Genomic DNA, 72,089 nt, shown 5'->3' with positions numbered 1-72,089 from the left:
TCAGAAAAGAGAAAGGGAAGCACACATCCCTCTTCTTGGTAGAGAGGTGGGGGGTTATGGGTACAGAATATTGCATATGCTATCAGACTTGGTTGCTCTAGCAGTGAGTTTTGCTTAACTTCTGGTTTTTTTTTTTTGGTAAGGCAAGGCAATTGGGGTGGGTTTAAGTGACTTGCCCAGGGTCACACAGCTAGTGAGTGTTATGTATCTGAGGCCAGATTTGAACTCAGGTCCTCCTCGCTCCAGGGCCAGTGTTCTATCCACTGCGCCACCTAGCTGCCCCTATTCTGTTCTTTTTTTTAATTAGGGAAGGATTCAGAAGAAAGAGGGAGAGAATATTGGAAATAATTAATGTTTAAAAAAAACAATTTTCCCTTTTGTTCTGTTTCTTCTTTCACAACATGGCTAATGGGGAAATATGTTTAACATGATTGCACATGTACATAAAATGTATCAGATTGCTTGCCGCCTTAGGGAGGGGGAGAAGGAGGGGAGGGAAGGAGGAAAATCTGGGACTCAAAATCATAAAAAATGAATGTTGAGAATTATCTTTACATGTAATTGGAAAAGATAAAATACTATTTGCAAAAAAATAACCAAAAGGCATCAATATTTTAAAATGGGATGGTGGAAGAATCAATGCAAACCATGCAATTTATGAATTGGTTGAAGGAACTGGGGTTGTTTGGGTGGGAAAAGGGAAGGCTTGGGTGGGGATGGGGATGGGGATGGGGAAGAAGCTATACCAGGGGTCTCCAAGTATTTAAAAGGCTGAAAGAGATACTAGAATTGTTCTGGTGGGCCCCAGAAACTAGAAGTGGAACCATGGAGGAACTTCAGAAGATTCTAGACAGAGCTGGAAGGGGCTTTTGGGCTCATCTATCTTATCCAAGTTCCTGATTTTCCAGATGAGAAAACTAAGGCCCAGAAAAACTGAGTGATTTGCCCAAGATCATCCATTAACCCACTTTGTCCAGTCTGTGCAATTTTGAGGCCATTCATTTACAGTGTGGCCTAGCTGGAGTTTTCTTCCAACCCTGAGATTCGAGGTTTCTCCCATCTAACCAGGGCCACCTAAAATGGCCACCATACTCTGGTCCTCCTGACTTCCACACCCAAACTTACTATAGCTAAATTAATCAAAATACCTTGCCCTGGACACCACCCAATTGGAGTCAGCAGCAGCTTAAGCTAGGAGTGGTACTTAGTATACTGCCCACTTAAATAGCTTTTTGTTTTGTGGTGCCAACAGGGCTTTGGAAATATTAATTAAACTTCATACCACAGTCAAGTGAGTGGGGGCCCTTATTAATCTTGTTTTAAGTAACATAATAATGATAGTTGATCCTTCCACAGGCTTCAGTCTATTTCAGCCTCACAACAACTTTAGGTTGCTAGTGCTAGAATCATTGTCACAAAAATGAGGCCCTCTGAGGGGGTAGTTACTTGTTTAAGGTCACAGAATTTTTGAGTCCCAGTTAAGCACATCATTTCCACTATAGCAAATTACTTCTTACCTCAATTAGCATGTGTGAAAAGTATGGGTAGAAAGATAAGTTTAAGTATAGAGGGGAGAAGATGGCGGTAGGAGGCAGGGAGGCCAGGAAGGAAGAAAGACAAGAAGAGGGGAAAAGACTGAAAGACAGAAAAAATGCATAAAAGCAGAGAAAGAAAGAGAGAGAGGGAGTGATGGGTAGAGACAGACAGAAAGTTAGAGATGGAAAGAGAGCTAGACATGGAGTTAGCCAAAGATCAAGAAAGAAAGAGACAATGAAAGAGAAACAGAGGTGTAAGATGAAAAGAGAGAAACAGGGAAAGAAACAGATCACAGTAGATGGGGTGGAATGGTTGTTCTCACCAGAACCCATGTCCTCTGAGTTGATCTTCAGATGAGGGTGATCTTGGATAATTTGTCTCCCTGCTCACTCAGGCTGAGGTGATACTTCAGGGTGATGGCTCACAATTGCCATTTGAATACAGGCTTATGGTAATCCCATGGAAATACTTGGATCTTTTTTCATGTTCCAGGATATTAAACACCTTGCTATCCCTTCAATTGGGTTTTTCCTTTTAAAAAAAATGGAATGCTATTTGTTTAAGATAATAGGGGGACTTCTGAGAAGTTTGCATTCTTTAAAACACACTGAAGAATAAGATTTATACTTTGTACTATTACTTTTTTGATGGACTACTTTTTGACCTAGTGGAAGAATACCAAGAAGGGTAGGGAGTGCTAAGACCAAGGTCATACTTACATCATAGTAGGGGTTTTGGTCTATAAGAAAAAACAGAAAGTAACCTGGACAAGATAGCTAGGCTACCCAGCCTTCTTTGATCCTGTTCACATAGGCGACAGAGTTCATTAATCAAAGCAAGGAATTCCTGAGCCAGACAGTTTCTCAAACAAGGGGTTTAGGAAGCATGCCACTAAATTCAGGCAAATCAACACACAATTTTTATTTTATGTTTTCTAAGTGAACTCAAATCCACCCTTAACTTCTTTCCTCAAAGATGTGCTATCTATCCACCTTGGCACCAGGCCCACCAAGAGCAGCTGTGATTCTGACAGAGTCCTAGAGAGTAGAAGGCAGACTTGTTTTCCCCAGGGCCTTTAGTATTAGGGAGGTATGTAAACACTTCATTATATTTCCAATCACAGCAGGGGTTACCATGCTCATTTTTACTTCCTGTTCACTGTAGAGTGACTTCCTATTTTGCAGCTTCCCTTTAATAAAATGTCTTAGCTGGAATAAGTGATGGGATTTGAAAAGGACTTAGAAGGAGCTCCCTAGCTCCCTAAATCTCCCTAGTAATACCTGAAATTTGGCTGCTTGACCATTAGGGCTCATTGCTTTAAATTATACATCGCTATCCCACAGGATGATAACCTATGTAAGATATATCTCATAGGTTCTCAAGCTAGAAGGGTGCTCAGGGGCCATGAAACCCAACCTTCTCATTTCACAGATGAAAAAACTGAGGCCCAGCAAGGTGAAGGGACTTGCCCCAGCAGTAAGCTCCAGAGATGGAATCTGAACCCCGATCCTCGTACTTCAGAGCCAGTATGCTCTTTACTATAGTGGTCCTCTTTTAGAAGCCATGTATATAACCCCCCAGGAGAAGTTAATATATGGAGACCCTAACAACTCAATGCAGAAGGATTGCTTAGCGGCTTTTCCAAAAGCTTCTTTCCTGACATGAGAGACAGACATAGAGAGGATACCTATGGGACACAGAAAAAAAAAAAGGGAGAAAGGTGTGACAGGAAAAGTGGTACTCTAGTGACATATTTTGTCCAAAGCTGGCTCTACTCAGGCATTTTATAGCTTTGTTTAAGATTGATTCTAGTTTTCTCTGGCTATATAAGAACCCCCAATAGAAGAACCCTCCTATAACTGAATGAACAACTTTGAATCATAGAAAATCATAGAAAAGAATACATACTCACTTAGAAATATGTACATAGAAAAGAATACGTACTTAGATCCTGAACCGCAGGTCTCCTCTGTGTCCACCTTTAGAATTCTCACAATTTCCCTTATTGTTACAAGCAGAACCTAGTGAGGTATCTTGTATTCCACCTGGTTCTTCCAACCAATAGGATTATTTCATACAGTGTTAAAACTGACACTACAAACTTACTGCTACCTGAAGCTCACTGGGCCCTCACTGCCACAAGGTACTAGTCTATTCCTCTGAATTCTCCATGATTCTCCATCACATTCAAGTTCTACCAGAGGTGGAGAACCTGTGGCCTCAAAGCCACATGTAGCCTTCTAGGTCCTCAGGTGCAGCCCTTTGATTGAATCTAAACTTCTCAGAACAAATCCCCTTAAAAATAAAAGGATTTGTTCTGTAAAACTTGGACTCAGTGGAAAGGCCCCCACTTCAGGGCCTGCAGAGTTCACCACCCCTGGACCTTCTCTCAAGCCTCCTCTATCACCTTCTATACCCTTTTGGCTGACTGTCTCTCATGATCCTTCACTAAAAAAAAAATTGAGACCATTCTCTTGGAGCTACCTCTTTCTCCCTTCTCCAACTCTCACATTCCCCTGACAACATGTCTCTGATGCTGACGATTAGAATTCTCAGTTATAGAGTGGTCTGGGAAGAGGCTTGAAGCAGGTAGACCCACCAGCCCACTATTGCAATAGTCCAGACATGAGAGCATGAGGGCCATCATCAGGATGGTGGCAGTGTCAAAGGACAGAAGGAGACATATGTGATAGATGGAACAAAGATAAAAATGACAGGCCTTGGCAATAGTTTGGATGTGAGGGGGAACAGGGAGAGGGAGAGACAGAGATAGAGATGGAGACAAGTCAAGGAGTAGTACTGTTCCAAATTTTTTCTTTTTTGTAAATTTTTAAAAATCATTTTAAACTTAAATACAAAACAAGAAAAGGAAAAAGGAAAAAAAAGAACATTGCCATGTACACAGCCAAGCATTAAGAGAGGATTCAGTACAAAACAATAAATTTTCATCTCAAGAAAATTTATATAATAAATACATGTTGGAGTTTTTTTTTGGGGGGGGCTGGGCAATGGGGTTAAGTGACTTGCCCAGGGTCACATAGCTAGTGAGTGTTATGTGTCTGAGGTCGGATTTGAACTCAGGTCCTCCTGAATCCAGGGCTGGTGCTCTATCCACTGCATCACCTAGCTGCCCCTACATGTTGTTTTCAAAGATACCCAGCTTTTCTTTGCTTCCTTCTAGGTTTTCTCTTGTTCTCAGCTGTGTACTTTTTACTTTTTCTCCCCCTTACCCCCACCCCAAGAAAGCTACAATTAAATGCAGACATATATACACAATACATATATACATATATCCTCATACACATATGTGTAAGACCGTACTATGCATATTTCCTCCTATCATCTTTTTCTCCAAAGGTGGATAGCATCTTCCTTCATAAGTCCAAGTCTTTCCATGTTTTTTCTTTTCTTTCTTTCTTTTTTTTTTTTTTTTGGTGAGGCAATCGGGGTTAAGTGACTTGCCCAGGGTGACACAGCTAGGAAGTGTCAAATGTCTGAGGTCATATTCGAACTCAGGTCATCCTGACTCCAGGGCTGTTACTCTAGTCACTGTGCCACCTAGCTGCCCTATTTCTGTGTTTTTCTAAATTAACCAGCTCATCATTTCCTACACCACTGCAATATTCCAACCCAATCACATCCTATCTAATTGTCTATGAGACAATTTTCTGCATTCCTTCTCTTCTTGGCTACATTGGTTTTATTTATACCAGAAAATTTTAATTAAATTAAATTTAAATTAAGTTAAATTAAATTAATTAAAATTTAATTTAATTTAAAATTTTAAATAAATTTAAAAATTAAAAATTAAATTAATTAAATTTAGTTTAAAATAATAGAAATTATCCATTTTATACTTCAACAGTGCTCTCACCTTATAATATAGTTTAAGGTCTAATATTGCTGAATCTGCTTCCTTTACATCTTTTTTTCCCCTGGCTTCTTTGAAATTCCTGACCTTTTGTTCTCCCAAATGAATTTTGTTATTATTTTTTCTAACCCAGTAAGATAATTTTTTAGTAATTTAATTGGAATGACATTGAATAAATAGATTAGTTAGGTAAAACTGTCACTTTTTTATTGTATTAGCTTTACCTACACATAAATAAATAAATATTACTTCAATTATTTAGATCTGACTTTATTTGTATAAAAAGTGTTTTATGTTTATGTTTGTATAATTCCTGTGGCTGTTTTGGCAGGTATAAGCTCAGCTATTTTATAGTGTCCCAAATTCAATTGGACAATTCAACAAACTTATATTAAGCACAGTGCTCAGGGCTAGGGAGACTAAGATAAAAATGAGACAAGCCCTGCCCTCAAGGAGCTTATGTTCTACTAGAAGCTATTCTATCAGCACACAGACATGATCACAAGATATATCTAAAGGAAATGTAATTTATGAGGACCAGGCACCAACAACTGGAGGAATCAGAAAAAGCCTCTTGTATACATTGACCCTTCAGCTGAAATGGGAGCTCAGGGTTGCTTCCCAGAGGCAGAGGTGAGAAAGGAGAGCTTTTATAGGCATACAAGACAGCCTTTGCAAAGGCTTGGGGATGGGAGATATAATGTCAAGTATGGAAGTATAGGGAAGAGAAATTAGACAAGTTTGGCTGGAATGTAGAGTACCTGAGGAAGAATAACGTGTATTCTGAGAACCAGATCGTGAAAGGTTTTAAATGTTGGCTATGGTAATCGGCATTTTATACTTCAGTTAACTGAGAGCCAAGGTCCCTAGCCTGGGTGTGATGTGGTCCAACCAACCCGTCCTTCCACCCCACCCCACCCCACCCCCAATTAGGCTGTATATATTTCGCATTTACTTGTGTTCCTGTTATCTTCTTCCCTTAAAGTCAAGGAAAGCACTTGCTGTATACCAGGAACTATGCACATCCTTGAATAGGATATAAGATCCTTGAGGAAACTCTTTTTGGTCTTTGAATCTTTAGTGCCTAGTACAGTGTCTAGCATATATCAGGGACTTAGTAACTAATACTGTTGAATGAAGGGATGTGTATAGATGCTGAACTACAGTGGATTATGTTAGGCCAGAAATTCTATCTGAGAAGAAGAGAGAGGATGGCAACAAATTTAAAATATATATATATACAAAAGAAAAAGAGATTAGGAGGGACATGAGAAAAGAAATCCAGAATAGTCTCCTGATTTGATTTTATATACATATATACATATATGTATATACATGTATATACATATACATATATGTACATACATGCACTTTAAAAACAAAGTACACACAATGTGTGCTTAATGATTTGGTGTACCATCTTTTAATACATTGTCATTTGAATATTTGAACATTTGCTTTTTTTGATGGTTACAAAATTTAGAATTAAAAAAATCCCAAATTATTAAACAAGGAGCGGTTGGGGGTTGCCTTTTCTCTGGCACGTAGTAGGTGCTTCATAAATGTTTGTTGACTTGACTGGAGAAAAAGGATAAAGACAGTTCAGCAAGACCAACATGATAATTGAGCAATATGACTGGGTAGCCATGTTGGCCTCTCTACAAGGAAAGGAGGAAGGTGAATTTTCTTCCTTCTTCTCTGGGGTCAAATTTAGCCTTTATCAACACTGTAACCTACTAATCCTCATTCAGGGATAAACAAAGCACATTTGCATATGAGTAGGAAATAAATGCTTGTAAATATAAACAACTAAATAGAATTTTTTCCTTCCTTTTCAAAAGAAACAATTTATTCAGGCAACAAGATATCAGGAAAAAGGTGAGGAAAGAACCAAGTTAAGGGAAGGTAGCTATGTTGAAGCAACAAGGGAATTCACACAAACATGATATAACTGGGAAGGAGAGGAAATGAACAAAACACAGTCCAAATTCTGAGAAAAATAGCCTGCCCTCTTGAAGCTTACAGTCTACAAAGATGATTTGCAATTATAACAAAGGACATATAATTATTTAAGAAATTAATAGCAAAGGGTTTTCCTGGTGGATATTTCTCTTCTCGGTATCCAGAGCTGGTCCCAGGGCATCTGTGGCAGGTCTGAGCAACAGGTCTGGGTTGTGACTGGTATATGACTTCAACATGTGTGATTTTTTTTCCTTTTTGGTGAGGCAATCAGGGTTAAGTGACTTGCCCAGGGTCACACAGCTAGTGTCAAGTGTCTGAGGCCACATCTGAGCTCAGGTCTTCCTGATTCCAAGGCCGGAGCTCTATCCACAGTGTCACCTCGCTGCCCCAACATGTGTGATTTATTTTTTGTGTGTGTGTTTAATATAAATTTATTTATTTTTAGTTTTCAACATTCCCTTCCACAAGTTTTTGAGTTCCAAATTTTCACCCCATCTCCCCCCTCCCCCCACCCCAAGATGTCATGAATTCTGAATATCCCTTCCCCTGCTCTGTCCTCTCTTCTATCTCTCTCCCCTTCTCTTATCCCCTTCCCCTTCTATTTTCCTGTAGGGCAGGATAGACTTCTGTACCCCATTTCCTATATTTATTTCCCAGTAGCATGTGAAAACATTTTTTTTAAACATATGTTTTTAAAACTTTAGGTTTCAAATTTTCTCTCTTCCACCTTCATTGAAAAGGCAAGCAACTCAATATAAGTTGTACATGTGCAGTTATGCAAAACACGTCCATAGTAGACATGTGAAAAACTAACTCTATTTCCCTTAATCCTATCCTGCCCTCCCATTTATTCTATTCTTTCTTTTGACCCTGTCTCTCCTCAGAAGTATTTTCTTCTGATTAACCCCTTTCCCAATCTGCCCTCCTCTCTGTCATCCCCCTGCTCTCTTGTCCCCTTTCCCCCCTATTTTCCTGTAGGGTAAGACAGATTTCCATACCCAATTGAATGTGTATGTTATTCCCTCCTTAAGCCAAATCCTATGAGAATAAGATTCACTCATTCCCTCTCACCTTCCCCCGTTTCCCCTTCCACTGTAAGAGACTTTTCTGTTTTTTTTTTGTGAGATAATTTACCCCATTCTACCTTTCCCTTTCTTCTTCTCCGAGTATAATCCCCTCTCATCCCTTAATTTTATTCTCCAGATATGACCCCTTAATCTCCAGCTCACCCTGCGCCCTCTATCTATCTATCTACATATACATACATATAATATTTTTTCCCTCCAACTACCCTAATGCTGACAAAGGTCTCATGAGTTATAAATATCATCTTTCCATGCAGGAATGTAAACAGTCCAACCTTAATAAGTCTCTTATGATTTCTCTTTCCTGTTTACCTCTTCATGTTCCACTTGAGTACTGTATTTGAAAGTCAAATTTTCTATTCAGCTCTGGTCTTTTCATCAAGAATGCTTGAAAGTCCTGAAATTTTCACTGAATGACCATTTCCCCTGAAGGATTATACTCAGTTTTGCTGGGTAGGTGATTCTTGGTTGTAATCCTGTCTCCTTTGCCCTCTGGAATATTATATTCCATGCCCTGCAATCCTTTAATGTAGAAGCTGCTAAATCTTGTGTTATCCTGATTGTGTTTCCACAGTACTTGAACTGTTTCCTTCTGGCAGCTTGTAATATTTTCTCCTTGACCTGGGAACTCTGGAATTTGGCTACAATATTCCTAGGAGTTTTCCTTTGGGGATCTCTTTCAGGAGGAGATCTGTGGATTCTTTCAATTTCTATTTTGCCCTCTGGTTCTAATATCAGGGCAGTTTTCCTTGATAATTTCTTGAAAGATGATGTCTAGGCTCTTCTTTTGATCATGGCTTTCAGATAGTCCAATAATTTTTAAATTCTCTCTCCTGGATCTATTTTCCAGGTCAGTTGTTTTTCCAATGAGATATTTCACATTGTTTTCTAATTTTTCATTCTTTTGGATTTGTTCTACTGTGTCATGATTTCTCATAAAGTCACTATCTTCCAATTGCTCTATTCTAATTTTTAAGGAAGTATTTTCTTCAGTAAGCTTTTGGACTTCCTTTTCCATTGGCCAATTTTGCTTTTTAGGGCATTTTCTCCTCATTGGCTTTTTGGACCTCTTTTGCCATTTGGGTTAGGCTATTTTTTAAGGTGTTATTTTCTTCAGTATTTTTTGGGTCTCCTTTAGCATCACTCTCAGTTTTTCCTCTACTTCTCTAACTTGCTTCTCAAAATCATTTTTGAGCTCTTCCATGGCCTGGGACCAATTCATATTTTTCTTGGAGGCTTTGGATGTAGGGGCTTTGACTTTGTTGTCTTCTTCTGGTTGTATATTTTGGTCTTCTTTTTCACCAAAGTAAGATAATATAGTCTGACTCTTTTTGCGCTGCTTGCTCATGATCCCAGCCAATTACTTGAGTTTTAAACTCTTTGTTAAGGTACGAATCTGCTTCCAATGTGGAGAATGTACTGTCCCAAGCTTCGGGGGTTTGTACAGCTGTTTTCAGAGATACTTGTAAGGACCTGTAAATTTTCAGTTCTTCCAAGGTGGTATGATAAGGGGCAAGGTGTTTACTCCTTTCCTGGCCTGACTACAAGTACTCCTTTCTGTCCTGTAACTGTGATGAGGGGCTCTCTCCACAACCACTACAAGCTCCACCAAGCCAGCACTCCTCCTCACCCCAGCACCCCCCAGAACTGTGGCCCAGATCCAAACAGGGCAAAGCAAGAGATTCCTGCCTTAGCACTGGCAAAGAGACCCCTGCAGTCCCTCTCTGATCAGCCACTGGATTCCCCCTCAGTCTGTGGGCCAGAAGCTCAGGAAGCAGCTCCCCCCCCCCAGGGCCACGCTCTTGGGGAATGGAGCTGAAACCCTGCCTTCCTTTCTCACCGACAGAAACAGACTTTTCCCACTGACCTTCTAAGTTGTCTTTGGCATTGGTGGATTGAGGAGTCTGGAAACCTCCACAGCTGCCCGCAATTCCGTCCTCTGAAGCCTGCTCCAGGTTCGCTGCGGCCTGCAAGCCCACGCTGCGCTGCGCTTCCAGCCTGGCACGATACACCTTTCTTATCAATCATCCAGGTTGTCTAGGGCTGGAAACTTGTTTCTCTCTGTCTTTTTGTGGGTTCTGCTGCTTCAGAATTTGTTTAGAGCCATTTTTTATGAGTATTTGGAGGGGTTTGGAGGAGAGCTCAAGCAAGTCACTGCTTTCACTCTGCCATCTTGGCTCTGCCCCCTCCCAACATGTGTGATTTAAAGGCTCAGATTCATTCCTTGACACTGAGGAGAGCTCACTTGGGAAAAGAAGCTGGGTTATTTATTTGGCACAGGGAGCACCCAGGGGAGGTTTAGGTATGGGATAGAGAACAGCTTGGTGTTAGGAAATACTGGGTTCAAATCCCACCTCTGACACTTCCAGCTGTTTGACCCTGGATAAGTCATTGTGCCTCAGGAAGAACTCTAGGACTTATTTACTAAATAAGAAGGGTTTCAAGCTGCTTTGGTAGAGGAAGTTCCCCATAGTATCACAGATCTTTTCTGTATTTCTATTCATTCCACGCCTTCCTACTTCCCCACCCTGCTGCTCCTATGCCTGCGCTCAGGAGGCCAAGCAGAATAAGTCTCAACCCCCTGTCACTCAAAAACTGTTCAAATACTAAGCAGCCATCCTTCCACCCTCCCTCCCTCCTTCCTTCTCTCCCTCCCTTCCTTCCTTCCTTCTTTCTTCCTTCCCAAATATTGCTTTCTCCAGGCTAAATATATTCAGTTCCTTCCAATGATCCTTCTATCACTTGGTTTTCCCTCATCATCTTGGCGGCTGTCTGTCTTCTGGACACCCTGCAGCTTGTCAGTGTCTTTCCTGAAACATGGCTCCGAGAACTGAACAAAGGAATCTAGCTGTGGTCTGAGCAGGGCAGTGTGCAAAAGGATTTCCTTCCTTCCTTCCTTCCTTCCTTCCTTCCTTCCTTCCTTCCTTCCTTCCTTCCTTCCTTCCTTCCTTCCTTCCTTCCTTCCTTCCTTCCTTCCTTCTTTCCTTCCTTCCTCCCTTCCTTCCTTCCTTCCTTCCTTCCTTCCTTCCTTCCTTCCTCCCTCCCTCCCTCCTTCCTTCCTTCCTTTTCCCTCCTTCCTGCCTTCCTCCTTCCCTCCTTCCTTTCTCCCTCCTTCCTTTCTCCCTCCTTCCTCCCTTCCTTCTTCCCTCCTTCCCTCCTTCCTTCCTTCCTTCCTTCCTTCCTTCCTTCCTTCCTTCCTTCCTTCCTTCCTTCCTTCCTTCTTTCCTTCCTCCCTTCCTCACTCTCTCCCTCCTTTCCTTATTCCCTCCCAGCCTTCCTTCCTCCTTTCTTCCAATGTTGGCTTACTTCTTGCTGGAGAGCTCAAGAAAGGCTAATTACAAGCCCTGGAGGATCTAATACTTTAAGTGCCTTGCCCAGGGTCATACTGCTAGGAGATATTTAAAGCAGGATTCAAACCCAGCTCTGCACCCGAATGGCACAGCTAACTATTTAGGTCAGTCCCACCCACACTTTTAGAGAAGACTAAAAGGTCTGGAAAGGCCTCCAGAAGCTTGTGGCAGTTCTTTTTCTCTTCCCTTTAAAGGAGCATAAAAATGAGAGATACACACAAACATAAAAGAAAAGTCAGGAGTAGAATTTATTATGTAAAAAAGCAAGGATAGTAATCATGATCTCAGATGAAGTTAAAGCTAAAATCAGATTTACTCAGAAGACAAAAATAGAGAAACTACACTATGTATCAGCCATATTAATCAATAGTTTTAGACCGTACAAAATAACTAGACAGTATAAAAAATATATGAGAGCATACCTGCCAAAAAAGACATAGGAACTAGATGAATATAGACAGAAAACACCTTTTATACAAACAAAGTTAGATCTAAGTAATTGAAGTAATATTCATTGTGCATGGGTAGGTAAAGCTAGTATAATAAAAAATGACAATTTCACCTAACTAATCTATTTATGTAATACCATCCCAATTGAATTACTAAAAAACTGTCTTACTGTATTAGAAAAAATAATAACAGGGTTCATTTGGAAGACCAGAGGGTCAGGAATTTCAAGGAAACCAGGGAAAAAGATGTGAAGAAACTAGATTTAGTAGTATCAAATCTTAAATCATATTATAAGGTAAGAGCAGTGTTGAAGTATAAAATGGATAATTTTAATTATTTTAAATTAAAACTTTCTGGTATAAATAAAACCTATGTAGCCAAGAATAGAGGGAATGCAGAAAAATTGGGGAAAAAAAACTTTCATAGACGATCTCCCAGATAGAATGTGATTGGGTCAGAATGTTGTTGTGGTGTAGGAAGTGATGAGCTGGTAGATTTAGGAAAATGTGGAAAGATTTGAACTTATAAAGGAGGGTGCTATCTACCTTCAGAGAAACAGATGATAAATAGAAATAAGCATAATGTGGTCTTATGTATATTTGTTTGAGTGTTTATGTGTATGTTTATGGATATCTATGTATATGTATACATACATGTATATTGTGTATGTGTGTGTGTGTATATACATGTATATGTATGTTTATTTGTGTGTGTATCTCCATGCTTAATTGTACCTTTCTTGGGATGGGAGGGGAAGGAAGGGGAAAAAAAGTAAAGTAAAAAGTGCATAGCAGAGGACAAAAGAAAACCAACAAGGAAGCAAAAAAAAGCTGGGCAGCTTTGAAAATAATGTGTCATATTCATTATATAGGTTTTCTTGAAATGGAAATGTATTACTTTATATTGAATCCTCTTTTATGTTGGTGTGGATGACTTGCCCAGGGTCACATAGCCAGTAAGTGTCTAAGGCTTGAAGAGATTTGAACTCAGGTCTTCCTGACTCCAGGCCCAGTGCTCTATCCACTGAGCCACCTAGCTGCCTTGGCCAGCTAAAAGTTCACAAGTTCAGGAGCCTTGAGATACCTGTATAGAGAAGCAACAAGCCTGAGAGGAAATGTAGGTAGAGATGTGAAACCTCTGAATCTCCCAGAGCTAGTGGCTCCTAGGTCTAGTAAGGAAGATAAGATTCCTAAATAGATGGGAACTAAGGAGATTGCAGAAAGGACAAAAGGAGAGGCCCAAACAAAGGGCTGCATTCAGGAGAGGAAGAAATCAGAAATCACTTGCATCTTCTGGGGTTCTTAATCTGGGTGTCTCTGAACTTGTTGGTTAGAATTATTTGGATAACTGTTTCGGTAGAATTGGTTTGCTTTATGATGCTAAGTATTTCATTTTATGTACTTCAAAACATGATTCCAAGAAGGGGTGCCTAGACTTCCCCAAATGTCTAAGGGGTCCAGGACCCCAAAACTGGTTAAGAACCCTTGATTTAAGAGGATTAAAGGAAGGTGTCTCCATGACCTTTGATCTTGGTCTTGACGGATGATGGGAAGAATGTGCACAGCAAGAGTTGTTGGCACAACAAATCACAACAATAGTGTAATGATGATCAGCTGTGAAAGACTTGGCTACTCTGGTCAATACAATGATCCAAGACAACTCCAAAGGACCCATGAGGAAAAATGCTATCCCCCTCCAGAGACACAATTGATGAACTCAGAGTGCAAATTGAAATATGATTTTTCTCACTTTATTTTTCTTGCCTTTTTTTGGAAATATGGCTAATACAGAAATGTGTTTTGCATGATTTCACATGTCTAATTGATATCGTATTGCTTGCCTTCTCAATGGATATAGGAGGAGGTGGGAGGCAGGAAGAAGATGTGGAACTCAAAACTGAAAAAGAAAAGAATGCTAAAAAATAAATAATAATTAAAAACAAACCAAAAAAAAGTACAGCTAGAACTATCACAAGGCTGCCCGGGTTGTGCCTCACATGCCAACATGGGGTGGGATAGGGGTGGGAGGGTAGGGATGGGGGTGGGGGGACGGGTCCTATAGCCAGTGAGGCCTGTCCTGGGGTGACTTCCTACTTGGGTGATATGATTTGGTCCCTTGCTCTGACTAGGAACAGGGTAGCCCCCCTCCACTATCTCAGCTACTCCCCTAACCAATCAAAACTTCAGCCTCACTCACACCTTTACTAAAATTGTACATAAAAGGTATCACAAAGAAAGTATAAAAGTAGAAATACTAGATACATCATTTACTGATCAAAATGCAATTTATTACGATGTTACAGAGGCCTTAAAAATAGCAAAGTAATTGGAGACTAAATAACATAATTTTAAAGAAGTGGTGGGTCAAAGCACAAATTTAAAAAAACAGTAGAAAGTTTCATCAAGATTGCACATGTATAACCTGTATCAAATTGCTATCTCAGGGAGGGAGAGAATTTGGAACTCAAAATTTTAAAAAAAATGAATGCTAGAAATTGTTTTTACATGTAGTCGGGAAAAAATAAAATGTTATTGAAATCCAAAAAGAGAGAGTTTCATCAAAGCAAATATAATGAGACAATGTACCAAAACTTATGGGATACAGCTAAAGCAGTTCTTAGGAAAAAATTTTATAATTCTAAATGCTTTTGTCAACAAAAGAGAGAAAGAACACATCAATGAATTGGACACACAACTAAAAAAAAAACTTGAGCTAGAGCAAATAAAAAATCCCTAAGCAACAAAGTAGAAATTCTAAAAAAATTAAAGAAGCAATAACTCATATTAGAAGTAAAAAGATTATTGAACTGATAAAACTAGGGTTTTTTTAAAATAAAGTAAGCAATTAACTAATCTGATTTTAAAAAGAGAGAGAAAAACCATATTGTTTATATAAAAAGTGAATAAGGAGAATTCAAAACAACTGAAGAGGAAATAAAGGAAGTGATGCTCCATTATTTACTAACAAAATTGTTGACTTAGAGGAAATGGATGAATGCTTACAAAAATATAAAATATCCATATTGACAAAAGAAGAAATAGACTATTGAAATAACTCATTCTCAGAAAAAGAAATTGACCAAGACATAAATGAACTCCAGAGAACAAAACTACAGGATCAGATGGCTTTACAATTCTATCAAACATTAAAAAAAACCCAAACAATTAATTTCAATACTACATGAACTATTTGCAAAAATAAGAAAAGAAGAAAGAGATCCTGTCAGTCTCATTCCATGTTACATATATAGTCTTGCTACCTAAACCAGGGAGAGACCAAGTGGAGAAATAAAACTATAGACTAATATTCCTAATGAACATTGATGCAGAAATGTGAAATAAAATACTAGCAAATAGGAAACAACAACATATTAGAAAGATTATACACTGCCAGGTTGTACACTCAGGTTGGGTTAGTACCAGTCAGTCAACTACCATTTATGAAGCATCTACTATGTGCCAGGCACTGTGTTAAGTGCTGAGGATACAAAGAAAGGCAAAAGACAGTCCCTGTTCTCAAAGAGCTCCCAGTCTAATGGAGGAGATAATACGGCAAACAGCTACAAATACAAGCAAGCTACAAATACCGGCTACTCTGGGGATTGTCTCAGAGGGAAGGTACTGAGATTAAGGAAGATAGGAAAAGGCTTCTTGCAGAAGGTGGGACTTTAGCAGAGACTTGAAGGAAGCCAGAAATGCAAGGTTGGTTAAACATACGGAAGACTATAAATAGGATGTCATGTTAATAACATAAATAATGAAAACCATACGATTGATTATAACCATAGATGCTGAAAAGGCTTTTGACAAAATGCAACACCTGTTTCTATTAAAAACTCTAGACAGTTTAGGAATGGAATCTTTCCTTAATATAGTAAATAATATCTATTTAAATCCCCAAGCAAACATACTATGTGATGGAGAAAAGTTAGAGGCAAGAATATCCATTATCATCACTACTGTTTAACATAGCTCTGGGAATGCTAAATGTAGCAATGAGACAAGAAAGAGAAATTAAAGGAATAGCATAAAGAGGAGACAAAATTATTGCTTTTTGAGTTTATATGATTTACTTGGAAAAAATCTAAAGAGTCAACTAAAAATTAGGAACAATTAATACATTCAGAAAAATTTAAGGATATAAAATAAATCCACAGAAATCATCAGTATTCCAATAAAGGACTGATTTAAATTTTATATGACTAAGAGCCATTCCCCAGTAGATAAATGGCCAAAGGATATGAATGGGCAGTTTTCAAAGGAAGGCATCCAAGCTATCAATAACCATATGAAAAAGTGCTCTAAATCATTAATGATCAGAGAATTGCAAATTAAAGCAGTTTTAAGGTTCCCCCTCATATCCACTAGACTGACAAAGATGGCAAAAGATGACAAATGTTGGAGGAGCTACAGGAAAATAGGCCCATTTAGAGAACTGTTGATGGAGCTGTGAAGTGGTCCAGCCTTTCTGGAAAGTAATTAAAAACTATTTTTATTTATTTCATTAAATATTTCCCAATTACATTTTAAAAAACTTTTAACATTAATTTTTAGAAATTTTAAATTTTCTCCCTTCCTAACCTCCATTTCCCTCCCTTGAAAAGGCAAGCAGTATGATATCGATTATACACATGAAGTCATGCAAAACATATCTGGAAAGCAATATGGAACTATGCCCCCAAAGTTAATTAATTTTGAATTCCATTTGACCCAGATATACCCTACTAGACCCATACCTCAAAGAGATTAAAAAAAGAGGAAAAGGATACACACATACACACACACACACATATTTCTATAAATATGCATCTATATAACTACAAATATTTATAGCAATTCTTTTCATAGTAGTCCAAAAATCAGAATTTCCCCCCCACAATTGGAAATTAAGGGGCTTTCCTACTATTGGGGGAAGAGCTAAAAAATCATGGTATATGAATGCAATGGAATATTATTGTGCTATGAAAATGGCAAAATGGACAGTTTCAGAGGAAAGCAGGGAAGACCTCTATGAATGAATGCAGAGTGAGGTGAGCAGAACTAGAAAAATTTACACATTAACAACAATATTATGGAGAAAATTAACTTTGCAAGGCTTTAGAACTCTGATTAATGCAAGGTGAAACCACAAGTCCAGGAGAATGAAGCTGAAACACATCACCATTTTCACCTCTTGCCAGAAACGGTGTTGAGCTTAAAATGAAGAAAGAAGCATACATTTTTGGACCTGACTAATATGGAAATTTATTTTTCTGGACTATCCTTGCTTGTAATGAGGGTTTTCTTTTCTTTTTAAGTTTGCCCACTGGTGTTGAGGGGGATTTGGAGGGATTGATTATGCTTGTGACAATAAACAAACAAATAAATAAACGAATGAATAAATGAATGAATGAACAAACATAAATAAATAAATAAGTAAATAAATGAATGAATGAATGAATGAATAAATAAATAAATGAATGAATAAATAAATAAATTTATTATTAGAAGAAAAAAAAGAGTACCCAGCATGTTTGGGGTAAGGACAGAGGATACTGGGAGAGTCAACCAGGGGGTCAGGAGCTAGAGTGAGACAAGGGATTAGGTTCGATGTGGCCCGATTGTAGATAGCCTTGGAATGTCAGGCAAAGGAACGAGAGCTTCATTCAGGAGGGAAGAAGGAATAGCTGAAGACTTTTTTTGGAAATTTTCAAAGAAAGATTTCAAAGGAGAAAGAAGTGATATAAGCACATAAATTGGTGAAATGATTCTAGCAGGTGTTTGAAGGCTGGATTGATGGGGAAAGAGTTGAGGTGGGAAGATCTGTCGCTGTAGTGGTCTAGGCAGGCAGTTCGTGGAGGCCTGAGTCAGAGTGATACCAAAGAAAAATAAATGATTGAGCCAAGCGATCGAGGGACCAGGAAGACAGGATCACGGCCCCCATTTTGAGGGAGCATGGGGTGGTGGAAAGAAGACAGGATTCGGATCAAAAGGCTGGGTTTGAATCCCAGCTCTCTTAATTACTATTTGTGTAATCTTGGGGGAATTGCTCCATCTCTCTGGGCCCCACTTTCTTTATCTGCAAAATGAAGAGGTTGGCATGTCAAATTCAATATGGACTTAAAGAAAAAAGCCAAGCTATTTGTCTCATACACAATCTGTTTTTCTTCTCTTCTTCATAAGAGGAAATATTTACGTTTGTTAATTTGTCAAATTCATCTTTATCATACTGTTAATAATAATTTAACAACTAATAATAATAGTAGTGATCTCTAAGGCCTCTTGCAGTTCTAAATCCTATGATCCTAAAAAAAAAGTTCTTCTGTCTTTCCTTTCTACTATGTATCCTGAAATCTTCCTTCTTTGTATAGTGGAAAGATCACTAGATTTTGAGTGAGAAGATCTGAGTTCAAATTCTGACTGCCATTGGATCCTGGGCCAGTCCCTTCCCCTCCTTGAGCCTCAGTTTCCCCATCTGTAAAAACGAAGGGGTTGGACTAGGTGGCCTCTTCCAGCTCTATTATCTATGAGCCTATGACCTTGGGGTTCTCTTTGCCTCTTTCCTTTTCTTTGCTTCTCATATCCAATCAGTTACTATATCCCTTACCTATTTGGCAGGCACTGTGGTATCTGCTAGAGATGCAAAGACAGGCATCTGCCTTCCAGGAGCTGACCTTCCCTATCTTTTGAAGCTATACAACCATTCATTGGGAGTATTGCAGAGGGGATCCTTGGTCCAGGGACAGTTTCTAGCTCTAAGAGTCTATACCTCTATGATATTTCGAGTTTCTTATTTGTGACTAATGAGATCTGGTAGGTTTTTCAAATGAAAAACAATAAATTTGCCAATCTTTTAGATTACCTTCAACTTTTAGATTTAGGCATTAAAAAACAAAACAAACAACTTGTTAGAGAAAGAAGACCTGGGTTCATACATCCAATTTCTGACACTGCTGAATGACCCTCTGTACTTCAGGTAACTTCTCTGAGCTTCAAGTCCCTTGCTAGGACTCTGACCCAGTTTATGTATAAAGAAATCTTCTAGACTTTTTTTTTTAACTTGAGTGATCTGTGATGTCATGATGATAAACTTTCACCTACTAATCCTGTGCCACTTTTGCCCATATTTGATGATGTCTGCAGTAAGCCATGTTTTACTGTTCAGTCAGTCATGTCCAACTCTTTGTGACCCCGTTTGGGGTCTCCTTGGCAAAGATACTGGCATGGTTTGCCATTTCCTTCTCCAGCTCATTTTCCAGATGAGGAAACCGAGGCAAACAGGCTGAAGTAACTTGCCCAGGGTCACACAGTTAGTAAGTGTCTGAGGGCAGATTTGAAATCAGAAAGATGAGTCTTTCTGACTCCAGGCCCAGTGCTTTATCCACTACATTGCCATGTAGCTGCCCAGGCCACGTTAATGAAATGAATGTTATTATGTAATGTGAATTGGTGTTTTTGATTCTTCATAGTCCCTTGCCCATTAACTTTAGACTGGTTGGGGGGAGGGGGAGAGGATTATCTCCTCACCAATGCAGTTTCCCTTCATGTCCTGGGAGCTGCTGAGTTGGATCCAAATTGTCAGCCCACAGCTGGCCATCATCCTAACCTGTCCTAAATAATTCTATCTACTTAACAATGGGTTTCCACTATATCATCATGATTACAATGTCCAAATCTGAAATCAGGAGGATAGTTTAAAAAGGAAATTTTTTTTCTGATTTCTAGATTTATTTCTATGAAAAATATGAAAAAGTAGAAATAAAATTAGACTTAGTTGTTCACCTAATGATTTAATGACTGGCTTTTTATTGAATCAGATGAGGAGAGAGACAATGGAGTACAGGGGAAAAGTGTCACTGACTATAGAGGCAGAGAACTTAGCTTCAAATCTGATCTAAGAAAGATGCTTACTGCTGTGGCCTTGGATAAGTCATTTCCCCACACCAGGATCCATTTTTCATGTTTGTACAATGACAGAGAATTGGACAAGGTAGTCAACTGTACATCAGTCAATAAGCATTTATTAAGAGCCTAGTATATATCAGGCCCTGTCTATGGGCTGGGGAGACAAAAAGAGGCAGAAGGCAAGCATAGCTCTCAAGGAACTCACAGTCTAGTGGGTGGGGGGACAAAAAGCAAACCAGTGTTTACAGAGAGGATATTGACAGGATAAATTGGAACCAAGTGTGGCCAGACAAGCTCTCTCCAGGATCAATTTGAAACAATTAAGAGAGAGAAGGCACTGGAAGAGGGGCTGGGAAAGGCTTCTTGGAGAAGATGGGCTATCGGTTGAGACTTGAAGTCCAGAGAGGTCAGTAGGCAGAGATGAGGAAGGGAAGTGGTCCAGGCATGGAGGACAGCCAGAGAAAATGCCTGAAGTTGACAGACGGAGAACAGCCAGGAGGCCAGTATCACTGGATCAAAGAGTAAGTGGAAGGGAATAAGATGTAAGAAAACTGGAAATGTAGGAGGGAGCCTGTGTCATGAAGGTTTTTGCCAAACAGTGTTTCCTATTTGATCCCGTAGGCAATAGGGAGCCACTGGAGTTTATTGAGGAGGGGAGTGACATGGTCAGACCGGTGCTTTAGCACAAACAGGGAAGTTTGGAAGAGGGGTGGATTTTGGGGAAAATATAATGATCCTATTTTGGACAAGTTGAGTTCACAATAGTTTCCTTCCTTCTACTCCCCAGACCTGTACTCTAGTTTTCATCCCCATTTATGGGAATAAGATGGCTTTGGCAGCCTCAGACACTTAACACTAGCTGTGTGACCCTGGGCAAGTCACTTAACCCGGATCACCTCACCAAAAATAAATTTTGTTTAATTAAAAAAAAAAATGGCTTTGGGATCAAAGGACCTGGGTTCAAATTCAGCCTGTGACACTTTTCACCTGTGTGACCTTGTGAAAATCTATTCCCCTGCCTGGGCTTGTTTCTTCAAATGGAACAAGAGAGGGTTGGACTAGATGGTTGAGGTCCCTTCCATCTCTAGAGCTCAGACCCTATGTGAGATTTTGGGCAAATCAGTTGCCCTCAATGGGTCTCTTTTGCTCTTCTGTACTATCAGAGGGTTGGACTAGAGGAGCTCCCAACTCTATTCCTAGGAACTCAGGATCTCTGGCCTCCTTTGTGACCGATCCCTCCCTGGCTATATGGGCACTGGGCACAGAGAGACAGACGCAGGGAGCGGGAGGGGGTGGGGGGGCTCTAGGCCGCAGGCTTGAAGTGATGCGCAGGGCGGGGCAGCCCACGTGTTTGGCGCGACAGCGCCGTAAAAGGCTCCTGCCAGCTCCAGAGAAGGGCGCATTGGCACCTCCCTCCCGAGCGGGAAGGTCACGTACTGTCCCTGTGGCAGCCTTCTCCAGGTGCGTCGTGCGGCCGGCTGCTCCCGGCGACTCTCTTCATTGCGGGGACCATGTTCAGAAAGTAAGTCTGGGCTCCGGAGAGGTGGGAGGTGGGAGGCGGGAAGCCCTGGAGCCCGGCGCCTCCCCCTGCCCGGGTCTCCGCCCCTTCGCCCCGCCCAGCCCTTACGGCCACCCCACCGGTCATCCCCTCTCCTCCCTAGTCCCTCTTCCGAGTCTTTTTCCTATTTCCCAGCTCCAGGGCGTGGGCAGGCTTTTCCCTAGACCCATTAGACACCCAGATCTTGTGTTGTGATTAATTTGGGGCCCCTCTCAGGCAGCTGCAGAATTTCTTCTGCTAGGATCTGAGCCCCACAGCTGCAAGAGACCTTTAAGGTCATCGAGTCCAACCCTCTTATTTTCCAGAGGAGGAAACTGAGGCCCCAGGGAGGGAGGGAGGAAGTGACGTATCCAAGTTCATCTAGAGGGTTTTTGATCTGGAGCTGGAAGGGACCTTGAATTCTAAGACAAAGCTCTCATTTTACCGATGGGGAAAATGAGGCAAAGAGAGATGTAGTGAGAAATTTAAGAATTATTGATTCAGAAATGTTACTATGCAGTACCCTTTCTCATTATAAAATCCTGTATTCAAATTCGTTCCTGAACAAATCCTTTTTGTCTAGTACTGTGCTTAGCAATTTGTGGCACAGATTAATTTTTACAATGTAGTCATGGAGCCACGACTCAGGTGCATATAGCACCTTAAAAAACTCAGGTTTTAAAAATGGTTTGTTTTGTGTAAGAAAGATAGTGAGAATGGGCTCTTCCTGGTCCTAGTGAGAATAGTTCTTTTGAATAACCTTGATAGGTCATTGTCATGAGCAGCATATAGCTTATAGAAAATTGGGATTTGAAACCATATTGGGGGGAGGAGAGTTGGAATCGGTTACTCCTAGATAGAAAAAGTCCCCCCCAACCAGGAAGCATTTATTAAGCACCTACTGCATGCTAGTTGCTGGGGATGCAAGAACAGATGAGACATTCCCTGTCAAAGGACTTAAAATGTCTGACCAGTTGTCATAGTGTATTGCTTTCTAACTGCTTTAAAGACACCTCATTTGATCCTCCCAGCAGCCTAGGGAGGTAAGATGTACCAATATTAGCTCTGTTTGACATAGAATGATGAAAATAAGGTTTATTTAAGTTAATTGACTTGCCCCAGGTCACACACAGCCAGTAAATAGTAACTGCCTAGAAGGTTTTCTTTCTGCCTTCAAGTCACTCTTGTCATTTATATTTTTAACCCTAAATGTGCTGCTTCCTCTTCTGTCTCTATCCCTCACCATGCTGCTGCACAGCAGACTGCTGTAGATGTGACAATTGAACTGGGTTTGTATATAGCAGAAACTAAAATGAGGTAGCATCTTTTAAAGAGAAAAAAGGAAATTTTGTTTTAGCTGTCCAAATAGATGTGTTGAAAAAAGGCCATAACTAAAATAATACCTTTAACCTCTTCTATGATGTCTTTTTGCCTAGAAGGGCTCATTTTTCAAGTAATACACTGTGGTGCTGAAATGTTTTTTCTGCAAAAATCACTTGGCAGATTTGATGAAAAGGAGAGCATATCCAACTGTATCCAGCTGAAAACCTCAGTTATTAAGGGCATTAAGAACCAACTGATAGATCACTTTCCAGGGATTGAGCCATGGCTCAATCAAATTATGCCAAAGAAAGACCCAGTCAAAATTGTCCGATGGTAAGTCATTTCTTTTCAGTGCGTGGATTTCAATGAGGCTCAGTAATTATTATCCTCACATCCAGTGGATTTAATTTCATGGTAGGCCATTAGAGATTGGTTTTTGGGGGGAGAGGGGCGGTGAAAAAACACATAAAACTTTAGAAATGTTTGTGATAAATTATTAAGATGGACATATAGAGAAAAACTCCTTCAGGTTGTATGTGTGTTTCAGGAGTTCAGCATTTTTATTTTGGCTTTTTCATGTACTTCAGTATCAATGAGCATTTAACACAACACTGGGGATATAAAATGAGATGATTATATATTGTTTTAGACTACTGAGATTATTTAATAAGTAAGAGTAAAAACGATTTAGAAGCAGGATGGTACAGTGAAACATTGTAGGATTTGGAGGCAGAAGACTTGGCTTCAGATCCTAGCTCTTCTGTTTATTCCCTGTGTGACCCTCGGTAAGTCCTTTCCCCTCCCTGGGCCTCAGTTCATCCTCTGTAAAATGAGGAAATTGGACTCAATGGCCTCTGAAGACCCTGCCAGCCCTAGACCCATGAACCTATAATCCTATGATCATTAACTTTGGGACAAAAATTGGTTGCAGCTAGTTCCTTTCCCATTCCATCAAGATGGATACTGTAGGAAAAATGTAAGTGTTCTTATTTTAAATATTTGGAAAGTTTGGTTCACGTCTGAATGTTAAACTTTTTTTAACCGTGTCATAAAATGCAACACATTTTCTTGATACCTTTGTCTTTAGGTAACACATTGAACTCACTTGTATTTTTAAAAATCAAATTCATAATTTTTTAGCATTCTTATTTTTTTTAAATTTAGAGTTCCAAATTTTCTCCCTCCCTCCAGTCCCTCCCCCACCCATTGAGACATAAAGCAATATGATATTAATTACACATATGAAATCATGCAAAACATATTTCCATATCAGCCGTGTTGCAAAAAAAACCAAGAAAAATAAAGAAAATGAAAAATTATACTTCAATCTGTACTCAGAGTTCATCAGTTATTTCTCTGGAGAGGGATATCATTTTTTCATCAGGAGTCCTTTGAAATTGCCTTGAATCATTGTATTGATCAGAGTAGCCAAATCTTTCACAGTTGATCATTGTTACACTATTATTGTTTGTATGTACAATGATCTGGTTCTGCTCACTTCACTCTCCATCAATTCATATAGGTCTTCCCAGGTTTTTCTGAAACCATCCCCTGGTCATTTCTTATAGCACAGTAGTATTCCATCACACCCATATGCCACAACTTGCTCAGCCATTCCCCAATTGATGGGCATCCCCTCCATGTCCAATTCTTTGCCACCACAGAAAGAGCTGCTATAAATATTTTTGTACATAATCCGTCCTTTTCCCTTTTCTTTGATCTCTTTGGGATACAGACCTAGTAGCAATATTGCTGGGTCAAAGGATATGCATGGTTTTATAGCCCTTTGGGCATAGCTCCACATTGTTCTCCAGAATGGTTGGGCTAGTTCACAGCTCAACCAGCAGTGCATTAGTGTTCCTGTTTTTCCATGTCCCCCCTACCCCAACATTTGTCATTTTCCTTTTCTGTCATATTAGCCAATCTGATAGGTGTGAAGTGGTACGTCAGAGTTGCTTTAATTTGCATTTCTCTAATTCTTAGTGATTTAGAGTATTTTTTCATATGACTACTGACAGCTTTGATTTCTTCTAAAAACTGCCTGTTCATATCCTCTGACCATTTATCAATTGGGGAATGGCTTGAACTCTCTTGTCACAAAGAAAAGCAATTAAGCAAAACCACCCAGGGCATTGACCTCATCTGCCAGTGACACTGACATTCTGCCCTAGGAATCCCTTGCCCCTGCCTTGAGGAGGGAGGGATGTTTAATTATCTGCTCTCTGGGACCATCCTTCATTTTTTAATTACTCAGAGATACCCATGTTTTTTTGGCCTTATAAGCTATGTGGAAGGTGCTTTGACCTATATTGATTATTTATTGAATTTATTTATATTTTAAATTTATTTTTAAAACAACAATATCTAATTTGACACTTTGCCATTTATCCCGCAGCCATGAACATATTGACATTCTCACTGTAAATGGAGAATTACTGTTTTTCAGGCAAAGAGAAGGAAATTTTTATCCAACACTCAGATTACTTCATAAATGTAAGTTTTACGAAAAACAAGTTGTAGAAGATAGAATTTAAAAACATTTTCTCATAATAAAGTTATTATTTACTAGTGTAAGCTACTATGGAAAGTTAAGCTAAAATCAGCCCACCCTTTAGAAACCTGAATAGTGCCGCCTTGGTAGCAATTCTTCTCTGTGGTGTATGTCAGCAAGTATAGAGCCCAGGAAGAAGATATTTATGTTGCCCAATAGCAATTGCTGCTCATAGAACTGAATTGACTCCACTGGAGTGGCCCATTAACTACCAGAATGCTATAGGCCAGGTATTGTGGAAAGTACACTAGCTTTGGAGTCACAGGACTTGGGTTCTAATCCTGCCACTAAATGCTTACTTACTACCTTCCGTGGTCCTCAGTTTCCCCCTATAAATTGAGGGGATTGGAGTAGATGGCCCCTTTCCACCTCTAGATCTGGGATCCTATGATCCTAAGCCCTATTTGCATACTGCTTGGCTGGGTGCTGTTCACATATGGTTTATCTCAGAGAAGATAACAGGCCCACCCTATAAGGAGCATTCAGTCTTGAAGACAGACACTGGCTTAGACTGAGTGGGCAAGAATGCATTTTAAATAAGCTTCCACAGAGCAAAAAGGAAGATGTATTTTAACTCGGCCTAACGAGTTGGTGTTTTTGAGGGTTAGCCCTTCATTTATGTGGTGATGCTGAGGGCAGGGGCAGGAGGGCTATCGCAGTACAAGACTTTAAGAGGAGGGGAGACAAGCAGATCATTGACATTTGGCTAGGTAATATTGATAGCAAGGTTTTGGTTTTTTTTTTTAATTAAGTGAGAATGGGGAAAAATGAAAGAGGCCAGTAAGTTTTTAAAGTAAAACATTTTGCGGCTCTAAAGATGCTCATATTTAAAATGCTGAAAAAGCTTGGTGCCTAATGAGAGAATAATCGACTTACTCACTGGCTAATGCACAAGCCAGGTGCAAGAGGCTGAAAAGCAGGTGTTGGGTTATGAGCTGAGACTAAAGCCAGGGCTGATGATTTGAGTTCATTGATTTATATTCCTTCTAATTATTAGTTGCTGCCAGTGAGACCTGTGAGCTCCAGGGGGGCACAGGTTGGGTCTTATCTGGGATACTTTTCATTACCTCCAGTACTTGAACACAATAGGCACTTCACAAACATTTAGCTGAATGTTGTCCCGTCACCATTTCTTGATACCATTCAGGGTCTTAGTGGGAAGGACGGGGGGGGGGGAGGGAGCTCAGAGAAACCTTCTAGAACATCTACAAATGCCTGAGTGCTTGGCCTGGTCCCCAGTAGTGGACACTATCTCTCAGGGTCTTTTAACTTATTAATTGAATGATTTCTTTTCTTCCAGATCCTTTTATTCTTCCACACCAGCAAGTTGATAAAGGAGCCATAAGATATGTACTCAGTGGAGCAAACATTATGTGCCCAGGCTTGACCTCTCTGGGAGCCAAGCTTTGCCCTGCTGCATCTGACACTATTGTTGTATCCTTCTTGCAGAGTGATGGCCCCAAAGTCTCGTCAGTGTCCCTTCAAGTCCTGTTCAGATTTCTGTTCTTTGAGTTCTGTTCAGAACCATTGTCCATAGGAGTAGCAGCTGTACGGCTCTCTATGGTGATCTCTCACACTCTGAAGAAGTGGGGGCTATGTTTGATTTCTTAGGACTAAATTGTTTGAGTGACACCCCATTTCTCTTCTTCTTTTTAGTGGGGGAGGGATGCAGCGGGAGAGCGAGGCCTGTAATTTCACTAGTATGAGGAACTCCAGGTGAAGAAACACCCTCTCCAAGGGGCAGCTAGGTGGCGCAGTGGATAGAGCACCGGCCCTGAAGTCAGGAGGACCTGAGTTCAAATCCATCCTCAGACCAAAAACTTGTCACTTACTAGCTGTGTGACTCTGAGCAAGTCACTTAACCCCAATTGCCTTTAAAAAAAAAAAAAGAAAAGGAAAAGAAAAAATAAATACCCTCTCCCAATGGAGATCCCCAGTTACTGCTCTGCACCTTCAGGCTTATAGAACTTCTCAAAATCTAGCTCAAATATAGCTCTTAGCAGACTGCCTGGGGTGTGGAAGGATTCCTTAGACTTCTCTTGAATTATACTTATTTTGTTAAGTTACTCCTTTGGATAAGTGATTGGGTCATTTCCTCAGCAACTCCTCCGAACTACACAAAGCTACAAGTGATTTTCCAGAGTCAAGCTGGGACTTGAACCCAGGTTGTCCTGACTCTAAGCCCAGATGTCCACTGTACCTTTGGGGATCAATTTCAGTCATATCCGACTCTTCATGACCCCGTTTGGGGTTTTCTTGGCAGAGATACAGGAGTGGTTTGCCATTTCCTTCTCCAGCTCATTTTACAGGGGAGGAACTGAGGCAAACAGGGTGAAGTGACTTGCCCAGGGTCACATAGCTAGAAAGTGTCTGAGGCCAGATTTGAACTCATGGACATGAATCTTCCTGACTCCAGGCCTGGTGCTTTATTCACTGCAATGCCACCTGGCTGCCCACACATTTGGGGATAGTAGGCTTATTTCTATGATTGTATTACCTGGTTGCACTGGAATTAACTAACCTTCTTCTTACTGCCAGCACAGTGCTCTGCACATAGTAGGCACATCTAAAAAAAAGTTTGTTGAAATGAAATTATGAAACCAAGCATAGCATTTCTTTCACTAAAGCAATAATCTTGAGTTAGATGAAGTGAGACTTAACTACATTGTTCACCTTATGAATTTGTATATTTCAAAAGTTCACTGTTTAGTTGGCTGTTTGGAACTTAGGATATTTTCTTCCCTAGAAACTGTTATAAATGGTAATTGGCTTCCCAGACTAATGCACAAGGGTCCATTGAACCAAGAATATAGCTTAAATCCTTCACTAAAGGCCTTTTCTGATGCCTTGTCATGGTGTGCAGGTGACTCGGGTTAGGGCAGTGGTGCATAAGCTCTCTATGGGCTTTCACCATCCTTGAAAAGCTTTGGATCTGGGTCTGGTGGCCTCACTCTTCTCCCATCAGTCTTGACCCCCATTATCAGCCACTTCATCCATATACCATCCGTGATCATGACCATCTATGGCTCCTTTGCCCTTTTATCCTCTTCCTGCTTGCTCTTTTCCAGACCCCTGCCTGGTTTACCCCACCATCTGCTCTTTCAGCTCCTGTTCTCAGGCTGCTGCAAAAAGTCACACAGCCATGCTGACTGGTTCACTACCCATTTGTTATCTAATCTCAACTGGGCCTTTATTATGGCATTGGCATCTTTTTATTCCACTCTGATTCTATATCACACTCTGAAGTGGCTGTTTCTCGGGCGTTCTCCTCTGGCCCTTATTGTCTGCCTGCTTGGTCACATCTCATTAAACTATCTGTGAAGGTTTGAGGGGTTTGATCTGTCTGGAAGGGTTGGTACCTACATCAAGAAAATCACACATCCTTGCAGTTTTGAAGTGGTTGAGATATGATAGCATAGCACTATTTAAGCTATATTAAAGGCTTTGGTGTACTCTGCTGGGAACCTGGTCACTGTTTATAACATTTCTATGAGAAAAAAGAATTCATAGTTCTAGCTAATACACTTCATGTGAGCCCTTGATTGCAGGTTAGGAAGGAAATTCTCCCCATCCCCTTAAAACACTTTTGGCTGCCTGGGAGAAGGGAATTTCTATACTAGGGGAAGGTGAGGGGATCCTCAGTTATGGTTACTATTTGTCTATAAATTGTAAATTGAGTGATTATTCTTCTGAGACTGATCATATTAAGGTCTGCTGAAAAACATTCTGAGAAAAGGCATAATAATTCCTTATTACCTTGGTTGTGCCATAGTTTGTCATTTCTTTTCAGTATGTGTTGGCAGGTTTACATAATAAGCTAAATCCTTTAAATTTCATAATAATTTGTGATCTTATTTTTAAAAATTTCAGAACTTCATAGTATTTAGCATTTTGCTAACTTTAACCTTCAAATGGTACTGGAGGAAGCAAGGTAAAATGGGAATAACACTGGATTTGACTTGTAAGATCAGGTTTTTGAGACTTCAGCTTACTAGCTGGTAGTGTGACCTTGGGTTGGGTCTCAGTTTCCCTGTCTTTAAAATGAGGGTGTCAGGTTAGATGTTCTCCAAGGTCCCTTCCAGAGCTTGTCTCTTGTGATTCTTAGAGCATTCTGGGAATTCTACAAAGGGCGGAACAGATACGCTAAACTTTTTTTTTCCTTTTAAGCCAAGTTTTTATTGATATCTTTTGTTTTTTTACATCACCATAGTTTCCCCAGGTATCTGTCCTCCCAGTCCCAGAGAGCCATCCCATATAACAAATAGTATCTTTTTAAAGACAAAAAAATCAGCATAATAGTTGATCAATATATCGAAAAAGTCTGAAAATATGTGCAGTCTACAACACTAGCCTCTTAAAGGAAGGAGAAGATACTATTGTGAGGATATTGAAATGTAAAACTCACCCATTTTTTAGTGATTATAGTAATTGAACATTTGTCTTTTCAGTATTGTGGTTTTTATTTTTTTGCACAAGAAATTCCTCGGCTCACTGCTTTCTGAATGTGGTGCCTGTAGTGGGTAGTGAATATTATTTCTGCTAACAATCGATTGGAGAGTGGAGAGAATGTTTTGAAGGTGACTTAACTAGTAATATGAACATCTGATGGCCTCAATTTAAGGACTTGTTTTTCTATGGATCTTTTCCTGGGTTTTCAACCCCAGAACTGGATTTCTCTTAACCATATTTTCAGGCAGTAATGGCAGAGGGAAAACAGCATGCACTTTCTGTTGGGGTCATGAAGATGTCTGCTGAAGATATGTAAGTCTCCCTCAAACACCACAGATCCAAAAGCCTCTTAATGATACAGGAAGCTCATTAGCTTATATGGATTTGTGCCCCATAGATAAGCATAGACTCCTTATTTCTGAATGGTGTTAGCTCATTGAAAGCTGTTGACACTTACCAATATGTCATTGGTTTTCTGGTAGGCTTAAAAATAGCCATGTTTCCCAAATTGGAATAGTTAATAAGATTTAAATTGGGAAAAAGTCAGATTTTCCTGCTAATTTTGGATAGTGACCTTACTCCTGACTTCACAGTATTTATTATAGCTGGGCAATAGTATCTTTTTTACTTTCTGAATTGGGGAGTAAAGGGAAGGTAGAGAATGAGCAATATCCTGTAAGTATAATCACTCCTTTTCACAGCTTTGTCACCCATTTGATGAAGAATTATTCTTATTAGTTTTTTGTAAGCTTAATGTAGCTCTTTTTTATATTCTCCTAGTGTGGAGGCTGCCATGATCCAGCTTTTCCAAAGCCACCAGCTCTTGATTCTTTATGTTTTTCACTTTGCCATATGAACTACTGAGGGCTGTAAACAGAGAGTTTAATATAGCTAATAACATAAGTACAATGTAAATGCCTTACACAGCACTCTATAATTGCCCAGTAGGTATGCTACTGATCCTTAAGCTTTACAGTGATCACTGGGAAGTATATAAAGCAGCATAAATATACATTCATGCTCACTTGCTTTTGTCCTTCCACAGCGTGAGAGTCAACAAAGGAACTGGTATTGAAAATATCCATTATTTAAATGACGGCCTTTGGCACATGAAGTCTTATGTGTGAGCTTCCAAAGAAAAGCACTTCGCCTCAACTTGGACTGTTTTGTCATTCTGTTTTTATCTGTTAATGAATTAAAAAACTTTTGTTATGTGTTTAACAAATTAGATGCTCAAATCCTGTGAGCATTTTTCATTTTTCATGTGTTCTTTTCATCTAAACCCAAGTTATTACTGGTTAAGTGTTTAATTTTCACCATCAAACTTCCATATCAAACTGCCCTCATTTCTTTCTCAGACCTTAGTTCTGCATTGCCAGCTAGCTGCCTGTCAGGCATCCTCGCCTGAGGTCTGCTAAATATCTCAAACTCACCATGAAACTCATTCTATGTCCTCCCAAACCTATCCTCCTCCTAACTTGGCCATTTCCGAAATTCCTAATTTCCTGACACTTTCCCAAAGTGTTGAGGGCACTTCCATCCTTCCAGTCACTCACATTCACAACCTTCCATGACTCATTCCTCTCCTTTACACCCTCTGTCCGACCACCAGCTGCTTCCACACCTCTCCTCTCTATTCAAACAGCGCCATCCTAGTTCAGGCCCTCATCAGCTTGCCTATATCTAATAGAGCTATAATCATATATAATAGCTGTATCTATAATACTATATAATATCTATAATATATCTATATCAACATACATCTATACCTACAATATATCTGTATCAACTAGATTCCTATTTGATCTTCCTTCCATTCTCTCCCCTTCTCAATCCTTCCTCCAAACAGCTGCCAATTGACATTGCTAAAACAGGTCTTACCATGTTAATTCCTTACTCAAAAATTTTCAGTGGCTCACTTTTGTCCTAAGGAGAAAATATAAAATCATCAGTCTGGCATTTAAAGCTCTTCACAGTCTGACTCACACTTGCCTTTTCAGTCTTACTTGGTGTTATTTGCCTTCATGGGCCCTCCCTTTCAGGAAAACTGGCCTACTAGCTGATTCCTGAACCTTGTTTCATATCCATTTCCATGCTTTTGCATAGGCTGTCCCTCATGTCTGGAAACATACCCTCCTTGCCCTTGCCTCTTAGCTTTTTTCAAAGCAGGATTCAGTAACCACCTTAGGAGGCCTTTCCTGATCCCCTTCCCCTCCAAATTGTTAGTGCTTTCTATCTCTTGGAATTACTTGGCACTGCTTTGTATTATATGTGGACTTGCCTGTACTCCCCTTCTCACCTCCTCTCCTCTCCCCATGCTCCTTGAGGGAGGAATGGTTTCATTTTTATCTTTGTACCCTCAGTGTCTGACAGACACATCATGAATTGAATTGAATTTTCTCCTCACCTCAGTAGAGTGTAAGGTTTGGGAGTTAATGTTCACCTGTATATTAGGGGGTAAGAAGGGCAATTCCAGAATTAATGACGCCCCCCCCGCTTGATTTGTCTATCTTCATAGAGCTATCCTGGTATTTGATGTTGGTGGAAAGAGTACTGGACTTGGAATTAGGAGAGACTTGGGTTTGAATCTCAATTAAACATGTTTGTTTTATTTTGGGCTTTAAAAACTTCCAAATTTAACAAACACCAAATAAAAGGTGTATTTCCATGTACACGGTAAAAGAAAAAGAATTGCATGTGAACCTGCAAATGTCTTATGTACAGCATGCTTTTCCTTTTAAGTATATAATAAAATCCAGATTCGTGTAACTTTCAAAGTTGTCCCGCTTATCTGTAATTCCTTCTGACTTGCCTTCTATGAATAAAAAAAAAATGCTCCAATGGCTTTTTTTAACTGTGTTACCACTATCACTATTTCCCTTCAAAACCTTGTAACAAATGTGCATAATCAAACAAAACAATTTGTCATACTGTCCATGTCTGAAAATGTCTTACTCTGTACTGTAAGCTGTCAGGAGGTAGGTACAACAAACATTAAGTGTCTACTGTGTGCCAGGCACTGGAGAGACAGAAAAAAAAATGAATTAGTCTCTAAAGGAGTTTCCATTCTATCAGAAGAGACCAATACATAATAAGTAACCTTGCCAGGAAAGGCCTTATGTGTTCTTGCCCCAGGGGGACAGGTACCGCAAAGGCCCCTAGGTATGAGATGGAGTGTAATGTGAGGAAGGGCAAAAAGGCCGGTTCCCAAATCCAATCCTAACTGTGTGACCATGGGCAAGTAAGTGGCGACCTCTTTCTACTTGTTTCCTGTCTGTAAGATGAGACTAAATTGTAGTAGCACTTACCTCATATATGCCAGTCAAATGAGATGTCAAATACTTTGCAAACCACAGCATACTGTTTTATTCTTCCTAAGAGCATTAGGGTATTCATTAGAGCATGCCACATACATTCATCGTTTTTGAGACAGACACAGAAATGTCCTTGATAATTTTATAGGATACCGATTCTGTGATTCCAAATATGGTCTACTTCTAAAATTTGTTTAGATTTCCCCCCTTTTTTTAAAAAATAAGATTTTGCTTTCCTATCAGATTGTTGGTGTTTGTCCTTTGATATCGAAGAGGACCATGACATCTGAGAGGTGATGACATGACATGCGAGTGAAATGGATTGAAGTGAATGAGGGCTTGGGCTGCTTTAGGAACTAGTGAGTTCTATCTCCCTGGAGGAAGCAGAGACCCCCTTGTTGGCCTCCCCTCAGGCACCCTGTGTAGGACGTCAGGAACTTGAGGGCAGGGGCCACTTTTCATTTAGCCTTTGTCTCCCTAGCACCAAATACAGTGTCTGGCACATAATATGTTTTAAGAAATGCTTGTTGGGTTTTATTGAATGTTGCTTCCCTATCACTTCTGCCTGAAACACATGCACTTTCTGTATACAATACTGCTATTTTAACAATTTGACTGGTTCTATGGATTGTGTGGGCTCATTGTCCTGAAAGGTTTTGTAGACACTGTTGCAGCAATCAAGCCCGGATGTGGAGTTTTCATCACTTGCTCAATAGAGTGCACAAATGAATCCTTGCTCAATGCAAAGTTCCACCTACAGTCAAACATCTGGACCAGTGGAGGGGGAGGGCAGTGAATAACTTTCTGCCTTGTGGGCTGCTGACATCTTTCTGGAGACTCAACCTCTCAAATGTTAAGAAAATTGGGGACAGAATTCTGTTTTTCCAGATTTGCATGTGTGTGCCTTTTAGTTTTCAGTTTAATTTACAAACTTATTCAAATATTGTAGAAATAGTTTCAACTCAATGATTCAGTGGCAGTCCCTAACCCGCCCAAGGTGATAATGCTAGAGATGTCTGGGAAGCTTTCTTTTTGATTTGTCTTGTGAATAGGCAGTATGGCAAAGTGGATAGAGTGTTGGCCGTGGAGACATGGGATGAAGTAATACCTCTGACGGATATTGGCTGTGTGGCCCTGGGCAAATCACTTGACCCCTCAGGCAACTCTAAGATTATAAATTACATTGGTAGAGGGAGTCTGCTCACCTGTGAGTTCCCTATATCAATGAAATCACTGGTCTATCCTCTATCTTTTGCCCAAATTGCTTTCCAAAGCCCATGAGCAGGGATTGTTTTGTATTTGGACTGCTTTATTTCAAACCTGTCTTTATTAAGGAAATGAGAAGAGATAGACTCAAATCTTGAAAGCTATTGGTCCTAAGATTTGGGTTAAATTCAAAACGTGTCTGTGAAAGGTCTGAAAGAGCTGTTAAAGCAATTCTGCTCTCTTGCCATCTCATTAGCTGTTGAATACTGAAACCCAAATGTTTCCGAAGTAACCAAAAACCAGATGCTGGTCAATAAGACGTTTGAGTCTCCAGGTGTCCCAATTCAACAGCAGTTTCTCCCAGAAATGCAAAGGGTAATATGATTACCTGAGACACATCTTGACTCAAGTCTGGCCTGATGTAAACCACATCAACTTGAGCCATTTAAGCCCCACTGGCGACATCTGGTTTGCTGTGAAAAGAGGAATGTGTTCTCTCTAAGCTTGGGGTTTAACAATCAATCTATATTCATTTTATTAAATGAAACTCAATGTTTGAAAAATAAGCCCTTCTGTTCTTGCCTAGATTAACTGGGGACATTTTATCTTTACCAAATCATTGCACAGCAAAGACTTCTTCAGCTTTAAAACTATGAAGCATGAAAGGGCTCACCTGGGAGTTCAAACATTTAGCTTCAACTGCTATTCCCATCAATATTGCTTTTTGTTCCTTTTATTGATGGCTTCTTTTCACATGCCCTTCATTTCTGAATGTATCCCCCTCCCTCTCCTGACTAGAGACACTTCCCTTGTAACAAAGATTAAAAAAGATAAAAACGAGATCAGTTAGACCAATACGTCGACCATGCTTGATGTATATGCAAAGTCCCACACCAAGAGTCTCCAAGCTTCTGCCAAGAAAAGGGGGAATGGCATTTTCTATCTTTTTTTTTTTTGAGGGAGGAATTGCCTCTACAGCAGGGGTTCTTAACCTGGGGTCCAGGAGCTTTTAAAAAAATATATATATATATTTGAATAACTTTCAACATAATTGATTTCCTTTGCAAAGGAAATCCCTCCTGTGTATTTTATGCATTTAAAAAAACATTAATTTCAGAAGAAGCCCTTCCCTGAGATTCTCCAAATTGCCAAAGGGGTCCATGACAAAAAAAAAAGGTTGAGTCCCTGCCCTAGAAGGTTTACTTAAAAAAAAAAAATCCAAAACTTTTTTTTTATTGTGAACTTAACAAGTCTGAGCATATGCAAGGAACTAAAGAGTGAACTGTATATAAAACTGCAAACTTATAAACAGGTTTTTTTAAAAAGTGCATATTAAATTTAGCATGATAGCAATAATACAGCCCTTTCTGAACTTTTCTGTTTCCTTATTTGTATTTTAATGTTATATTGAGGCTTTTCTTTTTCTTTCATCTTTATCTCTATAAACGACCCCCATGAAAGCTCTCTCTTTTAATACAGAAGTATAGTTTTAAAAAAAGCAAAAAACAAACCAATACATCTACACATGGGCCATGTCTTAAAATATATGTCTTAATGTATATCTAATTCTGAACCAGAAGTAAATTTTCTCAACTTTTTTCCAGGACCAACCAAGTTTATTATAATTACAGTGTTCAGCTTTTTTTTATTGTCCTTTCCATTTCCATTGTTGTCATTGTATACATTGTTTTCATGGTTTTTATTTCATTTTAAATCAGTTCATATTCTTCCCATACTTCTCTTCATCAACATCACTTTCTATAGTGTGGTATAAACAGTTTGTTTAGCTATTCCCCAATCAATGAGCTCTTACTCTATTTCCACTTCCTTGCTACCATTAAAAAAAAAAGAGAATAATTTGGTACATGGGATCTTTGGGGTTAAAGGGTGTGAACATTTTAGTTACTTGGTATAATTTCCAGCTTCCGGAATAGTTGGCATCAGTGTCCCTATCTTCCTGTAGCCCCTCCCATATTGACTATTTCCACTTTTTATTATCTTTGCCAATTTGCTGGGTGTGAGATCAAGATTCAGAGTAGTTTTAATATGCATTTTTCTTACTAGTGATTTGGAGCATTTTTTCATATGGTTGTAGTTTGCAATTCTTTTGAGAACCATTCATTCACATTCTTTGATTGTCAACTGGAGAATGGCTCTGGGTCATATATTTGTGTTCATTTCCTATGAATCTTGGATATCAGACTCTTATCAGAGCTATTTGATGGGGAGATTTTTTTCTTCAATTGAGTTTTTCTGTTATTATCCTAGCTGCAAAAGCCTTTCAATTTTATGTGCTCAAAATTATTTATTTGATCTTTCATTATCTCTATCTCTTGTTTGGTTGAGAAGACCCTTTACCAAAGTTATGAAAGATAACTCCATCTATTTCCTCTAGTATATTTTTAAGTGACCTTTTGTTTGTCAAATATTCATTTGGAACTTGTTGTCCTATCAATATTCTTATTTGACATTTCATCACGGAGAAATCTGATACCACAGGATTAGTAGGTGTTTGGCAGAAGGTGCTTTTCAAAAAGGTGTTTGTACCTTGGGTTTATTATAGGTAGCAAGGTTTCTATAACGGCAGCAAATTTTCTTTTTTAATAATTCATTAAATGTTAACCCTTTGCTTATGCTGTTTCAGGTTTTGACCTGGGGAAGACAATCTGGAAGTCTGGGCAACCCTCTGATCCCAAGGGGGAATCTAAGGCAAGGGGGATTGGAAGAAACAACATTTATCCAGATAATACTACATAAACCCAAAATGTTATTGGGTGGTACAGTACTAACAATTGTGATTATCAGGAAGGGGCAACAGATAACTGGAGAACTGAGAAAGGAATAGAGTGTCTGAGGGACAGAAATGTGAAATGTACATAAAGGTAAGTTACTGGTATATTACGAAGTGTTTTAAATGCCAAACATGTTGGTTTGTATTGTAAGGCATTAGCGTAGCCACTGCAACTTCTTCAGCAGAAGAGCAGTATGATCATACCTGTGCTTCAAAAAGATCCATCTGACAGCTGTGGGTGCAAAAGAAATCAAGAGGGGAGATACTGAAGGTAGGGAGGCCATGTAGGAGGTTATTTCAATAATCCAGGTGAGAGGTATTGTTTGGATAGTACTTTACTTGCTCTAAAGGACACAGGACTTTCCTCCTTTTTTTGGCCAAATGGTCAGGTGGTATCAGCAGGATCTTTGCAAATCTCATAGTAAGTGATATCATTTATTAGAGAGGTTGTTGAGGTCCAACCTTTCTGGAGTGCCATCAACCTTGAAACTGTGATTTGTGGCAATAAAAATTACCTTTGAGATGGAGGGATTACAAGGGAGAGAAGGGGGTGGTGTTTAGGGTGGGTGGTAGCTGCTTGGTAAGAGGGAAAATGCCATTGGTACGAAGATGGTGGAAGCATGAGCTTTTGCAAAGCTTTATAAGTCTCAGCACAATGGCAGAGCTGTCAGGTACTCTGAGGTTGCCAATACTCACACAAGGTGAATGGAGAAAAGAGGCTGAGGAATAATGACACTGAGCATTGACCATTGACCATTGACCAGAGGTGTGTGGGAGGGAAGGGGAGTCCGGAGCTGAGGAATTTAGATCCTGAGACTGGGCTAAAGTCAACTTTGCACCCGATCTAGTGACCAAGCTTGAGGAAGAAGATCTAGTGACTCTTTTTGAATAGGAAGAGGGAAGGAAGGCATTAATGAACAATGAAATCAAGCCACAGTTGCCAAAGGAAGCCAGGGCAACAGTGGTGCAGCACCCCGACTCTCCATCCAGAAAAACTAGATACAACTTTCTGAAGGTAATTCAAACATCCCACATCTGGAACTACTTAGAAACTTAGACAGGGAGTAACACCTCCCCCCACCCCCCAATTCCCCAGTAGAGGTGAAATGCTTCAGATTGCCAAATGCTGAAAGCAAGAAAGCTCCCACGAGGCCAGTTCAGGAAATCCAAGTCTCTTTTCCTCTCACCCACCTGGGCTTCTCTGTCCCACTTCTGGAGGAAGAAGAGAGAGCAGAAGTAAAGGAGGTCCCCATCCACCCTGGACCAGCTATTCCCTCAAACACAGAGCCAGGGGCGACTGAGAGGGTCAGAACTTCTCCATTCCTAGAACAAAGCCGTGGGCTAGGGCTAGTAGCAGTCTGGGGATTGCTTGAGTGGTGGACAAAATAAGTTCCTGTGGCTTTTCCTGCTAGAGCTTTTGCAAAAATGCCAGAGTAATGATATAGCCAATATGGCAATATGGTCTGTGTGTGTGTGTGTGTGTGTGTGTGTATACACACACGTCCCACAGAACAAGTAAGAATGATGGATGGCAATTGTGGGGTATACTTTAATATTAATAAGTATACAAAAATCTCATGGGTTAACTATCCCATTGACTCCTTGCTGGTATGGAAATATTCCTTTTGTTTCTCCCACAGAACCTAGCATAGCTCTGAGCTCATAGTCACTCAAGAAATACTTGTTGAATGGAACCGAAATGCAGACAGACAAAAAGAACGTCATAGAAACAGTTATTAGGGTTCTTAGTTGAAATTTTTATTTTACTCAAGCTTTCCAGGGCACATCTCTGAAATTATGATGAAGTCAATGGAAAGATGTGATTTAATATAGAAACATGCTCAACAAGACCTCTTCAAGCATATAGCTAACACATACAACCCGTACAATGAAAAATGAGTCAACACGTGATGATGACTTTACTGGGTCACCATCAGTAAGATATGTCCTTTTCAGTGGCTTCAATAAAAATGTGACTTTACAAATGGATTGGGGAGTGACTGATTAAGTCACACTGCCAAAGGATGTTTTTCTTTTACAAAGGATTCTGCAGAAAGGACTTTTAAAAATGGGGGTTTCTGATACAGTACAAGTTAGTTGATTTACATGCAATCCTTTAGGAGCACATCTACCACATAAAGTGAGGCTAGGTTTGCACTGGGCCATCCATACACTCATCGAGACCCTCAGTGACCAATAACACAAAATGAATTAGCTGGCTAGGGTCCGAGCAGCAGTTTGTGGCTATGGACCAGAGCACTTTTCTGTATGGAGAGAAAAATCAGTGACCTTGGCCTTGACAGCTTTATTTTCTGAGTTATTGGTCCAGGCTTTTATCTACAAAACTACAGTGGATACAAAGAGACACATAAATCTTTAAGGCAAACTGGAAGTTATACTTATGTGGCAGGAAGGGTCATTCAATATTCTGAGGACTAATTGGCTCAAATACAATGCCGACAGTGCAAGGCTGTCAGTAAATTCAACAATGGATTACAGTCTCTGAAATACTTATTAAGATCTGACTCTTGTGCGTCACCAGACCTAACAGTCCACTAGCACACTTGATTACAAATACAGTAGAAATTCCTCAAACTGCTGGTGTTGTTGGACAAGGTTAACACCTGCACATCATGAGCTACTGGTTATTGTGAAGGATACCAGACATCACTAGGTACACATGCTGACCCATGGTAAAATCAAAGCTGGTAGCTACTGGAAGTGTCTTGTTTTAAGACTATTTCAATTATCATTTAAAAAAAAAACCAGCATCTTAAAGCCCCCAACCTGGAGAACCTGGCTGCTGGAGGATGCTAGATTAAAACCCAGGGCTTCCCACAATTCTTGGAAGGTTTCATTTTAATTTTATTGCAATATATAATGGAAGAAGGAAATGCAGGAGCCTGGGGCCCTCTTTGGAAAACAGCTCTGCCTCTGATTGGCTAAAGTTGACGACCATTAAAACTCTAAGGATGATTAAGGCAAATGTTCAGCTCTAAGATATCCTGGTCTTAAACCACACAGGGCTTTACTGACCTGATGCAATACGTCATTCAGGATTACATCATAAAACAACCAGGTGCACAGGACAGCTTATAGGGGAAGCCAACCCCAGATGTGGCATGCTTCAGTGCTATATTCTGCACTAGGTGAAGCTTTACAGTCATAAGGCCCTGTTGCACTGATCCAATGAAGAATGATGTCCACATGTGAAAGAGGGCAAAGCCTCCAGGCTAACCAAATATGGAATGAGACACTCAGTCATAGTCACCAAATGGGATAGATTATGAGCAACTGAGGGAAGTGGGATGGCTTGAGACCTATTCTGCTGTCACCAACATGATCTCTGGCTCGGCAGGCATGAACCTCAACTGATGGACTTTCAGCCAAGTTGCATGCTTGATTAGCAGGGACACCACTCACAATCATACCACATTAAGTAGAAGAAAGAAGAGCAGGATGTGGGTGTGTGCACTGCTCAGTTTCAGTACCTACATGGAGGAGTGTGGTGACCACACTGTAATTTCTAGGAGTCTAGCTTCAGCACCCACAGATGTCACCAGATTAGAACCATGAGGGTTAAATAATTCTTGCAGCCAATTGTTCTGATACAAAAATTTCATCCATCTATTAAGTTTGCTTAGGTACATTGCCTCAGTTGCTTGGCTGCTCAATTTGAGAAGGCAAATCCACTGGCACTTGTCAAAGCTCAGTATGTGCGCCATCAAGAAAATAAATATCCAGCTGAAAGGCCTACTTGAATTGCAAATTTATGTCCAGTGATTTAATTTATGTTTGATTTGCATATCTTAGAAAGATAGAAAGATATTAGCAAGAAATGTTGTAAAGAAACCTTTCTACAATAAAAAAAATTTAGCAAAAATATATTTCACACTGGATTTCCCAAATGTTGATAGTTTGGAAGTATTATATAAATATTTGCAAATACCCCTTACAAATCTGATCATTTGCTCACGTAAGCCTTACTCTTAAGAGATTTTTCTTTCCAACATAGTTGAAAGCCAGAAACTTTTATAAAAAAGTTTTAGAAAAAAAATACCCATTTGTAAAACCTTATTATGTGCCAAAAAACACCAATTCCCACAAATTAAAAAAAAAACAAACAAAAAACAAACCCCCAAACAATCTGCTATGAGGACGTGCAGTTAAGTTACCATATGCAATGGCAAATCATTGCATATTCTACACGCTGACTTCTTCTAGAGCTCAGTCATTGTCTGACCCATTTGGAGGTAAGAAAACTAATGCGTCATTAAAAGTGTGTCCATATGCCCTAAGCCGGTATACGCCATACATCATCACATGCATCTGGTTTGGAGCCAGGTCATTAAAAGTGACAGCCATATCTGAACAGCATCCTTCTACTACTTGCTGGGGGTTATTAGACATTGCCTCTTTAATAAGAAACCCAACTGATTTGGTGTTAAATACATCTTTTCCTTCGGAATCTTCGGCATTTTCTGCAAACACTCCAGAATATTTCAAGCAGACTGCTAGCTGCTTATCTTCAGATATCTTCCAAATCATACCTCCTTGTTCAGGACACTTTTCGGGGTCACTGAGAAGGCTGTTCAGTCTTTTTACTGATTCTATACTTAAGACAATTCCTCCTTCAACATCCACATACTCAAGCTCTCCAGATTTTATAGTATGGCCTATATAAAATGGTTGTGTTGCATCTCTATTCAACAAGAAAAACTTCAAATTTTCAATTACAGCAAATGTAGTAGGTCGGGTAAGGAAGAACCAGTTGTATTCGTCTTTATACTTATCATAGGCATATTTATATGCTTTTCTCATCATTGTCCACATGTCATTTGTTTCAAGATTAATTGACTCAAACACCTTAATACTTTCAGTACAGAAGAACTCTACTTTGTCACAGTGTTTGGTCCAAGTGTCTTTCACAGCCGCCCAACGCCCAACATCTTTGGGTTTGACAAGTATCATACAGTATACACGAATACTCTTAACAAGTTCCATGCGTTCAACTTCGGAAATTTTCAAAAAGTCTTCTTTGCTAAGTGCTTGAAGGTGATGGTGCTCATGATGAGTTACATTTTCATGACCAATCCTAATGTGTCCTAGCATAGTAACCAAAGCACAGAAAATGCTTCCAAGCATCATACCCTTCAAAAATGAACTGCTTTCAAAAAGCATTTTTCCTATAAAGAAGAAAAAGACCCTTCAGATACCTTATGGAAAGGCACAGTCTAGTCATTTCATTTTCTATTTGCTCATATAATGACTTTTGCCTTTATAAGGCCTAAAATTACAGTTACCGGGTTCTTTTTATAGAACATATACATACAGTGGCAACATATCTCCTAGATTTCAAGGAAAGAAAACATACTTTTAACAAGGCCTTGAAAGAAAAAAGTATCTTTTGTCTGACTATATATCTGGACTTCTGCTTTGGAAAACATGGCCACTGCACACGTGGTTATAACAGTCTATATTGCAACAGTACTCAATTACTGGGTAAAGCCAGAGCTTTGATGCATCACTTATCTATAGGGCAGAATTGGAATGGAAATGCCAGGCACATAGTAAGTGCTTATTAAATGCTTGCTAACTGATTGATTCTTGGCCTCCATCTAAGGGAATTTAATTTCTTGACTTTATTATGGGGTAGCTTAGAAGAAAGGTAGTATGGAGTAGTAGATAGAGACAGGGAGACCTGGGTTCAAATCCAGGTTCCAGATGCTTGTCATCTATGTGATTCTGGGCAAGTCACTTAATGTTTCTGAGCTTCAATTTCTTTACCTGTAAAATGGGGATAATAACAGCATCTACCACATAGGCTTCTTGTGAGGTTCAAATGAGATAATATTTTGGTCATGTCCATTGTGGGAATATGTTTTACTTGACTATGCATATTTGTTACATGAGGTTTGTTTTACCTTTTTTCGGTAGGGGGAGGGGAGAGGTAGGAAGGAGAGGAAAATAAATGCTTGTTAATTGAAAAAATAAAAAAGATTATCTAATAGATAGCATGTAAGCATTTTGACAAAAGGGACTATTTCATTTTCTATTCCCAGTGCCCAGTAGTGCCTGGCACATTGTGAATACATAATAAATACCTGTTGATTGATTGATATGTAAAGTGCCTTGCCAGCCTTAAAGTGAATTCTTATTATGTCGAATATTATCCAAATGTATGGGCGCTGTCTTTTCTCCTAAACAACGAAAGACAAGAAGAGGTAAATTCATTATGAATCAGCAAGTTGATAGGTAGCACCTGTATTGACACTTTCATTTTCTTTCTATGTCATGTCTGTTGAGCCAGACAGCCCATGCTGTGTTTACATTGACACTTTTGTTCCGAAGGCTAAGTATTTGACTATTATCCACCTTTTTGCTCTTTCTCAGAAGGAGGAAGTATCAACATAAGGCATAATCTACTAATTAGCTGACTTTGATGGCCATTTATACATAAGATTTGAGCTCTAGGGCTGGAAGGAACCTTAGAGGTCATCTAATTCAACTCTTGTTTTACAGAGGAGGAAACTGATGCCCAGGGAGGGGAAGTGCCTTGCCCAAGGTCACACACAGGATCCTAGATCATGAGCTGGAAGTGATCCCAGCAATCCTCTCATTTTACAGAGGAGGAAACTGAGGCTAGGGAGGAGAAATAATTTGCCTAAATTCACACTGGTTGTAAGAGAAAGAGGCAGGATCTTCAAAGGACCATTTTCTTCCTTCCATTTAAGATAAAAGGTGTATGCTTTCAGAAAAATAATCCCAAGAAGCTACTTCAATGGGATGGCAGGTTTGGGAGAGTTTCAAGGGAACAGGGTGATGCCATTGAATGCATACCAGATTTGGAGTCAGGACTGGTCAAATTTCAGCTCTGACATTATCTATGTAGCTTTGGCCAAGTAATTTTAATGTCCTCGGACCTCGGTTCTTCATCTGAGAGAAAGGGGTTGGCCTAGACAGCCACTAAGAGCTTTTTCTTCCTAGACCGAGAATCCTATGGATGAAGTTTCTTCATTTCTCTAGATCTCAATTTCTTCTCTGGAAAATGAGGGAGGTGGACTAGATGGTGTCTAAAGACCCTTCTAGCAGTAAATCTATTAGATAAGGACTGGACCAGTAACTTTATTGATTTAGGGAAATCCTGGACGAGGAAATTCTATCAATACAACTTACATGATCTTAGAGAGTTGCCCAGGGCAACCCTTTAAGTGACTTGACCAGGATCACTGTGTCACAGAGGGGTATGTGTGTGTGTGTGTGTGTGTGTGTGTGTGTGTGTGTGTGTGTGTGTATGTGTGTTTAAACCCAGGTCTTCTTCCCTTCGAGGCTTTCTGTCTGCTACATCAACATTTTGATTAGAAATAAAATCGAGGTTCTGTCAAATACAGTTGCAGAAGAACAATTTGTAATAACATTTATGCTACAAAAAAGTGAGTGTTTCCTCAACCATGACTCTACCAAAATTAAAGCTCAGTTCTAGTATTCTATTTATTCTCTTAGAGTTTTTTCTTTGTTTACCTATTGGAATCCTTAGATGTCACAGAGAGGTGGATTCTTTACAGATGTAGCTAGCTCAAATTTCCCACTTTAGAGGGAAAGAAAGTGACTGGTTGGAGGTCACAAAAATTTAGTGGTTGGGCAGGCTCCTTGATACTCAAGGTCAGTTTCCTTACTAGCATGGTATGGTAGCCTTCACAACACTTCCTTGTACTACAAATTTCACAAATGAGTCATTTAAGATCTGTCCTTTTCTCCTTCAGATGAAAGGGATTTGTTTTCCTTAAATGACCCTCTACCTCACCACCAACCCACACTTCATTACCTAATACAAATCCAGCAATCATTTTCCCCCTCCCCTCCATTGTCTTTAAAAAAAAAAAAAGGAATTTCCCTCAATCACCTGAGGACTTTGCAAAGGGTGTGGAGAAGCTTGGCAGGGCGGATGGGATATGGGGCAGGAGGGAGTTCCGGGTTGGGCAGTCTCACGGTGACACTTGCTGCATAAATATAGTTACGTGTAAGAAAAAGGAGAGTTGGCAGTTCATAGGAATTACCAGGTGGCACAATAATCTAGTGTGCATGAGGGACCGGCTGCTACAAACATTTTTATAATTCTGATTTCTGGTCCATATATATGACTATTCCAAGTGGACATCAGACTTGTCAGTGGCCAACACGAGTATCAGAATTTTGCCTCAAACACCAAGGTCGTCTATAGGGGGAATGGTGTCATGATGGTGATGGTGCTGGGGGTGGGGGGAGAGAAGGACACATTGCATTACAGGCAATGTGTTCTTTGGAATAAAAAGGAAAAACACTTAATTTCTCCAAACTTTCCTAAATGATGAGGCTTTTTCTCAGGACGGCAAGAGTCGAGGGGTTGAATCCTGGGTCCAGGAATCAATTCGGTGCAGACAAGGAGGGAGGGGAACAGAAACCCTCAGCATAATTGACAGCGGGATTGTGGGGACAGGATAAGGTACAGGCGGAGGGGGAGGGTGGGAGGGAGAAAAGCGCGCGCACGCGCGCTGTGTGTAGTATATGTGTGCATGTGTCTCTCCAGGAGGTGCAGGAAGGGAGGGGAGAAGCACGAAAAAGATAAGTGGGGGGGAGGGGAGAAGCTCAAAAAGGAGTGGGGGGGCGACGCTTCCCTCCAGCACTCCCACCCCTTCGCAAACAGCGCCCCCCACAGGGCAGGGGCGGGGCCCCGGCACTCACCGGCTAGGAGGCTGGCGGCCGGTGGGCGGGAGGGAGACAGGGTGCTCGCGGGAGTCCCACCGCAGCTCCTCTGGACAGGCTGGGGCAGGCTGTCAGTCCGTCAGGCCCCGCACCCCCCACCCCCGGCTGCGCTCCCAGGTGGGGCCGGCTTCTCGGAGGCGGGGCCAGGAGAGGGGAGGGCAGGGCAGGGCGGGGTTAGAAGAGGGAGAAGGAGGAGGAGGAAGCTGCGCGCGGCGGGAGGCGGGAGGTGGCGGAGGGGGCGGGGCCGGGGCCAGTGAGCGCGCGGCTGCCGGCCTGGCGGCGCCGCGTCTCCCGGCGTGCTCCGGGGACGGGACGCACGGTCCACCTGGGGAAGAGAACGTGGAGGCTGCTAGCGTCCCGACCCCCCGTGACGCGCGCGCGGCGCGTTGTGTGACGCCAGACTGGCTCGCTGGCCTGCAATTCCAGCCGTAAGTTGGCAGCTCATTGGTCAGGCCGGAAGGGCCAGTGCACGTAGACGGTGGCACGCGCACTCCGGGCCCCGTGGGGACATTCCAGCAGTGCCCAGTGAAATCCCTTCAGGAGTCGTGCCCCCAGGAGCTGTCCTCGAAGGTGGCTTTTAAAATTAAGGTCTTAAGTCTAGAACTGGGAGGGGCCTGAGAGGCCTAGTCCAACCCCCTTAATTTGATGGACGAGGAAACAGCCTCAAGGAGCGGAAATGACTTGCCCAGGGTCTGCACTTTTTATTCATTCAGTCGTGTCCTACTCCTGTGGTCCTGTGGACCCATAAAGCAACAGGCCTTCTATCCTCCACTATCTCCCGAAGTCTGCCCAAACTCATGTTCATTGTTTCCTCCTCTGCCATCCCCTTCTCTTTTTACTGTCAGTCTTTCCCAACATCAGGGTCTTTTTCAATGAGTCCTGTCTTCTTATCATGTGACCAAAGTATTTAAGCTTCAGCTTCAGTATTTGACCTTCCAGTGAATTGCCTGAATTAATTTCTTTAATATTGGCTGATTTGACCTCCTTGCCGTCTAAGCGACTCCCAGAAGTCTTCTCCAGCACCACAATTCCAAAGTATAGATTCTGTGGCCATACATTGCTACTGGAAAACCCATAGCTTTGACTATGGACCTTTGTCAGTAAGATGATGTCTCTGCTTTTTAGTATGCAGTCCAGATTTGCCATAGCTTTCCTTCCAAGCAGCACTTGTATCTTTTAATTTCATGGCTGCAGTTGCCATCTACAGTGATCTTTGAGCCCCCAAATATAAAATCTGACACTGCTTCTATTTCTTCTTCCTCTATTTGCCAGGAAATGATGAGGCCAGTTGTCATGATCTTAATTTTTGTAGTGGTTAATATTCAAGCCAGCTTTTACATTCTCCTCTTTCACCCTCATCAAAAGACTTCTTAATTCTTCCCTTTCTGCCGCCATCAGAGTGGTATCTGCATATCTGAGATTATTGATATTTCTCCCCTGCATCCTTAATTCCAGCTTATGATTCATCCAGCCTGGGATTTCACATGATGTACTCTGCATATAAATGAAATAAATAAGGTAACAGTATACAGCCTTGTCTCATTCCTTTCCCAGTCTTAAACCAATCAGTTGTTCTATGTTTGGTTCTAATTGCTGTTTCTTGATCCAAATACAGTTTCCTTAGGAAGCAGAATGATCTGGTACTCCCATCTCTTTGAGGACTTGCCACATTTTGTGATCCACACAGTCAAAGGCTTTAGTGTAGTCAATGAAGCAGAAATAGATGTTTTTCTGCAGCTCCCCTGTTTTCTCCATAATCCAAAGAATGTTGGCAATTTGGTCTCTAGTTCCTCTTCCTCTTTGAAAACCATCCTACTCTTCTGGTAATTCTCAGTGCACATATTGCTGAAGCCTTGCTTGTGGAATCTTAAGCATGACCTTGCTGGAATGTGAAATGAGCTCAATTGTTCAGAAATTTGAACATTCTTTGACATTACTCTTCTTTAGGATTGGAATGTAAACTGATCTTTTCCAATCCAGTGGCCACACTTGAGTTTTCCAAATTTGCTGGCATAGAGAGTGTGGCACTTTAACAGCATCACGTTTAAAAGATTTTAAATAGCTCGGCTGGAATTTTCTTGCCTCCACTATCCTTATTGTTAGCAGTGCTTCCTAAGACCCACTAGACTTCATTCTCCAGGATGTCTGGCTCTAGATCAGTAATCACAGCATCGCTGATGTCAAGATCTTTCTTGTCTAGCTCTTCTGTATATTCTTGCCGCTTCTTTTTAATCATTTCTGCTTCTGTTTTTTCTTTTATTGTACCCATTTCTGCATGAAACTTTCCCTTGATATCTCTAATTTTCTTGAAGACATCTCTTATCTTTCCCATTATATTGTTTTCTTTGATTTCTTTGCATTGCTCATTTAAGAAACCATTCTTAACTCTCATTGCTATTCTCAGGAATTCTGCATTCACTTGGGTATATCTTTCCCTTTCTCCTTTCCTTTTCACTTCCCTTCTTTCCTCAGCTATTTGTAAAGCCTCATCAGATAGCTATTTTATTTTTCTTGCTCTTTTTATTTGGGTTGTTTTTTATTGCTTCCTCCTGTACAATATTGTAAACCTCTGTCTATAGTTCTTCAGGCACTCTGTCTACCAGATCTAATCCTTTAAATCTATTTGTCACTGCCACTTCATATTCATAAGGGATGTTATTTAGATCATGCCTATGTGGTGTGATCTTTCTTCAATTTAAGCCTAAAGTTTGCAAGAAGAAGCTCATGATCTGAGCCATCTGATCATATCCAAGTCTTGTCTTAACTGACTGTATCGAGCTTTTCTACCTTTCTGCAAAGTATAGAATCGATCTGATTTCAATACTGACCATCTGGTGATGTTTTTGTTTTTGGTTTTTTGTTTTTGTTTTTTTTTTTTGCTAGGCATTTGGGGTTAAGTGACTTGCCCAGGGTCACACAGCTAGTACGTCTTATGTGTTGTGTGTCTGAGATCGGATTTGAACTCAGGTCCTCCTGACTTCAAGGCAGGAGCTCTGTCCGCTGCCCCTGGTGATGTTCATGTATAGAGTTGCCTTTTGGGTTGTTTGCTATGACCAGCAAGTTATCTTGACAAAATTCTATCAGTCTCTGCCCTGCTTCAAGACCAAACTTGCCTGTTATTCAAATTATCTTTTGATTTCCTTCTTTAGCATTTCAATTCCCTCTGATGAATGTGACCTATTTTTTGCTGTCATTTCTATAAGAATTTATAGGTCTTAATAGAACTAAGCAAGTTTGGCCTCTTTGGCATCTGTGATTGGAGCATAGACTTGTATTATTACTGTGATGTTAAATGGTTTGCCTTGGATTCATTCTGTCATTTTTGAGATTATACCCCAGTACTGCTTTTCTCACCCTTTTATTGACTATGAGGGCTATTCCATTTCTTCTAAGGAATCTTGCCCATATGTAGTGATATCCTGAGTTAAAATCACCCGTTTCTGTCTGTTTAAGTTCACTGACATCCAAGATGTTGATGTTTAAGCTTTCCATTTCTTGTTTGACCACATCTAGCTTATCTTGGTTCATAGATCTTACATTCCAGGTTCCTATTGATCTTTATGGCATCAGATTTTCCTTTCATCACCAGATACATCCCCAGCTGAGCTTCCTTTTGGTTTTGGCCCAGCTGCTTTGATCTTTCTGGAGTTACTTTTAGTTGTCCTCTGCTCTTCCTCAATAACATGTTGGATACCTTCTGACCTGAAGGGCTCATTTCCTGGTTTCATATTTTTAATCATTTTAATACTATCCATGGGGTTTTCTTGGCAAAGATTCCAGAGTGATTTGCCATTTCCTTCTCCAGTGGATCACTTTTTGTCAGAATTCTCCACAATCACTTGTCCATCTTGGATAACCCTGCACGGCATAATGGTTCATGGTTTCACTGAGCTTTGCAAGCCCCTCCTTCACAACAAGGCAGTGATCCAGGAAGGAAGGTCAACACTTAGTCCTACAAATCTAGAGCTGGAAAGGACCTTAGAGGCCCTCTGGTCCAGCCCCTTCAGAGAGGAAAGCTGAAGCCCAGAGAGGGGAAGGGACTTGTCCAAGGACACACAGAGGATCCTAGATGTAGAACTGGAAGGGATCTTGGGGGCCAGCTTGTCCAGCTCACTCATCTTACGGAGGTAAAAACAGACCCAGGCAAAATCACTTGCCCAAGGGCACATGTAGAATTGTAGCTTTAGAATTGGAAGGACCTCAGAGGCCATTTGGTCTAACCATATTATTTTATGAAGAAAGAAATAAAGCCTCTATTATCCCTACTGACACTTATCTTCAGTCTTTCCGTGTCTGCTAACTGCTTCCCTACTGCCTACGTACATATCCATGTCTCCCCTGCCTTAAAAAACCTTTACTTTATTCATCCCTATTTATCGTCCTGTATCTCTCCTCCCTTTTCTGTATAAACTTGAGAAGTGGTATAAGCCAGAAACCTCCACTTCCTTCCCTCTATACTCTTCCTCCTGGTGATGTCATCAACTCCCATGGATTCATTTATGCTGATGATTCTCAGATCTACTCATCCAGCCCTAACCTTTATGCTGACCTCTGTTTTTGCATATCCGACTGCCTGTTGCACATCTGGAACTGGATGTCCCATAGACAACTCAACATGTCAAATGCTGAACTTATTCTCTCTCTGCCCCCCAACCCTCATCTTCTTTCTCATTTCCATATTGCTATAAAAGTACCACCATCCTCTCAGTCACTGAGTCTCCTGACCTACTTGTCATCCTTGACTCCTCACTCTCTCCCATCCCTTATATATCCAATCGGTTGCCAAGGCCTGTGAATTTTACTTTCATAACATCTCTTGAAAATTCCCTCTTCTATTTTCTGACACTACTACCACCCTGGTGCAGGTCCCCATAACCTTATGCGTGAACTATTGCAAGGGCCTGCCACGTGGACATATGCCCCAAGCCTCTCCCCTCTTCAATCCAGCCTGTACTCAGCAGTCAGAATGATCTTCCTAAAATGTAGTGACCATATCATCTCTTTCCCCACTCCTCTCATTCAGTCAACTCCAGTGGCTCCCTATCACCTCTAGGAGAAATATAAAATCTATTGTTTGGCTCTCAATACCTTCATAGTCTTTCTACACTTCACATTCCCTCAAGTACTCTCTGATCCAGTGACAGTGGCCTCCTTGATGTTCCTTAAACAAGAAACTCCGACTCTCAACTTCAGCATTTCCCTGGCTGCCCTTATGCCTGGAATGCTTTCCCTCCTCATCTCTGCCCCTTGGCTTCCCTGGCTTCCTTCAAGTCTCAGCTAAAATCTCAGTTTCTACTGGAAGCCCTTCCTAATCCTTCCTTAATTCTAGTGCCTATGTTGATGATTTCCCTATTTCCAATGAACTTGTATATAATTTGTTTGTACATAGTTGTTTACATATTGCCTACCCCATTAGACAGTGAGCTCCTTGAGAACAGGGGACTGTCTTTTGTCTTTCTTTGTATCCCCAGCACTTAGCACAATGCCTAGCCCTTAGTAAATGTTTATTGACTGGCTGACTGATGTAGCAGTTGGTTAATAAATGTTTATTGATCAAGAAGTGATTTGCTCAGGGTCACACATAGGATCATAACTCTAGAACTGGGAGGGACCTCAGGCCATCTAGTCCAACATCCTCCCCTCCCCCTCCCCACCTCCATTTTATAGATGATGAAGCTCAAGACCAGAGAGGTTAAGTTAAATTTGTCCAGAGTTACACATAGACTCCTAGAACTAGAGTTGGAAGGAATCTCAAAGGACGTCGAGTCTAGCACCTTTGTTTTGCAGAGGAGGAAAGTGAAGCTCAGGGAGGGGAAGGAACTTGCCTAAGGTCACACATAAGATTCTAGGTCTAGAGCTGGAAGGGACCTCAGAGGCCAGCTAGTCCAGTCCTCTCATTTTACAGAGGAAGGAAAGGTGGCACTTATTGACTGTAAGTCTTCATTTCCAATAGCATCACCTGCCACCTTCCTACTCAGGGATTCATCGTTTGTAACAAACAAAAAACAATTTAATAGGAAGGGAAAAATCATTTTTGCCAAATCAGCTATGTCTACTGAGTCTTACGTTACATGCAACATTTCAGGCGACTAGCATTTATTAAGTACCTGCTATGTGCTAGCCACTGTGCTCATCGATGGAGTTAGAAAGAAAGGCCAAAAGACAAAAACAGAAACAACCAACCCCAGAACCAAAAAACCAGTCCCTGTTCTTAAGATGCTCACTGTCTAATGGGGGAGACATCATGCAAACAACAATCTGCAAATAAGATATAATAACTTATAGGTAGTGTGAGAGGGAAAGCACTAAGATGAAGCAGGGCTTATGGTTTCCCACCTCTGCCAGTAGGGGAAAGAGGTAAATTTTCAGCAATAGAGTGGTCATTACAATGAAATAGCATTCAGTTTCCTTTCAAAAAGTCTTAGATTTTATAAATGTGGGGAATTGCTTATAGATTCAGTTGATTTGTTGGATGGCTTTTGTAGTTTCATAAGCTTTAGTTTCTTTTAGCTTGTAGTTTCATAGGGTTTAGAGGTAGAAGGGATCTCAGAAGCCATCTAGTCAAACATTTTACACATGAGGATACTGAGACAAGAAGTTAAGTAAATAATCCAAGGTCACTTCAGTAGTAAGCAGCAAAGTCAGAATGTTAATCCAGGTCCTCTGTCTCCAAGGCTAACACGCACCTTTTTTCTCTCCTTTTAAAAGTGTTTTTCTCTTCATTTATCAAGCATTTATTTTTTTTTCTCTGATAATAATAGTTAACATTTTTATAGTACCTACTACATGCCAAGCACTGTGCTAAGCACTTTACATTTATTATCTTATTTAATCCTTACAACAACCCTGTGAGGTAGGTGTTACTATTATTTTCATTTGACATATGGGGAAACTGAGGCAGACAGAGGTGAAGTGACTTGCCAGAGTGACAAAGCTAGCTTATCATGCTACTTGGAACTGAACTGCTTTTTCTCCTTTGTTACAAGCGAAGAGTGAGTGTGAGCGTGCAGGGAGAGGAGGGGGAAGGTATTTAGAAATGAAGGCAAGGTAAAAAATAGAAAGCATCAGTAGAAATTTTCAAAAGTCTTAGAAACTCACCATCAACAAAGACACATAAACAAATGTACAAAATGAGGAGGGAAATCTGATGTCAAACTATTAACGTTTAACAAAGTAGACCCTAATGAATTTACAAAGTGACAAAGAACAAAATATTTTTGTTCTATGTCCTTTTCCAAGTCTGTCTCCTTTTGTTTTCTTCTGCTCTCTTTTTTTCCTTTAATTTTCTTTACCGTAAAAGAAAATCTAGTAGTCAATGTATATACGCCATTTGAGTGTATACACAGTATACGGTATTGAAGTAACTTTTAAAAAAATTATTTTTTTCTCAATTATATGTAAAAACAATTTTTAACATTTATTAAAAATTTTGAGTACCAAATTCTCTTACTCTCTTCCTCCCCTTTCCCCCTCTTTGAGAAGGCAATCAATTTGCTATAGATTATATATTATATAGACGCATGCAAAACATATTTCCATATTACCTGTGTTGCAAAAAAACCCAAGAAAAATAAAGAAAGTTAAAAAAGTGTGTTTGCTCTATATTCAGCTTCCACCAGTTCTTTCTCTGGAGGTGAATAGAATTTTTCATCGTAAGTCCTTCAGAATTGTCTTGGATCATTGTATTGCTGAAAAAGCTAAGTCATTCACAGTTCTTCATCAAATAATATTGCTGTTACTGTGTATTGCTGTGTTACTGGTTCTGCTTACTTTACCCTGCATTGGTTCATATAATTCTTCCCAGGTTTTTCTGAAAGCATCCTGCTTGTCATTTCTTATAGCACAATACTATGCTACCACAGTCCTATACTACAACTTGTTCAGCAGTTCCCCAATTGATGGGCATCACTTCAATTTCCAGTTCTTTGCCACCACAAGAAAGAGCTGCTATAAATATTTTTTGTACATATAGGTCCTTTTACTTTTTCTTTGATCTCTTTGGGATAAAGACCTAGTAGTGTTCTTGCTGGGTCAAAGGGCATTCATAATTTTATAGCCCTTTGGGCATAGTTCCAAATTGAACCATTTTTCAGAATGGTTTACAACTCCACCAACAGTGTGTTAGTGTCCCAATTTTCCCACATGTCTTCCAACATTTGTCATTTTCCTTTTCTGTCCTATTAGCTGTGGTATCATAGAGTTGTTTTAATTTGCATTTATCCAACCAATAGTGATTTGCAGCAGTTTTTCATATGACTCTAGATAGCTTTAATTACTTCCTTCTGAAAATTGCCTGTTAATATCTTTTGATAATTTATTAATTGGGGAATGCCTCTTATTTTTATAAATTTGACTCAATTGTCTATATGTTTGAGAAATGAAGCTTTTATCAGAGAAACTTGCTTCAAAATTTTTTTCACAGTTACAATTGCTAACTGTATTTCCCTCTATCCTGTTTCCCCCTCTGTTTATTCTATTCTCTCTCTCCTTTTACCCCATCCCTTCCCCCACCTGCCCTCTTTTCTATCACCCCCCCCCTTTCTCTTATCCCCTTTTCCTCCTACTTTCTTGTAGGGTAAGATAGATTTTTATACCCAATTGAGTGTGTATGTTATTCTCTCTTTGAGCCATTCTGATGAGAGTAAGGTTAACTCATTCACTCTCACCTCACTTATCTTCCCCTCCATTGTAAAAGCTTTTTCTTGCCTCTATTATGTGAGATAATTTGCCCCATTCTACCTTTACTTTTCTCTTTCTCCCAGTGCATTCCTCTCTTCCCCAATAATTTTATTTTTTTAGATATCATCCTTTCATATTCAACTCACACCTGTGCCCTCTGCCTATGTATATTCCTTCTAACTGCCCTAATAATAAGAAAGTTCTTATGAGTTACAAGTATCATTTTCCCATGTAGGAATGTAAACAGTTTAACCTTATTAAGTCCCTTATGATTTCTCTTTCCTGTTGACCTTTTTATCCTTCTCTTGAGTCTTGTATTTGTAAGTCAAATTTTCTATTCAGCTCTGATCTTTTCATCAAGAATGCTTGAAAGCTCTCTATTTCATTGAATATCCATTTTTTCCCCTGATGGATTATACTTAGTTTTGCTGTGTAGGTGATTCCTGGTTGTAATCCTAGCTCCTTTGCCCTCTGGAATATCATATTCTAAGACCTCTGATTCTTTAATGTAGAAGCTGCTAAATTTTGTGTTATCCTGACTGTGGCTCTATGATACTTGAATGCTGTGTTTTGTCAAAAGTTTTTTCTGTATCTATCGAGATATTCATAAGCTTTTTATTGTTTTTGTGATTGATATGGTCAATTATTCTGATATTTTTCCTAATATTGAACCAACTCTGCATTCCTGGTATAAATTCTATCTGTTCATAGTGTGTGATCTTTGCAATATATTGCTGTAATCTCCTTGCTAGTATTTTATTTAAAAATTTGTATCAATATTCATTAGGAGCATATTGTCTGCCTCTAGAGAAAGAACTGATATTGATTGAATACACACTGAAGCATGCTATTTTTCACTTTCTTTCTTTCATTTTTTTCTTTTATTCGAGTCTTCTTGAACAAAATGACTAATATGGAAGTGTTTTACATAATTGCACATATATGACCTATGTCTGATTGCTAACCATCTCAGGGAGGAGGGAGAGGGGAAGGGAGGGAGGGAGAGATAGAATTTGAAACTCAAAACTTTAAATAAAAATGTTTAAAAAAATTGGAAAAAAAAGTATTCATTAGGGAAATTGGTCTATAATTTTCTTTCTCTGTTTTGGCTCTTCTTGGTTTAGGTATCAGCACCTTATTTGTGTTGTAAAAGGAATTTGGTAGGACTCCTTCTTTGCCTATTTTTCTAAATAGTTTACATAGTATTGGAATTAACTGTTCTTTAAATGTTTGGTAGAATTCATTGTGAATCCATCTAGTCCTGGGAATTTTTTCATAGGGAGCTCAATGATGGCTTGTTAAATTTCTTTTTCCAAGATATGATTATTTAAATGTTCTATTTCCTTTTCTGTTAATCTGGGCAATTTATGTTTTTGTGAATATTCATCCATTTCACTTAGATTGTTAGATTTATTGGCATATAATTGAGCAAAATAGCACCTAATAATTGTTTTAGTTTCATCTTCATTGGTGGTAAATTCATCCCTTTCATTTTTGATGCTGGTAATTTGGTTTTCTTCTTTTTTAAATCAAATTAACTGATAGTTTATTTTATTGGTTTTTTTTTATAACATCAGTCACTAGTTTTATTTATTAGTTCAATGGTTTTCTTCCTTTCAATTTTATTAATATCTCCTTTGATTATCAAGATTTCCTATTTGGTATTTAATTGGGAATTTTTAATTTGTTCTTTTTCTAGTTTTCTTTTTTTTAAAGTTGCATGCCCAATTCATTATCTGCTCTTTCTCTATTTTATTTATGCAAGCATTTAGAGATACACATTTCCCCCTCAGTACTGCTTTGGCTGCATCCCATAAATTTTGGTACATTGTCTCATTGTTGCTATTCTCTTTGATGAAATTATTTATTATTTTTATGATTTATTCTTTGACCCACTCATTCTTTAGGATTAGGTTATTTGGTTTCCAATTAATTTTTAATCTGTTTCCACAGATTTAATTAAGTATAATTTTATTGCATTAGGGTCTGAAAAGAATGCATTTAATATTTCTACTTTTCTGCATTTGGTTGTGAGGTTTTTATACCTTAATACTTGCTTAACTTTTGTGACAGTGCCATATATAGCTGAGAAAAAAAAACATATTTCTTTCTATTCTCATTCAGTTTTCTCCAGAGGTCTGTCATATCTAACTTTTCTAAAACTCTATTCATTTTCTTCACTTCTTTCTTGTTTACTTTTTGGTTAGATTTATCTAGTTCTTAGAGCAGAAAGCTGAGGTTCCTCACTTGTATAGTTTTGCTGTTTCCTCCTGTAACTCATGTTTAGTACTGATATTATTCCATTGTCTATTGTGCCTTTTAGCATAATGTAGTTTTCCTGCTTATGTCTTTTAATTAGAGATGTTTTTGCTTTTGCTTTGTCTGAGATCATAATTGCTGCCTCTGCTTTTTTTGCTATTGTTTCTTTAGCTGAAACATAATAGATTCTGCTTAAGCCCCTTATTTTTATTCTCTGTCTTTCTGTTTCAAATGTGTTTCTTGTAAACAACATATTGTCAGATTCTGACTTTTAATCCATTATGCTGTCTGTTTCTGTTTTATAGGTGAGTTCATCCCATTCACCTTCATAGTTATGATTACTGTGTATTTCCCTCCATCCTATTTTTCTCCTCTGTTTATCCTTTTTTTTCCTCTCTCTCTCTTTTAACCTGCCCCTCCTCAAAAGTCTATTTTGCTTCTAACCACTGCCTCCTCCAATCCATCTTTCCTTCTATCAGCCCCCTCCCTTTCTTTTATTCCCTTCAGTTCCTACTTCCCTGTAGGGTAAGATAGATTTCTATACCCAGCTGAGTGTGTATGTTTTTCCTTCTTTGAGCCAATTTTGATGAGAGTAAGGTTCAAGCATTGCCCACCACTCCCCATCTTCCCCTCCCCTGTAAAAAGCTCTTCCTTTTGCACCTCTTTTATATGATATCATTTCCCCCATTCTACCTCTCCCTTCCCCCTTCTCCCATTGGATCACTTTTTCTCACCCCTTAATTTTACTTTTTTTGAAATCACCCCATCATAGTCCACTTACACCCATGCCTTCTGTCTATGCATGCTTTTAATTGCCCTAATAATGATAAAGTTCTTGGGAGTTACATGTATCATCTTCCCATATAGTTTAACTTTATTGAATCCATTATGATTTTTCTTTCATGTTTACCTTTTTATGCTTCTCTTGAGTCTTCTATTTGAAAGTCATATTTTCTCTTCAGCCCTGGTCTTTTCATCAGGAATGCTTGAAAATCCTTTATTTTATTAAATTTTCAACTTTTTCCCCTGAAAAAGGTTTGCTGGGTAGATGATTCTTGGTTGTAATCCTAGTTCAAGAATATCATAATTCCAAGCCCTCTGATTCTTTAATGTAGAAGCAGCTAAATTTTGTGTGATCCTGATTGTGACTCCATGATATTTGAATTGTTTCTTTCTGGCTGCTTGCAATATTTTCTCCTTGATCTGGGAGCTCTGGAACTTGGCTATAGTATTCCTAGGAGTTTTCATTTTGGGATTTCTTTCAGGAGGTGATCATTGGATTTTTTCAATTTTTATTTTACCCTCTGGTTCTAAGATATCAGGGCAGTTTTCCTTGATAATTTCTTAAAAGATGACATCTAGGCTCTCTCTCTCTTTTTTTAAATCATGGTTTCAGGTAATCCAATAATTCTTAAATTCTCTCTTCTTGATCTATTTTCCAGGTCAGTTGTCTTTCCAATGAGATAGTTCACATTTTCTTTTATTTTTTCATTCTTTTGATTTTGTTTTGTTTCTTGATTTCTTGTGGAGTCATTAGCTTCCACTTGCTCAATTCTGATTTTTAAGAAATTATTTTCTTCCCCCCCATTTAATAGTATTTTATTTTGTCTAATTACATGTAAAAATAGTTTTCAATATTCATTTTTTATAAGATTTAGAGTTCCAAATTTTTCTTCCTCCCTCTTTCCCCTTCCCTCTCCCCGAGACAGCAAGCATTCTGATATGTTATACATGTACAATCACATTAAACATACTTCCACATTAGTTAGTCATGCTGTGAAAGAAGAATCAAAACAAAAGGGGAAAACCACAAAAAAGAAAAAAAAGTAAAAATAGTATGCTTCAATCTACATTCAGACTCCATAATTCTTCCTCTGGATGTGGATAGCATTTTCCGTCATGAGTCTTTTAGAATTGTCTTGAATCATTGTATTGCTAAAAAGAGATAAGTCTATCATAGTTAACCATCTCAAAATGTTGCTGTTACTGTGTACAGTGTTCTGCTGGTTCTGCTCACTTCACTCAGCTTTACTCAGCTGAGTAAACTTTTTACTCAGTTCATGTAAGTCTTTCCAGGTTTTTTTGAAGTCTATCTGATCATCATTTTTTATAGAACAATAGTATTCCATCACATTCATATACCACAACTTATTCAGCCAATACCAAACTGATGGGCATCCCCTCAACTTCTAATTCTTGGCCACTACAAACATTTTTGTACATGTGGGTCCTTTTCCCATTTTTGTGATCTCTTTGGGTTATAGACCTAGAAGTGGTCTAATTCTACTTTTTAAGGAGTTCTTTTCTTCAGTGAATTTTTTTTTTTACCTCTTTTCCATTTTGCCAATTCTGCTTTTTAAGGAGTTCTTCTTTTGAGTGCATCTATTGATATAGTCATATGTTTTTGTTACTTTTGTTATTAGTATAATCAATTATGTTAATAGTTTTACTTATATTAAACCATCCCTGAATTCCTGATATAAATCTTAGTTGGTCACCATGTGTAATCTTTGTGATATATTGTTGTAGTCTCCTAGCTAGTATTTTACTTAGGATTTTTGCATCCATATTCATTAATGAAATTGGTCTATAATTTTTTTTCTCTGTTTTGGGTCTTCCTGGTTTAGGTATGAATACCATATTTGTTTCATAAAAGGAGTTTGGTAGGACTCCTTTGCTATTATTCTAAATAATTTAATATTGGAATTAGTTGACCTTTAACAATATAATTTAAAACAATACTAAAAAGCAGCCAAGTCAGATGAATTACAATGACTAATCTCAGTCCCAGTGAACAGATGATAAAACATACTTTTCTGAGCTTTTGATTAGTGAGAGTTCTTCATATCTAGCCCAGACCCAGACTGATCCATGCTGCTTTCTGTTTACCTTCATTCCTTGCCATGGCCCTTGTACCCTTCCCTCCCCCCATTCCTACCCTACCTTTCTGCTTTCCACTCCTAGTTCTAGGAACAGTAACTAGCTCAAAGAACAGTAATGAAATCTTCCTGGAAAGGGTAAGTTGGCCATTTGCCCTATGGCTCCACTCTTGGTCCCTGTGACTTCCCAGACCACAGTACCCTTCCCTGACCACCACTCTCTTATATATGCCCTCTTATCCTTTTAGAATATAAGTTCCTTGAGGGCAGGGACTGTTTTCTTTTTGTATTTGTCTTTCATATTTAGTTCAGTGCCAGGCCTATATTAAGTGCGTAATACAGGGGTTCTTAACCAGCAATCTACGAATCCCAAAGGGTCCGTGGATAGATTTCAGAGGACCTGTGAACTTGGATGGTAAAAAATATATCTTTATTTTCACTAACCATTTGTTTTTTTGGTAATTTTATATATTTTGTTTTATTTCTTTAAAATCATTCTTCCAAGAAGGGGTCCCTAGGCTTTGTCAGCCTACCCAAGGGATCCAGGATGCACAAAAAGGTTAAAAACCTATGACTTGATATGTACTTATGCATTCATGCTTGGTAAAGAGGTGAAAGTTTCACCATAGAATGGTACATATGCTGTCAGATGTGGTCATTTTGTTGGACAGATTGTTTAATTGGTATGTAAATGTGTTTTTTTAAAGACATCAGTTAAAAACTTTAAAAAAAAGAGGTCATTCCAGGCTAACTTTATTTCCTTTTTGACAGAGTTACTAGACAGATAGATCAGAGAGATGCTGTAGGCCTAGAATGCCTACATTTCAGTAAAGCATTTGGCAAAACTTCTCATCCTATCCTTAAGGACAAGATGAAGAGATGAGATCTGTGTCATCTACGGATGAATCAACAGTGACATGGGTACAAAAAACATTAACAGGGTGTTAGGGCACATTCAGAGAGACCTGATGTTCAGAATAAGAGAAAATGCTTGAGTCCTTGTTATACTCTGTCCTGTTCTAACCATGGCTAAAGTGTTGTATTTGCATCAGTGTTGTATCATATTTTAAAGACATTGACAAACTGGACTGTGTCTAAAGAAATCATAGGATATAGAACTGGAAGGGAACATGGTGGCCTTCTAGTCTAATTCTTTCATTTTACAGATAAGGATACTGAGGCTTAGAGAGGTTAAATGACTTGTTCAATGTCTCAGGTGATAAGGTATAGAGGAAGGATTTGAATATAGCCACAATGCCAGAGAAAAGGCAACCAGGATGATTAAAGATCTTGAGGTCCTACCATGAGGATCAGTTAAGGAAATGAGGGTATTGAGCATGCATAAGAGAGAATGCAAAAGACACCTGATAGCTGTCTTTAGGTGTTTGAAAGGCTTTCACATGGAGATCTGTTTGGCCCCAGAGGTAGGACCAGAAACAATGGGTGGGAGTTGCAGTGGGAAATGAAGGCTTAATGTCAGGAAAAACTTCCTAACACTAAGAGTTTGAAAAGATATGGAATGTGTTGTTGCAGAAAGTGATGGACTCTCCCAACTTGGAAGTCATCAAGGAGAGGCTGGGTAACCTCTTGTCCTTTTTGGCATGAGATGGACCAGATAACTTTTGAGCTCTCTTCCAACTCTGTGATTCTTGCCTAGTTATGATCTGCTTTGGGAGATAGTTGGGTTCTTCAAGTGGACTGTTGTTAGGGATTTTTTGGAAGGATCACAGGATCTTAGGTAAGTTAGGTGGTGCCTCAGTTTCATTTCTGTAAATTGGAGATAAGAATACTTACACCACCCACTTTGTGGGGTTGTCGTGAGGAAAGCATTTTTGGAAATTTTAAAGTTTTGGATGAATTTTCAAAATGCCCAGTTGGGAGTAAATAAGGACCCAGATGTATGTTACCTTAGTTGCCCTCTTCTCCTCTGCTGTTGTTTTGATGTTGAACAAATCCTGTTATTTGAGCTGCTACCTCTAGATCTGGGGAGTTTGGCTTCTAATTGCCTCTTATTTGTGCATTCAGATAATGGGAAAATGAGTCATTGCAGAGATGTTTTTCTATGTGCTGTCCACTTGAGCATTTGTTTGTCAAAAATCAACTGATGAAATTGTCGTAGAGGTTTAGGGTGTCCCACATTTGAAAATCTCCTGTAAATCCAAATCAATTGTATCCCCTAGTTCTCCAGCCTGGGAGCATTGCCAGGGAGATTCAGAATGTCAGAAGTCTCTATGGCAACCAAGCAGCCTTTTACCCAAGTGACATTTTGATGGAAAATATTAGTTAGCAGGATTGTGAAGTAGGTACAGTTTATCCCCATTTGACCTTTTCTTCCTTTCATAGAGGCCTCATGTTACCTCTTAAGATGTTACCATGGTCCAGAGAACCCCTTCATACAAGGACACTGGCCCTGGGCTCACGTGGACCCAGATTTATCGGTAGGGAAGGAGGTAGACCTTACCCAGGGTGAGGCAGTGTTCCTAACTATATTGCCAGTTTTGTGGCCAATATTAGGAAAATATCATCCATATTTTTATTATGATAATTATTACAAATGGGACCTCCGTTTGGCCAGATGCTCTATAGCATGCTGCCAGGATAGTAACACTCATTTCTCCTTTTATATGCCTCATTTTACTTTGGTAGCTCCATGATCCTATTCATGTGGGCACTCTCATCATCAGCCTTCTCCTCCTTTGGAATTGTTATCCATCCTTTACCATCTGTCCTTCACAGAGGGTCTGCCCAGTGTGGTAGAAGCCTTCCTCTAGGTCTTTTGGCATTCCATGGGTAACAGTGCTGTAGCCAGACTGTTCACCTGTTGGTTATCTCTTATTCTTACTGCATGACAGTGTCTTTGATCATGTCTCCTAGGCCTCTGAGTGCTCAAGTTACCATGAGTAATAGGCTTATGTCTGCTCATGACTACTTATGTTTCCTCTTTGCAATGGAACCAGATTGCTGTCTGCTGAGTCACTGCAGATGACCAAGTAGATCCCTTTGGTTTTCAGAAAGTGCATTGTTGCTGAGGAATCAACGTTTACCTGATTACCTCCTATGGTAAGCTGGCCTCCTTACTATCCCAGGACATGCCATAGGCATATATCCCTGTTTGATCGTTAAAATAGCTTCTCCTTGCTCTTTTCACCCAATCCCTAAAGCCTTCCCCTTTTTTAACTTCTATAGCACTTGTCTATAGGAGAAGCAACACACTAGTGTAAATTCCCCCAAACTGTGTAATCTTGGGCAAGTCTCTTAATATCTCTGAGCCTCAGTTTTCTTATCTGTAAAATGAGGATAATAATATTTAGACTACCTACCTTTCCTCATAGAGTTGTGGGAAAGTATGATAGAAATGTTATTATTATTGTTGTTTTTTCTTGAAATATTTCCCTCCTAATTTTTTAAGGAGGATCAGTACTTTGTAACTTTATGTAACTTGTGGCCCAGAATCCTCCAAACTCTAGATTTACATGGATCAGGTCCAGTCTTGGGGTTAGTCCAAAAGTCATATCTCTCTTTGGTTGGTTATGTCCCTACCAAGAATTTTCTCTAGGTAAATCTATAATATAATTTGTGTCTAGGTTTCCCCAGTGACTAAAAGATTTCCCCAGATCCTAGAGATAATAAATAGAAAAGCATTTACACTTAGGTGTAAAGCACTGGGGATACAAATGCAAAAAGATAGTTCCCATCCTCTGGGAGCTTCCATTCTTTTTTTTATTTAGTCCTTTGGTAAAGGAGAGGGGTGGAAGGAGGTGTGGCTCCCTGTCCAGTCTCTCAGAGGTTTACATTATAGAGGGTTCAGAGAAGAGTACCAGTTCACAGCTCTAGAAACAATTCAGCAAGATCACAGAGTGGGGCAGTTCCTTACAAGATCCATTGAGATATATATCCCTTAGTATAAACATTTAAATTAAGGTCCTTTGAGAAAAGCAGAAACATTCTGATTTGGGGAAACCCAAAGCTTTTGGGTAGACTCCAGATCTGAGTGGGATCTAAGCATTCCCTGAAGCTATTTGCCTTCTCTGGAGGTCTCTGAGGTCAGCCTGACCTCTGTAGTAGAGAACTTATATTCTTTAAAAAATTTTTAAATTTTATCATTTTTTTCTAATTAACAATAATTTTATTTTCTCTTCCTCCCATTTCCTGCCTCTCCCAACAATAATAAAAAAGAATACGAAACCTCTCATAATAAATATTCATAATGAAACAAAGTAAATTGCCTCATTGGTCATGTCAAAAATTATACGCCTCATTCTGTATTTGGAGCCCATGACTTGTCAGAGGTGGGGCAGCAAGCTTCATCTTTGGGCCCCTGGAATCATATTTGGACATTACATTGATTAGTGTTTGAGAGGGTTTCTGTGTCTTTATTGGTTATTGCATACATTATTCTCCTTGTTTTGCTCACTTTACTCTGCATCAGTTTATAGAATTCTTCCCGATTTCCTCTGAAACTGTTCATTTTGTTAGTTTCTATAAGGTACAATGTTATTCCATTATATTCATACACCACACTTTGTTCAGCTAATCTGCAATTGATAGGCACTCACTTAGCTTCCAGTTCTTTGTTATGTAGTGACAAAACTGTCCACATTTTTGTACATAAGGATCACCTTCCTTTCTTCACTATCACTGAGTCAAAAGGTATGCACAGTTTAGTGACTTTTTGTGCATAGTTCCAATTTGTTTTCCAGAAGGGCTATGCCACTGTACTAGTTTACAGCTCCATCAACAATGCATTAATGTGCTTGTTTTGTTGTAGTCCCTTCAACATTTGTCATTTTCCTCTTTTGTCATCTTTGTGAGTCTGATAGGTATAAGGTAGTCCCACTGGGTTGCTTTAATCTGCATTTCTGTAATGATTGGTGAGTTGGAATATTTTATCATATGGTTATAGATAGTTTAGCTTTCTTCCTTTGAAAACTGCCAGTTCATATCCTTTGACCATTTATTTATAGGGGAATGACTCTTACAAATTTTAATTAGTTCCTTATATATCTTGGATATGAGACCATTATCAGAGCCACTTGCTGCAAAGACTTTCCTCAATTACTTGTTCCCTTCCAATTTTAGCTGCATTGGTTTTGTTTGGGCAAAAACTTTTCAATTTTATGTAACCAAAATTTTCCATTTTCTCTTCTGTGATCCTTTCCATCTCTTGTTTGGTTATGAACTCTTCCCCTATCCGTAGAAAGGTAATTTGTTCCTTGCTCCTTTAATTCGTTTATGTTACTTCTACATTCTAATTTAATAATAAGGGGTGCTGGAATGGGAGGAGGTAGAAGGTTATGGCTAGGAGACTGGGAAGTTGCATGGAATTCTGAGCCCCTCCCTGCAAGGTAAAACAAGAAGCCTATGGGAGTGGTAGTGGGAAGCATGGGAAGAAAGACCCTGTCAAACAGAATTTTCCTGTGCAGTGGAGATATTGGGAGAGTAGGGCCATAGGGAAGGGATTATGGGGAGTTGTGTGGCCTTTGGTAAAATAAGGCAAATGCCTTCTCTACTGACACTTGAGGTTATAATATATTTGGGGTACAGTATAGCCTTTAGTAACCCCATATAATGTAGAAAAAGCAAAACGACTTATGAGAGTTCATAATCAATGCAGGAAACATATCAAGGATTCTCAATAGCCCACAAACAAACAATAAAATACTCATTCTCTGGTGAATCCCACTTTCTCCAGGATCTTAAAGTCACTGAATCCTAGAATTATGACAGTTTGGAAGGGACCTCGGTGACCATTTCGACCAACTGGTGCATGAAAGGAAACCTCATGATAACATGCCCAAGAAATGGTTGTCTCACCTCTACTTGAGGGAACCCACCATGTTTTAAGGAAGCCCATTCAACTTTTGGAAAGCTCTAATCCTTAGGAAGTTTTTCCTGACATTGAGTCTAAGTCTGCCTCTTTGTAATGTCTACCCATCACTTCTTTTTCTGCCTTTTGGGGTCAAACGGAACAAGTCTAGTCCCTCTTCCACTTCAGAGCCCTTCAAAGACTTGAGCAAAGCTATTGTGTCTCCCCTGAATTTTCTCTCCTCAATGTGAAACATGCTCAGTTCTTTTACCTGATCCTCATGGACTCAAGGTTCTTCACCATCTTGGTTGCTCACCTCTAGACACTCTCCTGTTTATTAGTATCATTCTTAAACTGTGGTACTGCGAACTGAATACAGTCTTGCAGATGAAGGACGAGGGATGAGGGCAGAGTAGAATGGGATGATCTTCTTCTTGTTGTGGGAAGCTTATTCCCCTTGGTGTAGCCCAAGATGGCATTTGCTTTTCTGGCTGCCACATCACACTGCTGACTCAGATTGAGTTTGCAGTCCATTAAAACTCCCAGGTCTTTTTTTCAGAACAACTGCTCTCTCACCACACCTCTCTCATATTATACTTGAGAAGTTAGGTTTTTGGCATCCAAGTACAAGACTTTACATTTAATCTGATTGAATTTCATCCTATTAGATTCAGCCCAGTGTTCTGTCTAGCCTGTCAATATTCTTTTGGATCCTTACTCTGTCATCTTGTTCTTAGCTTTCCCTCCCAGCTTTGTGTTATCTGCAAATTTGAGGGGTATATCATCTAGGCCTTTATCCAAGTCATTGGTCAAAATATTAAATAGCACAGCATCAATCACATATCCCTGGGCTACTCTACTGGTGACTCCTTGCCACAGTCACATGGAGCCATCAACACCTATTCTTTGAATCTGTCCATACAACCAGTTTGGAATTTATCATCATCATCATCATCATCATCATCATCATCATCATCATCATCATCATCATCATATCATCATTCCTATCAAAAAAGGAAATGAAGTCAGTCTGGCAGGGCCTGTTCCTGACAAAGCCATGCTTCCTCTTGGTAATCATCACTTCCCTTCCTAGATATTATCACCCGTCCCCTTAGTGATCCATTCTTAAATTTCCCCAAGAATTGAAGTCAAGTTCATGAGCCTATACTCTTCAGACTCTTCTATTTCCTTTTTTGAAAATTGGGACTTTTGCTCTTCTCCAATATTGGGGTGCCTCTCTCATCTCCCATGATCTTTAAAATACCAGCAATAGTGGCTTAGCAATCACATCTGCTGGTTCTTTTAGGATGTAAGGATTGCCATTCATCCAGACCTTGTGACTTGAATTCATTAAGGACGGCTAGGGACTCTCTTACTATGGCTTTGCTTATCTGGGTTATCAAGTGCCTGTTATTCATTGTTGTCCTATCATTTTTGTGTCAAGGTCATTCTCCTTTGCAGAGAAAACAGAGAAAGCACAGTAAGAATTTAGCAGATCCTCCTTTCCTCTATTCTCATGGCCCTGATCAACATAAGCAAAGGTCCTAGCCCCTTTTTATTCCTCCTTTTCTCCTAATATAGCTTAAAAAAAACCAAAACCCTTTTTTATCCTTAGTTTTCCTGACTAGCTTTAGCTCATTCTGAATTTTAACATTCCTCACATAATTTTTACAGCATTGGATCCCACTCTTATTATAATTATGTTCTGTTACTCGTTTCTATCTTCTGTACAAAAACAAAACAAAACAAAACACCAAACCCCCCCCCCAAAAAAAAACCAAAACCAGAAACCCAGGTTGATTGATGAGTTCTTTATGCATCCACAGTTTTCTCCAGATAAATTTTGTTTTTCCTCCTTTCTGGCATTATGTCTTTTGCATATTCAGAATTTCTTTCCTAACTATCATCCATCCCTCCTGGGCTGACATCCCTGGAAGCATTTTTACTCCATAGGATCCTCCCTTCTCTAAACTCTTTGAAATCTGCTTTCTCAAGATCTAGAGTCCATGCCAGACTATGCTCATATTTCCTCTCCTTTTGTATCACAAAGTCTAGGGAGTGGTCATTTCCCTCCAAGGTTACCATCGTTTCTACCCCAACAACCAGTTCCTTCCGTATTAGTGACAATCTGATGCAGAATTGAATTTCCCCTTTTGGGTTCTTCCATCTTTTGGAGGATGTTGTACAGTCATTTCATGTCTGACTCTCCGAGACCCCATTTAGGATTTTCTTAGCAAAGATACTGGAGTGGTTTGTCATTTCCATCTCTAGCACATTTTATCAATGAAGAACTGAGGCAAACAGGGTGAAGTGACTTGCCCAGGGTTACACAACTAGTAAGTGAGCTCAGGATTTGAAGCCAGATTTGAGCTCAGGGAGATGAGTCTTCTTGATTCCAAGCCCAGTGTTCTATCCATTGTGCCACCTAGCCGCCCCTTTGGAGGATAAAATTGTCCCTATTAGTTGCTGAGCTTTTCACAGAGAGAGCTCTAGCAGACCTCTGGATAATTGAGGTTCCTCCATCACTATTATATCATGCCTCTTTGTCAGATTTTTGATCTGTTTCCTCCCACCTCTTTAAATTTATTCCCTTGAGTTAGGATCTCTAGTTCTTCTTGTTTCTTGCCTACACTTTGGCCATTATCTATAGACACTTGAGGCCATGCATAGGTTTTACTACTGAGTCCTTTCTTGGATTTTGACTCCTGTGAATTTGTGGTTGCTATCCTTTTTTTGTGGCTCCTCTTAAAGGTATCTAACCTGAAGTGGATATACAGGCAATATAAGTCTTCTTCCTTCATACTTTTTAGTTGGTTTAAAGCCTTTTTGTTAAGATTTACCAAATATCTGGCAAATATATCTTTGCCAGCCTTGGCTACATTACTCTCCCATCTCTGGCCAGAAACCTGTCAACTTTATATTGTAAGCTACTATCCACAATCTAGATCTTGTTCTCTGACACCACCTTCTTAGCCAGCTGTTCACTTCTCAAATTAATTTTTCTCTTCTATGTCTCTTGCCTTCAATGGAGCCAAAGTGAGGGAAACACAGAGTGTGCCCTTATGGTCTTCAGTTTCTTCCCCAAGACTTAGTAATCATTGGCAATACTTTTTAGGTCCCTTCTGGCAATGTCATTTGTGTCCACATGACTCACCCAAAATGGGTAGTTTGTAATCAGTTCTGATAAATCTTGGAAGAGAATTTCTCTGTTATGTCATGGATCCATGTCCTGGGAAGATAACAGACCTCTCTGTTGTTGTTCCCAGGTTGATGAGTACCCATCTCAGTACCCCTGAGCAGAGAACTTTCCTGCCTTTTCTTTTCTCTTACTCTTTCCGGATAATTCCTCCTCAGAGCATCCATTTCCTTCCTCTTTAGGAAGAGCCTCACATCTGTCTTTAAACTGTAATTGTACAGGTGTCCCCTTTCTTGTCCTTCCTCCATGTAATACTCTTGCATTTGCTATCATCTTGACAAGCCTTGTTTCTGTTTTCTTTAGGAACCCTCATCATCTTCCCAACCAGTCTGGAGTATGGAAAGACATTTGCCTCTTCACTCCACCTGTTTCTTCCTGAGGGAAATTATCAGCCTATGTATGGATCACCATACATATATATGAATATTGTACAGGTCATTATGCAGTTTCCCCTAATCTCCATTTTCAGCCTTGTCTGTTGAAGTTACTTAGTGGGTGTTTATAACTTTAAATACTTGATTAAAACTTTTTATAGCCAACTATTACTTTTAAAAAGTTAAAGACTTTTTACAACGGATTTGTCCCATCCACTAATCCACTCCATCAATTTACTTAGCCCTCTGTTTATTCCACTTAACCTTTCTGCCTTACCTTGCCTTGGTAACTACCTTATCATCCTTTTTGAGTTTACCTTTTCAAGTTCCACTCCCTATTCTTCCCTTATCTCCTTAGTCTTTTTATATACTCCTAAATTGTCCATGATCCTGCTTCTCTTACAACTAGGAAGTAGAATCTGGACCAATAGAGATCAGAGATTGTTTTTCTTCAATTTTTTTTCCCAATTTGTCTCAAATTTGCCAAATTTCTCTTCCTCACATTTAACTTTTTACTTACTTCACTAGTCTAAATTCCTCCAAGTCGCCTACATGATTTCCTTTTTCTTCTATTTGTCTTAAGCCCATCTCTATTCTCCTACAACTTTCTCCCACAGATGTTTTTCAGACTCATAGTGTCACACTGTGTTTTGGACTTTCATCAGAAGAGAACTGAATTTGGGGATGCCACTGGGGCAGCAGCTCTTCCTCCTTGGCATTTTAGTGAATCTTACTTTTCACAGGGATACATGTATTCCCTAGAGTCTTAGTTACATTTCTCTGGATTCTTTCTGGAAGGGAAACAACTTTGGGGTTGCTAAACTGGCAACCTCCCTTGCCATTTGAACCACACCATCCAAGTAACTCACTAATACCAAGTGCAGGTCCTTTGTTCCTTCATATTGTGGCTTTAATACCTTAGCATTCCCAGGACCAAGGGCCACATATATTGTTCTTTCCTTTTGCCAAGAGACACATTACATTGGTAATCTGCCTTTTCTTGATGTAAAGCTGGATCCTACTGATGAGGATGGGATCTGAATCCCTAAAAGGAAAAGACCATGTCTTTGGGATCTGGACCTAAAAAGGAAAACCCCTGGACTTTCCCACATGGTTAAGTCTCTGGTGTTTGCCTGAAAGAGAAATGTCAATACATGAGGCATTATGTTTTTTTTTTTTTAGGCAGTTGGGGTTAAGTGACTTGCCCAGAGTCACACAGCTAGTTAAGTGTCAAGTGTTTGGTCTGAGGTCGGATTTGAACTCAGGTCCTCCAGACTTCAGGACTGGTGCCCTATCCACTGCGTCACCTAGCTGCCCCTGCCCTCATCCTTTAGGTGGCACCAAAGGGCCATGTCCTTACCCCCATAAGGAGATGAAATCAAAAGTCCCAAAGGCTGACTACCCTGTATACTCATCACATTATTCAGGGAACTTTCCTGATAGACTCTCTAAATTTATTTCTTTTGGGCTTGATCTATAGTTTCATCACTGTACAGAACTTGTTTGCTCCATTTATGGAAACTCCCTTCATTGATGCAGTATTGTGCAAATTGCTGAGACAAGCAATAATTTTTAATGTGGTTTCCTTTTAGGATAGCAGTGGTCATGGGTATTTGCTCTACCAACCCAAGGCTGACTCAGAATATCTGACCTTGGCCAGATGAAACCAGATTGAGTTGGTTTCCCCACCTTTAGTTAGTTCTCTGTCAGTTGATTGCTGGATGTTTCCTTGCTCTCTTTTGTTGTTTTTAACTCTGTGGCTTGAAAGAATAGATATAATTCCAAGGGAATGTGCAAAAGTTGTAGCTGTTAAAGAGCATGCTTCAATGACTATTAGTGATACTGCAGTTGCTATTGTGGTGGGGAAGTCAAGCAATTCAAGGATCTGATAAATCACGTAAGCCCACAGTGAAACAGATTCAATCACATTAAAGTACAAAGGAAAGGGTGGTTGAAAACAAAAAACAATACTGAGAACTCATACACTATTGTTGCAAAATAGCCTAATTAATCCTCAGAAAACAAGTAAAGATCTTCAGAGGGGTCTGGTTACTCAAGGGATTGATCTCTCTGAAGTGCAGTATAAACTTCTTGAGGTCAGAAGAATGGTGAGAAGACCAGTTGAAAATAACAAGAAGACATCTCTTAACCTTTGCTTTGAAGAGAAAAGAAAATTGTCAAAGACTGACGTACTAAAGATTGGATAATGGCATTTTTATTGATGAAATTCACTTTTTATGTGGGCGTCATCATCAGACTGTGAAATAATCACCCAAACAAATATTTTGGGAATTTTCATTGCCAGTGGACCTGGAAGTCTCATCCTCTTTGATCAATTCTGGCAAATCTGTTAGATATATTGGGAAGCAGTATTATCCAAATAATTGTTCCAGAATTACAGAAATTCCCAAATGGAGATGGGATACAGTAAGATGACCTTGTACCATGCCATGCATGATGAAAGGTTAAGAAATCCATCCAAAAAACCTGGAAAGACTTACATGAACTGATACAAAGCGAAGTGAGCATTGTATTGGCTATTCTCAGTAAGTAATACAATGATCTAAAACAGTTCCAAAGGACTTATGATGAAAAATGCTATCCACCTCCAGAGAAAGAACTGATGTTGTCTGAATACAGACTGGAGCATACTTTCTTTCTTTTTCTAGTCTTATTGCAAAAAATGACTAATATGGAAATGTTTTACATGATTGCACATGTATAACTTACATCAGATTTCTTATCTCAGGGAGGGATAAAATTTGGAACTCAAAACTTAAAAAAAACCCCAACAAATGTTAAAATTTGTTTTTATGTGTAATTGGGTAAAAAACAAAATATTATTT

At 39.5% G+C, this 72,089-nt stretch overlaps 2 protein-coding genes across 4 annotated transcripts; one reads left to right on the top strand and one right to left on the bottom strand.

The window, feature by feature from the left end:
• Positions 1-21,484: 21,484 nt before the first annotated feature.
• Positions 21,485-32,774, top strand: MCTS1 (MCTS1 re-initiation and release factor). Its single transcript, XM_020975139.2, has 6 exons — positions 21,485-21,659; positions 23,178-23,330; positions 25,393-25,490; positions 26,849-26,982; positions 30,242-30,309; positions 31,043-32,774. The coding sequence occupies exons 1-6, from the start codon at positions 21,649-21,651 to the stop codon at positions 31,122-31,124; spliced, it is 546 nt and encodes a 181-aa protein (XP_020830798.1). The 5' UTR covers positions 21,485-21,648; the 3' UTR covers positions 31,125-32,774.
• Positions 32,775-39,041: 6,267 nt separating this feature from the next.
• C1GALT1C1 (C1GALT1 specific chaperone 1) lies at positions 39,042-46,210 on the bottom strand. 3 transcript variants are annotated; one of them, XM_020975133.2, is made up of 4 exons: positions 46,030-46,210; positions 45,212-45,308; positions 43,413-43,508; positions 39,042-42,494 (listed from the first exon to the last, which is right to left on the bottom strand). In XM_020975133.2, the coding sequence occupies exon 4, from the start codon at positions 42,487-42,489 to the stop codon at positions 41,536-41,538; it is 954 nt and encodes a 317-aa protein (XP_020830792.1). In that variant the 5' UTR covers positions 42,490-42,494; positions 43,413-43,508; positions 45,212-45,308; positions 46,030-46,210; the 3' UTR covers positions 39,042-41,535. The 3 variants fall into 3 exon arrangements, with proteins under 3 accessions (XP_020830792.1, XP_020830791.1, XP_020830793.1); XM_020975132.2 differs by lacking the exon at positions 45,212-45,308; XM_020975134.2 differs by lacking the exons at positions 43,413-43,508; positions 45,212-45,308.
• Between the last annotated feature and the right edge of the window lie 25,879 nt (positions 46,211-72,089).

The sequence above is a fragment of the Phascolarctos cinereus genome, unplaced genomic scaffold, assembly GCF_003287225.1.
Source record: "Phascolarctos cinereus isolate Bilbo 61053 unplaced genomic scaffold, phaCin_HiC Scaffold_8;HRSCAF=390, whole genome shotgun sequence".
NCBI classification, from domain to species: Eukaryota; Metazoa; Chordata; class Mammalia; order Diprotodontia; family Phascolarctidae; genus Phascolarctos; species Phascolarctos cinereus.
This window is presented reverse-complemented; position numbering and strand designations above follow the sequence as displayed.

Excerpts from the sequence above, each read along its gene's own strand:
- MCTS1 (XM_020975139.2), top strand. Across the intron at positions 23,331-25,392 it reads CCAGTCAAAATTGTCCGATG|CCATGAACATATTGACATTC; the intron begins GTAAGTCATTTC and ends TTTATCCCGCAG. Across the intron at positions 26,983-30,241 it reads CTGCATCTGACACTATTGTT|GCAGTAATGGCAGAGGGAAA; the intron begins GTATCCTTCTTG and ends CCATATTTTCAG.
- C1GALT1C1 (XM_020975133.2), bottom strand. The coding sequence starts at position 42,489 with ATGCTTTTTGAAAGCAGTTCATTTTTGAAGGGTATGATGCTTGGAAGC.